At 47.4% G+C, this 59,880-nt stretch overlaps 1 long non-coding RNA gene across 3 annotated transcripts; it reads left to right on the plus strand.

The window, feature by feature from the left end:
• Positions 1-10,258: 10,258 nt before the first annotated feature.
• LOC143683926 (uncharacterized) lies at positions 10,259-57,086 on the plus strand. 3 transcript variants are annotated; one of them, XR_013175729.1, is made up of 6 exons: positions 10,259-10,338; positions 38,150-38,278; positions 41,302-41,432; positions 53,749-55,146; positions 55,466-55,593; positions 56,106-57,086. It is a non-coding gene; the product is annotated as an uncharacterized LOC143683926 (long non-coding RNA). The 3 variants fall into 3 exon arrangements; XR_013175727.1 differs by lacking the exon at positions 10,259-10,338 and adding an exon at positions 32,324-33,071; XR_013175728.1 differs by lacking the exon at positions 10,259-10,338 and adding an exon at positions 33,163-34,205.
• Positions 57,087-59,880: the final 2,794 nt, after the last annotated feature.

Consider the following 59,880-nt stretch of genomic DNA (forward strand, 5'->3'; position numbering starts at 1 on the left):
ATCTTTAAAGTGGCATGAGCATGCAAAGGCACCTGTGGAAGAATCCGAATACAGGGTTCTTTTGTGCCTTTGGTGATTTAGCTTTCAGATATTCCAGCTGTCTGCCCTGCCATTTGTTCTGCTGGCAATGCTTTCGGCAACTGCTTGTGTGAAATCTTTCTGTGGATTCAAATTATTTTTTCATAGAAACAACATTTTCATTTGCATGTCACGAGAGACTATAGTCAATTAAATCACATACCGTCTGTGCCAGGTACACCTGGCATAAACAGGCTTGGGCAGTGCAGACTCTGACTCTTGCTTAGCAGGTGGCAGAGACACCTGGGGTGGAGTTAGTAAGTGGCTGTGGTGTGGGTCTCCCCACGGCAGTCTGGGTATTGCCATAAACCAGATAAATCGGGAGGCCATCCTCCAGAAGCTCGGCATTCACCAAATGCCCACAGGTGCCTAGGGCAGGCTCAGGCCATACAGCAGCCAGGTGAATTATAGGACAATCATAATTTAATCTGAATGTCAAATAATTTTTAGCATAAGTATGTCCCATGCATTATTTGGGGTGCATTTATTCTATAATTATTTGTTGTTTACCTGAAATTCATATGTACCTGGACATCCTGCATCTTTATTTACCATGTCTGGCAATCCCACTCAGCTGTGGTAGCCCAGTGCTTGGAAGAATAGCCCTGAGACCAGACAGCTCAGGTTTGAAACCCCACGCATCCCGTGCAAGCTGTGTGAGCCCAGGCCAGCACCCTAACCTCTCTGTGCCTCAATTTCTGCTCCTGTACATGAGAATGATAATGGTCCCTGCCTAATGGGAGTGCTGGGTTGGTGCAGGGTGCATGGAGCATTGGAAGGGGCTGGCAGGGACAGGCAGCCCAGGTCACCACTACCCAGCCCCCACCTGTGAGCAGAGGTGCCCCCATCCTGCCAGTTTTCACCCTGGTCCTCAGCGATGGGCTGGTCCACTCTGGCTGCCCTGGGTGTACACTGGGCCAGTGCTGACCTGCCCTCTGGCTGTGGCCTGGAGGTGGGCATTAGTGGACAAGGCCGGGAGCCCACTTGGGGTCGGCAGAGCTCAAGGGGAGAGGCCACAGTGGCTCTGGCTACCTGGGGGTGAGAGAGGTGGGGGAATGGGATTCCAGGTCCAAGCTGGAGTGGTGGATAGACTTGGGGTCTCCCTCCTGACATGCCACAGTCCAAACCCCCTGGCTCCAGATGCTGGCCTGGTTTGGAAATGGGTTTTTACAGGTATGACCGGTTAAGATGAGGGGTTGCGCCTGGTTACTTTGGGCCCTAAATACTGTGACTGGTGTCCTGAGAAGAGGGACATTTGGACACACAGACAGACAAACACCATGGAGAAGGCCCCGTGGTGGCTGAGCATAGAGTGAGGCACCTACATGCGGAGCTGGGTGCAGGAGGGGCAGGAAGGAACCTTGCTGAGCTACCGAGGCCCTGCCCACACCTAGATTTTGAACTTCTGGGGTCTAGAATCACGCAAAAAGGATTTCTGTTGATTTCAGCCCCACATTGGCAATCATTTGTTGGGACACTGAGCCAGGGCATGTAAATCCGGAGGTCTTCTTGGAGGAGTTATTGAAAGTAAGCCTGGAGCCATCCAGATTGGAGGGATTGGGACCTACCCAAGGGGCTCAACCAAGAGCCCCAAGTCTGAAGTAGAACCTGGAAGGGGGCGGAGGAGGGGAAGGGAGTGACGTGGTCCGGGGATGGGAAGGAGCTGTGCATTTCCCACCCAGATCGTTAAATATTAGAAACACCGGGGAACCTTTAGCCTTTACTGCTGCCTGGATCCCACCTAAAATGAAATGGGGGTGGTCTGGGCATCCACAGCAACTTCACTGGGATTCTCCCTAGCAGCAGGGCAGAGAACCACAGCTCCGGAGCAGTCCCTGGTGCAGTGACTTCCCGGCCACCTGGAGGGGGTTATTTCAGCTTCCAGCCTTTCCTGGGGCGGGCCTCCGCTACCTGTCCTCGGGCCCCTGGGACCACCTGGGAGAGGTGTCTTGTCAGACCCAGAGGACTGGAGGTGCAGGGTCACACCACGTGCACACTTTGAAATGTAATTGCCCCAAAGCAGCTCTATTAACACACGCTTCCACCCCTGAGTGTTTCCTCAGCAACTTCCCTAATACACGATATAAACAAACCTTCACTTTTTTTGCCAGTCTGATAAGTTAAAAAAAAAAATTGGCGTCCGTTTAAAAAGAATAGTGACGGCTTTGCACACTGGTTTGGTGAGATTGCACAGAGAAATTGCTGAGGGAGAGATGTGAGTGGCAGGAGACAAAAGACAAGCCTGCTGCCTGGTCAAAATCAAGTTGCAGAGCCATGGGGCTGGCTGATTTGGGGATCACAGGCCTGTTCGTGTGCAAATGGGAGGCACAGGGTTCTGTGGGGGAAGGCAGAGGGGGCCAAAAGGGGAGGGGCCTGGCCAAGTGGGATCTTATCCTGGCCTGGAATAATCCAGCTTCTCACAAGGAGAATGGGCTTAATTATTAAATAATAATTAGAGATTAAATTTTCAAAAGCTCAGAGGAAAAGTCTACACACAGAGAGAGACATCTGTGTGCATATATATGGATATATTCAACTTTTTATGTATAAAGAGATGGGGGAGAGGTGGAGAGAGGCTGTGAGAAATGGAAAGAGAGAAAAAGACGGATAAAGCAAATGTAGTGAAATGCTAGCACTTGCACTTTTAGTCGAAGCATATCTAGGAACTCTCTGTCCTATTTTTGCCTCTTTTGCATAAGCCTCAAGTTATGTCAGAATACACTTAAAAATGTTTAAGAGGAGCAAACCAGGTCCCGGTGCCCACCTAAAGCCTTTGAGGTGGGTCCTGGCTGGGATCTGTCAGCTGCAGGCAGTGGGCCCTTGGGAGGGGTCAGCCCTGGGAGTTGATGGAGGGCAGGTGGGGAAATTTTGCACCTCAGGCAGGCTCAGGCTGTCCTGTCTGCCCCAATGACTGGGGACACAGGGGAGCTTCCTCTTCAAAGGCCATCCTGTGTAAACCAAAATGCCTCTGGGACTGGAGTTCAAAGGGAGCTGGGAGGATGACTTCTTGGCCAGGGAGATCTGAGCGCCCACCCAGGCTCGGGCTGCAGGCAGTGGGTGAGTTGGGTCTCAGGTGCAGGGGCCTCAGGCGCAAGTCCACGGCCGGCCAGCTGTGCTGCCCAGGAGGGGGCCGGGGGGTGACCCTTTCTTTCCAGTCTTGGGAAAACCAATAGCTGCTATTCCAAAGGCTGGGTAAACTCATTAAGAGCATCTCAAATGTTGTGCCTTCTCCACCGAGCACGTGAATGCTTCCCAGCTGCCTCCAGGGACAGAAGGGGCAGAGGGGAGCCATGGCTGTTCTGGGGTCCAGGCCATCAGGACCAACTTGAGGGGACCCAGCCGTAGACCTGCCCTCCTGCTGTGCCCACTTCCACCAGGGGCAATACAGAAAGGACACCCCACCAGGCCACTCAGAGCATGGCTCTTGTTGGTCCCTCCAGAGGCAACCTCTAGGTCTTCTTCACCTCCCTAAGCTTCCAGCCCCCATCCTTCCTGGCCACCACCCCTTCTCTGCCTCTGTGCCCAGCCTTGGCGGCAGTGACAGATGGAGACCCTGCCCGTGTCCTCACCTCCACACATTCCCTGTTAGCTGTGTGTTCAGGAGGCAGTCAGCCTGCAGGCCAAGAGGGGGCAGCACCCACTCTCAGGGATGTGGGGTGCAGAGGAAATGGGGTCAATAACTAGGAGAGAGGCAGGGGAGGCAGGGGGCAGAACTGGGGGGACGGAAGTGGGGCTCTCAACTGTGTCTCTGGACCTGACCCCCAGCTGTTGGACAGATCAGCCCTCTGTACGTGGACGTGTGCAGTGTGTGTGTGCGTGTGTGGATGCATGCATGCGTGGCCATGTGTGCACTGCACATGCATGCTTGGGCCTGTGTACAAGTGAGGGCACATGCGTGCATATCCGTGGGGCATGTATGCACCTGGGTGTGTATTTCATGCATCCACGTGTCTTTCAGCTCAGAACACTAGCAGAGAAGGAAGTTAACAGTTTCACTTATGAAACTGAATTAATTTTAAAACATCGAAGTGAAAAACAGAAGTCAATTCTTCATCTTGGTCCCCCATCTGTGAAGCAGGTGTACCCCATAAGAGCAGGCAGCCCCTTCTTCCTATGGATGCCTGCGGTGAGGAAGCAGGTGAGGGAACTCTCAACAAATTCAAGGCATAATGAGGATGTAAAAGATGATAATGACCAGCTGCCTTCGCTCTGCGGCTCGAGCCTGGGCAGAGGCCTGCATGTTTGACTTCCTCCTCCATCTAGCCCCGGAGGGACACGGGCCTCGGGTGGGTCTGGCGGGACCCTGGAGAAGGAGACGTCAGCCTTTCCTGCCAGTATATCACCACATGGAGCACGGGCAGCAAGGCAGGGCTTTGCAGGCCGGAGTGGCGGCCCCTCTCAGGCCAGGGCCCTGCACGTGCTCCCCAGGGCCCAGGCCGCCTGCTTCCTGAGCTACAAGGTGGGTGTCTATCCTCTGTTGGAGGGGGGCTTCCCCTGCCCATGCCAGCCCAGCATGGACTAGCCAGCGTGTGGGAGAAGGTGCTTTCCATACCACCTGGCCCAAGATGCCAGGCTGTTGAGGGGGAACCGCTGCCCCCCTGTGATGACACTCTGGTCTTTCTATGATGGACAAGGCCAGCTCAGCTTAGCCGCACTGAACCATGCAGCCTGCGCTTTGAGGGATATACTGGGTTTTCCCGATGAATTTCCATTGAATGTGACAGTTGACCAGAACCTCAGGTAGGAAGCAAGTTCATAGTAAATCCACACCTGGCCACCAGCACCTCGGCCCCAGTTTCCAGGGGCACCTCTGCCCTGCAGACTGGGGGCTTGCCATCACCTGGGGAGAGGAGGGAGGAATGAATGAATGAATGGTGACAGGAACGAGGCACGCACTGTTTTCTCTCTTTGTCCCTGTTGTAACAGTACTGGGTGTTTGCAGTGCTGAGTGGACTTGGGGTGAGGTTCCTGCCCCGGCGCCACCTCTGGCCAGATCACGATGGTCCGGCTGGGTGGGGACCTGCTTCACCTGGACAGGGAAGAACCTGCTGCTCTTTTTGGCTTGAGAGGTCAGGTTCTCCTTAAAAGCTAACTCAGACTTCCTTGGGAAGGCTTGTCTTGATTTTCATGAACTCGCAAACGTTGTTTTGAGCACCTGTTGTGTGTTAGGGACTGACCATTCTAAAAAGCTGGGCCACAGCCATGACCACACACACACTGCCCTCACAAAGCTCCCTGGCTGGTGGCAGAGGTGGAAAAGGGTCCCTGGGATTCCCAGTGCAGAACGGGGTACACGGAGGGCTTCCTGGAAGAGGAAGCAAGGTAGAAGTCAGGGGCTGTGAATTCAGTCAAGCTGGCAGCCCTGCATGTGATTTATTAAGTTCCATAGAACAAGCAGCATTTGGGCCATGGGAAAAGGAGAGGGCACCCTTGTCTAGAAAGACATAGCTTCCACCCAGCTTGGGTCACATGCTGCATTGCAGAAGATGTGTTCATTTTGCTGGAGCATCGGAATTTTCCAAGGCCACAAGAATTTCGTGTGTGCGAAATCTTCCAGTTTTTAAATGTTGGCATTTAAATTCATGCAGTTTTCTTAACAAGGGGTTAAACAAGCATACAAAAACATGTCCCTAGACCAGATGTGCTCCTCTGGGCCCACTCTGTGACCTCTGCTTAGGTAAACTCCACCAGGTGAGACAGGAGTAGGCAGATGGGACAATGGTGAGTTCAGGCCCGGGGGATAGCAGGGGGTTTTGCATGACCACATGTGGGTTTCTTTTCTTTTTTTTTTTTTGCATGGGCAGCACCGGGAAATGAACCCGGGTCTGGGCCAGTAGGTGAGAATTCTGCCACTGAGCCACCATCACACCCCGTCACATGGGGTTTTGCTCATTCAAAAACTATTTATTTGCCTTCCTATGCATGAGCTGGTGTTTCAGAGGCCTGGTGCTTGAGTCAGCTCGGCAACTGAAATGCAGCTATAGAAGAAACAGGCTGGCCTTTAACAACGGGGATTTATTAGTTTGCGACCTTCCAGTTCTGAGGCTGGAAATATGTCCAAATCAAGGCAGCATCAGAGGATACCTTCTCCCTGCAGCCTGGCTGCCGGCAACCCTGGGCTCCCTGGTCCCGTGACCAGCACACGGCCGTGTCTGTGGCCTCTCTTCTCTCCTGGGTTTCATTGCTTCCGGCTTCTGGCTTCAGTGGCTTCCTCTCTGTTCTACAGCTCTCTCTCTCAGTTTCTGTCTTTTTCTCTGAGTTTCATTCTCTTATAAAGTCAGAGCATTAAGACCCACCCTGCATGAGGTGGGTCACACCTTAACTTAAGATGCTACTCACCAGAAGATCTTACCTAAAGTGGGTCCACACACCCCGAGGATGGATTAACTCTGAGCACATGCTTTCCTGGGTGCCTGCAGCTTCAAACCGTCACACCTGGTGAGAATGTCGTGTGTGAGGTTTGGGAATGCGTGTGATGTGTGCTATGTGTGCAGAGCTGGATGTGTGGTATGTGTGTGTGTGTGACTTTGGTGTCTGGTGTGCAGCACGTGGTATGTGTGGGAGGTGCGTGTGTGTGTGTGGGGAGGTATGTGTGTGTTGTGTAGGTGGGACTGGGTGGTGGTGTACATATGGAATGTGTGTTTATGTGGATGTGGTATTTGGTGTGTGCAAGGGGCATGGTGTATGTGCGTGTGATCAGTGAGTACGTCTGTGTCATGTTGCATGTAAAATGGGAGTGTACATGTTTGTGGGCACGTTGTACATGTTGTGGTGAGTGCATGTTGTTCCTCGTGCATGCTTGGGAGTCATGTGGGCACACGTGTGTGTGCTCGTGTTGCATGGTGTGTGCACGTGTGTGCACGTGTGTGCAATATGCTGTCATCATGCTTGTGCACACGTGTGCTCCCGGGCTCAGAATATCACCTTGCGTCATGAGCTGGACTCGGGAGGCTGTGGGGAGGCAGGGTCCTATTGGCAGAGATCTGGGGATGTCCTGGAGTGGGCAGGGTCCCGGAGTCCAGGGGTGCTTTTGGAGACTTGCAGGCATGTGGGGAAGGGTGTGTGGGTGCAAGGAAGGCCGGGAGAGGCGCTTCTCCCGAGGGGCACTGCAGGCTCTGGTGGGGACCCATGTCCTCCCGCCCTTTCTCCCCAGGGCTCCACTCGGGGACCCATCTGAGCTCTCTCCCGTGGCTCCATGGGGACCCTCCCTCCCACATGCTCTCTGCCTCAGTTTACCTAGCTTAAAATGGATGGGTGCCTGTTGGGGTCATGAGGACACCATGTGATAATGATGCACACTGCTTAGCTTAGGGCTGGGGCTCAGCAATCAATCCATTTTAGCTGCGATGAACCCCCCATGGCACCTCTATAAGCAATTTCTACTTGACCCCCTTTTACAGGTCAGGGACCCAGTCTTATGAGGTCAGGTTCCTTGTCCAGATGCCTAGGGCTGTGGCAGCTGCAGCCTCAGGCCAGGCAGAGGGAACCCCTTTCTCAGAGATCTCCTGACCTCCTTCCTCAGAAGCCCAGTTTTGCATCCTCCCCCTGGCACTTACCTGGCCTTTCACACCGGGATGAGAATTCCATGCATAAGGGACCTGGTCCAGCAGTTTGCTGGCAAATATGTAGTAACCGGCTTTCTAGGAGAAAATGTTTGTGTATATGTATATTATCTGTGTATGCATTTAAATATCTGTTGCAAATTTTACAGATATATAGGCTTAGCACAAAGTTTATAGAAGATAATGGTGCTGTTATATATTATAGATTTCACCCAATCTACAGAGAATAATAAAATGTACATTACCGTGTATTATAAATTCCTTTAGAATTAGTTGATCCTCACAGAATGCTTTTGTTAAGGTTTGCCCAACCCTCAAATCCTTAGTCGACCTGTAGTTGTGATTTCTGAGCTGGTGAAGCCGTCATGGATCACGGTTGATATTTCCCTTTCCCTTAATGAGGAAGGTGTGTGTAAAGCTGCACACACATTCCCTGGAGGCTTGCAGGGCTGGACACCTGGACCCCTGGCTGAGTGCCTGTTTGGGCGGGCAGGGACCTCTGCATATTTAAAGCCCTCCCTGCCACCCAGGGCCCTGTGCTTTGCTCGCAGATCCGGCCCCCACCCTTTTGCACCCTGGAATTCCTCAAGACAGGGCTTGCCATTCTTCCCAGGGGTGGGGGTGGGGTCCCCTGTCTCAGAGTCCTGAGGCACAGGTGCCATCCACTCCCCCAAAGGTGGTTGGGTATCTGGGAGGGGCTCTCCAGTGCCCTTTCTATGGCTGACCTGCCTCACCCCCAGGCAGGGGGGCCACTGAGAAGCAGCCGCTTCCTGCCATCTTGAATGGGCTGATCCCTTCTCTGAGGACCACCACTGATGTTTCTATTACTGGCCAAGGCCTGCCCCACCCCCAGCCTCCCACTGGCCATCCTCTCCTTTGGTTCCTTTAGTTTGCCAAGCCCCTTCCCCAGCAGGCTTGCACAGCCTATGCTCCTGCCTGCCAGCACCCCAGCCTCACAGAACAGCTCCTGAGTCTTTGGATCTCGATCCCAGGGTCATGTCTTTAAATTTGTTAACTGGGACTTGTAACCAAGAAGTTAGGCTTTACCAACACAACAAGCAAACTCACTGCCCTCCCCCTGTCTATGTGAGACATGACTCCCAGGGGTGTGGACCTTCCTGGCAACGTGGGACAGAAATCCTGGAATGAGCTGAGACTTAGTATCAAGGGATTGAGAAAATCTTCTCGATGTGAAGGGGGAAGAGCGATATGAGACAAAATAAAGTGTCCATGGCTGAGAGATTCCAAACAGAGTCCAGAGGCTAACCTGGAGGTTATTCTTATGCATTAAGTAGATATTACCTTGTTATTCAAGATGTAATGGAGGGACTGGAGGAACTGCCTGAAAATGTAGAGCTGTGTTCCAGTAGCCATGTTTCTTGAGGATGACTGTATAATGATATACCTTTCACACTGTGACTGTGTGATTGCGAAAACCTTGTGTTGATGCTCCTTTTATCTACCTTGTCAACAGATGAGTAGAACATGTGGAATAAAATTAAATAATAAGGGAAACAAATGTTAAAATAAGTTTAGTTTGAAATGCTAGTGACCAATGAAAGGGAGGGGTAAGGGTATGGTATGTATAATTTTTTTTCTGTTTTCATTTTATTTCTTTTTCTGTTGTCTTTTATTTCTTTTTCTGAATTGATGCAGCGTTCTAGGAAATGATCACGATGATGAACATGCAACTGTGTGATGATATTGTGAATTACAGATTACATATGTAGAACGGAATGATTATATATTAAGAATGTTTGTGTTTCTTTGTCATATATTTCTAATTTAAAATTAATTAAAACGTTTTTTAAAAAGGTAAAAAAAAGTCCCCCCCCAAAAAACGAAGAAAAAAGAAAAAAACAGAGCAATGGTGCCTGCGCGGGGCGGGGCTTCCTGTGCTGGGGGCGGAGCTGCGCCGGTGCGTCACGCGGGCAGCGGGTCGGATGAGAAGGCCGTGGCCCTGCTTTGGGGTCTACGGAGTGGCTCGTCCGGCCCTGCTGCTGCTCCCAGTTGCCACTGTCACGGATGAGGGGCCCCCAGGAGGCGTTTCCAGCGCGGCTGAGGGGCTCCTTTGCGTGCAGCCGGCGCGGGGGTGTTTACAAATGTTCCGGAATGTGTGTACGAGGCGGGCGGCGGGCAGAGCTTAGTGGGGCCCAGCGTCCGGCCTTCCTGGGAGGCTTCGACTAGCGCCCGGGGCCCATTCGGAGCGCGTCGCAGGCGTGCGCTGCCCGGGCTTGGGACTGCGAGGCGGCCAGGTCAGCGTCCTGCAGCCGCGGCCTGAGGCCCGTGGACGCCCGCGGAGTGGCCCGAGGTTCTGCGCGAGAACTCTGTGATCCGCTCCTTGAAGCGGCCACCATCAGCTGAGGCCCAGGCAGCGCGCGCCTGTCTGGACACCTGGGCCTCCCTCCCCGCCAAGGAACTGCTGAAGTCCGAGGCCGAGCCCGGGCCTGCAAGCCCCGCATTGAAGAAGGCCTCCTTGGACCCTGCGAACACTGCCCGGTGCAGCAGCCCCATGTGCCAGACCCAGCGGACCTGCACCTCCTGGTCCACAGCCGGCCAGGCTCGGCCATGCAGAACCTCGTCGGCTATAGCGGCTCCTTCACCCGGGAGGTGGTGGCCATGCGCCCTGGTGGCTGGGGCAAGAAGAGCCCCTTCCGAGGCCTCAGCGCTGTGCAACCCGACCAGGCCCGAACCACAGGTGAGTTGCCTCGCACCCCCAGACCAGCCTCCCACACCCTGGCAGAACCACAGTGGCGGGGGCCACCAGCTGAAGCAGGATTCCAAGAGGCCTGAGAGCACAAAGGTGTTAGGGCAGGAGTTGTCCAGTGCCCACAGGTATGGCTCCCTCCCCTGGTCATCGCTGTAGGTGTGGTGTTGCAGAATGATGATAGCGGCTACCTGGGGCCCCAGTTGGCAGACCAGGAGCCTCCCTGTCACTGAGCAACACCCAGGAGGCACAGGCATGTATAGGAGGACTGCAAGGAGCTGGGCAGACATCAGGAGGAGCCGCCACCCAGACCACAGGCTTGGGATAAGTGCTCTCTCTTTTTTTTTTTATTTTATTTTTTTTAAATACCAAAAAAAAATCAAACACAGACATTCTTATTTTTGCTCCCTTTTATCTACTGATAGAAGGATCTCTTAACATATCGACTTGGTGAGCCAGCCACCCTGCGTCTCCAGATGGCAGGCCACCGTTGCCCCACCCAGAAGCTTTTGATTTTAAAGAGTTCCCATTTATCCATTATCCATGTTTTCTCTCACTGCTTGTGCTTTAGGGGTAAAGTTGAAGAAGTTACCTCCTGTTACTAGGTTCTAAAGATGTTTCTATATTCTTCTAGAAGTTTTATGGTACTGACTCTTATATTTAGGTCCTTGATCCATTTTGAATTAATTTTTTTTTAGCGTGTAACGTAGTGTTTGTCTTTCATTCTTTTGAGTATTGATAAACAGTTCACCCATACCAGTTGATTGAAAAGACTATTCTGTTCCATTTCAGTGGATTTGGGGCCCTTATGGAAGAGCAATTGCCCATAGATGTGGTGTTCTGTCTCTACAGTCTTGATGCAATTCTGCTGGTCAGTGCTTCTATCTTTGTGCCAGTACCAGGCTATTTTGACTTCTGTGCCATTATAGAAATCTCTAAAGTCAGGTTGTGTTAGTCTTCCCACTTCACTGTTCATTTTTTAGGGTATCTTTAGCTATTTAAGATCTCTTTCCTTCCAAAGAATTATTTTTTTGCTTTTTTTTTGTATACTGTGTCTTCAAAGCAAAGAAAGAAAAAAGCAACAATTTTCAAAGCACTCTTCAACAAGTAATTATGGGATAGATCCCAGAGTTTGTCATGGGCTATTGTTCTAATACGCTAGCTGCCACAATGTGATACACCAGAAATGGAATGGCTTTTAAAAGGGGGAATTTATTAAGTTGCAGAGTTATAATTTTAAGGTCATGAAAATATCCCAATTAAAGCAAGTCTATAAACATATCAAAATTAAGGCACCAACAAGAGGTTACCTTCACTCAACAAATGCCGATGAGGTTCCGGGTTTCTCCGTAACCTGGAAAGGCACATGGTGAACATGGCAGTGTATGCTAGCATCTTCTCTAGGCCTCTTGCTTCATTAAACTCTAAAGGTGTTTGGTTGCATGGGCTCTCATGGTTTTGTGGCTCTTTAAGGGGACTGTCTCCAAAACATTTCCCCTGAGTAACAAAATAGAATGAAGACCTACCTGGAATGGGTGGAGTCACATCTCTCTCTAATCAAAAGTTAATATCCACAGTCGAGTGAGTCACTTCTCTATGGGAACAATCAAAAAGCTCCCAGGCAGCAATATTGAATGAAGATGAAATGACGTGGTTTTTCTGGGGTCCACCACAGTTTCAAACTGGCACAGCTAGCATACCGTCATCTCGTATTTTTCCTCCCAGCTGCTCCAACATTGGAGGCTAGAAGGAATAAACATTGTTTATTGTCACAATTGATTTTTTAAAAAATTTTGTGTCTGCAACATGAAATATTTATTCAAAAGGAATGCGTTTCAAAGCACAGCCACAACAATTAGAACAGATTTCAGAGGTTGGTATGGTCTGTAGTTCCACAACTTTAGGGTTTTACTTCTTGCTGCTCTAAGATACTAGGGATTGAAAGAAGTATCAGTTTAATGATTCAGCAGTCATTTTCATTCATTGAATCCTACCTTCTCTGTATAACTCCACCATCACCTTTGATCTTTCTGTCCAACTTTTCAGGGTTATTTAGGCTATGAAGGGGCTGTCAGTAATATGGGGTAGGGAGATGAAACAGCTTATGTTTGAGAGAGGAGGCCCCTCTAGGTTTTAGGACTTATCTAGTCCTGGAATTCATCTGGAAGTTGTAGGTTTGTGGTAAGTTACCCTAGTGCATGAAACACTTGCCCGAGGTGTTCTTTAGGATTGGCTGGAATGGTTTTGGTTAGGGTTTCTCTTCCAAGTAAATTCATAACTAGCTGTTGCAAATGTTCAAAAAAGTTGTTGGAATTTTGATTGGTATTGTATTGAATCTGTAGTTCAATTTTTGTAGAATAACTTGCTTTTCCAAGTCTTCAAATTAGGGTGTTGGAACTTTGGTATTCCATTGACTCTGTAAGTCATTTTGGGTAGAGTTGACATCTTACTGATATTCAACCTTCCTGTCCATGAGTACAGAATGTCTCCATCTATTTTGGTAATTTTTTCTTTCTTTTAGGAATGTTTTGTAATTTTCCAGGTACAAGCCCCTGACATCCCTGGTGCTTCTAGACAGAGGGAGCCTGTGGATTGGCAGACACAGCAATGGAAATAGGACAACAAGGGTGGCACACAGGGTTGTTTGGGCAGCATGTGACAGAGCCACAGAGAGTATCACTCCCTCCTCGCACAGAATCACACCAGTGTTTGCCATGGGCTGAGCGGCAGCCTCAGGGAACTCAGGTTTTAGTGAGCTAGAGAGATGACAGGCAATCACTAACATTTTCTTGTGTCAAAATTAGCACTTTGAAGGACTTGGAAAGGGGCAACCTGACAGTGGACCTGAAAAGGGCATAGACCAGGCACTGTCCTCCCTCCCTCTGCTGAGGGGACTTCCATGGGTTCTGCAACTTCCTGTGCTCTCCAGACTCTCCCAGTGAAAGGCCACCTCCCCAGACAGCACTGGTTAGCATGGCTCAGGGTGATGTCGGGGCCTCCCGGGTGCCAGGAGAGGCAGGACCACGTCTTGGGGTACGAGTCAGGGCTTGGGCCGGGGTGCTGCGCTCCACATGGGCCAAAAAGGCATCACAAAGATGGCTGGTGGCTGCCCAGAAGTAAGTGGGAGAGCAAGGTGAGTGATCAGCTGGACATTTGAGATCCTTGCAGAAAGGGCAGGCAGAATGTCCCGTCCCCTGCACCAGTACTGACTTAAAGAACAAGTTAATTGATTGTCTGAGGGTATTTGAAATTCAGTAATCTGGATTTAATAAAAAAGAAGTTTCGTTCTTTAACTTTGTTCATATTTAATTCCAAAGTTAAAAGTGGTATTTTATTTTAAATAACTGTGTTTATGCAAGTCCCATACATTGATGTAATACATTCATTTCAGAAGAGTAAGGTGCGTTCTTAAAATTACATTGAATTTCACTTGCTAATAGTAACCGCAACAACTTCTCTTCTTTATTTTATTTATGCAGGAATTTATTTATGTTTGCAGTGCTAAGCAGTGGAGCACTTAGGTTTATACAACCCCTTTCAATCATGTTCACCTTCAATCTGGTAGTGTTACTTACAGAATGCAGACATGAGGAAGTAGATAGAAGTGAAGGCACTTCACTAGTGGGTCACAACGAATGTTTTGATGTATTTTCCCTAGTGTGTTGTTTTATTATGAAGTATAGAAAAAAATCTTAAATTCATAGTAAACTTTATTGTTAAATGCAGTTAAGTGAACTTCAAAAATATTTTTAATAGCTTTATAATTTTCTATTAGATGAACAACACGGTCAGTTTGTTGGACTTTGCCTTAAAGTGTCACTGTGAGTTAAAGCTTTCGCAAATTCTAAATCAAGTTATCCAGACTTGGGTGTATTATTTTTGTCATGTGCATATTTCTGGAAATGTTTATGAATAGATTGTTTCCTGTGTCAGGTCTTTGCTTCTCATCTGTTCTTCATAAGTTGCATGTGTACTGGTCTAGTTGGTTTATTTGTTCATCTCCTCACTTGATTGTAAATTTAGAGGAAAAAAGCCTGTGTTCTTTCATCTTGGTATTTCCATTGTGCAGCATATTGCTCAGAATGCAGTAGGCATGCAGTACAAGTTTGTGGAGTATTTATTATGATTCCAGAAAGTAATGAGACTGATTTTCACATGGAGATTTGTACTTTTCTGTTTCAGAACTTTTTTCATCTTAGCTCACCCATATGACATAAGCAAATGGAAAAGCGTAAGAGTCTTAATTAAGGCAGTTCTGTTTTTTTCTAAATTTGCCTTGATATATACTTGCTTTCTTTGGAGTAGTATATGGTGGGGGTCATATTTCATTCTTTTTCCCTGTGAGTATCCCATCATTGCAGCACCATTTGTTGAATGTTTTTCGTGCGGCGTTGGGGAGTGCTCAGCTGGAAATCAAACTCCGGGCTCCTGCATGGCAGGCAAAATTTTAACACTGAACTACTATTACATCCCCATAATTGGTTTTGTTTTGATATGCTGATTGGTAGGGGTCATATTTCATTCTTTTTCCATGTGAGTATCCTGTTATTCCCTCAGTATTTGTTGAATTTTTTTTCAACAAAAACGTTCAACAAATATTGAATGGGGTGTGAGATTTTTCTCTGGGAATCGAACTGGGGTCTCCTTCATATCAGAGGGCATGTAATTTTAGTTGCGGGGAAAGAAAACTACAGCTGACTGCTTTATAAAGTGGTTTGTTGTGGCTCTGTCATCTTTATCTCTCTCCACTGCTGTCTCCTATTGTGGTTCTTCTCCTCCTCCTTTTTGTCCAGAATTTAGTATCAGGTCCAAGGTTTGAGACAAGGCTTTGTCACCTTCAGATTGAAGTTGTTCTGCTTTCGGGGCTTTGAAGCTGGGAGAAAAGCTGTTAAATCCTTACTTTTCCATGTAAAATACCCTTCTCTTGTCAAGACAACCAAAAAACCTCTATATCTAAGGACTATTTTGAGTTTCACAGGAGGAGTATCTATGTGCATACATGTTGCGTGTATCTGTACAAAATGTTTACGTAGATAGATCTATATACTGTAAATATGTATGTATTTTATATGCACCTGTATATATATGTTTTGTGCACGCATGCGTATGTAATATGTGTGTGTGTGTTTGCATGTTTGCCTATACTATATGTGTGTGTGTGTGTATATATATATCTTTGCTCCCCAAAGAGCTGCCCAGTTAACTTACCTAAGATGGTGGAATAGAAGTGTTCAATATAATAGTGTTAAATTCTCCCTGAAACCTGGCCTCCACCAGATTGTCTCAAATTTTTCTCTGCAAAGAAATGTGTGTAATTTTATGTACATTGATAGTAGGATTTATCCATTGATCCTGAACCTCGTGTGAAATTCTTGCTAGGAATGCATAGATTGGAAAAAGATATGGAAGATAAGGAACTCAGTGTAGTGGGGGATAAATAGAAGTAATAATAAATTATAATAATAGAGACATATGAGTATTAAAATTGAGGTGGGCCTGAGGAATATTATAAACATGGTAAAAGGTGCAATGAATTCTGCATGTGACCTGGGATGTTGGGGTTGAGGTGTGGGGTTGGGGTGAGATGTGAAATGGTTGGAGTTTTAAAAAGGAAGTGATGAATTAAGATAAATGAGGCAGAAAAAGTGGAGGGGATGGTACTTTAAATGGTTGTATTATGCAAAGATATGGGTAAAATGAAGAAATATGTATTTAGGGATTGTTGGAGAACAAGATGCCAGTGAAGTATTTGCAGGTTATACAGCTGGAACGGTAGATCAGCATCAGGGGGTAAAATTGCTTAAAAGGTGCTGAGGATTCCTGTCCTTGGCCCTTGAAAATATTGAGCAGCTGAGGCTGCTGCAGTCTGTCTCTACCAGCCAGGCATAGAGAGCTCGGCCTATCACCGTGGGATGGAGATTTAATTGGATAAAATTAGGGGTGTTAATGTACCATTATAGGGGCTCTTAGAATGAACAGCATCAGATGGAGCAGCCCAGGTCCTTCACAGGCAGTAAAGAGAAGGAGCCTCTGCAGTCCCACTCATATATGCCCCATTCCCCTGCCACACCCTTTTCGTCATCTGTCACCCCAGTCCCCCAGCTACCAGATCCAGCAGCTGATGTACAGGAGCCTTGCAGTAGAGCCAAAGGTGAACATCACGCTCCAGAACTTTGGTTCCATGGTTACAGGAGACCAGCAGGTGATGCTGGCCTTTTTTGCTGCTCCCCAGTCCAACATCTACAGGCTTTTCCTTCAGTGTTCACCAGAGCTGCTTTGAGGACTGGTCATCTTCCTACATTCTAGTGTCTTCTCTACTGTTGTAGCAAGTCCAGAAGGAAAGTTCCATGCAGCCATGCCCTGAATAAAATGCTAGCAAGTTTGTCCGGCCCCCGACTGGGCTTTGGCTGTGTAAGTCCTCTCTGAAGGTTTGTGGATACCAGTGTGCTTGTGAAGGCTTGAATAGCCCATCCAACAGCAGGCACTTTGTGTTTTAGGGATGATCGGGAATTGTCCAGTTCATTGTGTGGGTGCAGATTTACCTCTAGCATGCAGGAACTCCACTTTGATCCAGAGAAAGGACGCTCTCTGAGGCCTACATGCCAACGGAAGGGACCATCCACAATCTGGAACCACAGAGCCTTGCTTTGGGTAGTGTGAGCATGCGGCTTCTGGCTAGCCACAGCTGTGTCAACACAGCTCTGTCCTCCAGTGATCATTAGCATCATGCAGCCCAGACTGCGAAGATGTGGGCCCTGGCCCCAGTTTTCCCCCGAACTCATGCCCTGCACACACTGCTCAGCAGAGTGTACTGCACCAGAGGCTGGTGCTCACCCTAGGCTCAGCTACTTGGTGGAGAGATAGTAAAAATTGCTCAGTTGGCTTCATAGCAGGGACACAGAACTGAGTTTCTCAGCTAGAGACACCTGTGAAGTTGGTATTTCATGGGAAAATATTCTCCTTGTCACATTACACATTGAAAAAGCTCACTGCAAACCAACTTTTGTAGTTCTTAGACACTGTCTTTCAGATCATGTCCACCCCGGGATATCTGTACCTCTGAACATCTGGCCGTATGGTGATTGAGACTCGGTTCCAGGCAGGGGCCAACCACAGCACTCTTGGGATGCAAGACCCTGGCGGGTCCCCTGAGATCTTCATGTATGACCACACCAACTGTTGGCTGCGGGAAACCCCAGTACAGCCTCCAAACTGGGCTCTCCCATGAAGGAAACCTTGAAGGAGGAGAAAGACTCTTGAAGTTGCAGTGAGATGTGATGTATGCTGACCAGGGCTTAATTTATTTGGGTTTTTCCCCTGTTTGGAGAAAGTAGAGGAAGACCTGGATACTTGGACAGACATGATGGGAAGTGGACAACCCCATTGGACTACACCCTCAAATAGTAAGAGTGCTCTGCTTCTGAGATTGTCTCTGTGTAAGGATACCCTCTGTGATAGGTGGCACATGTGATTCCAGAAGTGATGGCAATGCCTCTTTCCTTCTCAGTGATCAGACAGCTCCCATTGTACAAACACAGGATGGTGATATTCAGCATGGCCTGAGGGAGAACTGGGCTCTATTTTCTGCAGTTGCCGCAGATGACTGTATTGTAATCCTTGCAAGTTTCCTGAGCTGAGGTTGGCATAGTTTGATTCCAGACAGCTATAAGCTTCTGCTATCTTGCTTGATTAGTTGAAATCTGAAGGACATCAAGTACTCATTATATCACAGATGGTTCTTCTATTAGATATTTTAGAAATATTCTTGAAGTTCTAATATCTCATCTACATAAGAATTTATGAAGATTCCAATGGAGAACTGTGGCTGAAACTAATAAATTCTTTCAAGAAAGACAGATTTTCTGTCCCCTCCTTTACACCTGTCTTTGATGTACAGTTGTAAACCTTGTGGATGGACATGATTGTGTTCTATGAGAATGACTTGAATCTGATGACAGATGCTAAGGCCAAAGTGTGGTGCAACCGGATTGGGAGCTGTGATAATGTCCACATTATCATTAATGCCATCTCCATTGGATAAATATTTTGAAGAATGGCATGTATGCCTTGATCCAAGAAGTCACTGCCCAAGAAGTTGACAATGCCATGCTTTTCCTGACAGAGCAAACCATAAAGCTGTGTGAAGTTTATTTTCCCGCTGTTGGTGCTGACTTCTCAGTGAGAGCAGCAGTGTGTGTTGTCCTTCCTTAGGAAAGTTCTGCTATAAAATCCATTGTACTCAAAATCATAAGAAGTTTCATAGAGACTCTCAAGTATTGAATATATTGTTGATGATGCACAAGTCTACACAGTGTAGTCAATATCTGATTGAAGCGTGGATTTCGTATCATATTTAGACAAGTCACAACATAGTGAGAGTTCTCACAGTTAGAGGAATTAGCCTACTTTATAGAACAGTTTGCCCCAATTGAAACCTATGTTTTGAATTCCCTGGAATCATTATACATCCACTGAGCAAGATAAAGAAACAAAAAAGGTGGGGTCATGACTTTAATGAAAAAATGTGATTCCTAGAATTCAGTGGTTTATGATGGTGGGAGGCCCATGCACTGGCGGAAGAGGAAGGGCTCCTCATGTCTGCCGGACATTACCCCTACCACATGGAGTACATCTGTACCTATGCACATAGACAGGATTTGTGCCTCCCTGGGCCTCATCCATTCACTCACAAGAAGAAAATGACACCTTTTTGACTCAGTAATGTGTCTCATAGAGAAGACCCCTCTTATTCCCAGATCTAAATAGCCTCCCAGTGTGTGCAGAAAGAGTATAAGCAGCATGAGGCAGACTCCTCAGCTACAGATTGGCAAAAGAAGTTACATCTGTGGAGGCAGTCAGGCCTCCTCAATCACTATTTGATTGAGCCACTCTAGGCATGTTAAAATTGCAAAAATAAAGGAAGGGGCAGAATAAAACCATTCTGTTGAAGCAACAAACACAGTTTGTCTAATCTTGGCCAACTTTTGCCAAACCAACAGACAAATCTGATCAAGATACACGGAGAGACTCATCAGTGAAGACTGGACTCTGCTGCAGGCTGTCAGAGAACTACTGGAGATTCCTATAAGCTTGACAATTGTGTCTCCTGCAGATGTACCTAATTGGGACCTCATAAATAGTTTTGTTAACTTCTACAGCCGAAAATACTGCCTTTCCAAACAACATGGGTATTGCTGTGGAAACATCAACATTCACAAGGAATTAAGAAAGAATAAAAGTATTCATCCTCTTCATACCAGTCAGATCCGTTGCCAGAATGAGAATCCCACTCACACCCAGCCGTACACTTATGACATTGAGGTAATGAAAGTGATTGGCGAAAGAGAATTTCACTAGTAAAACCTCTGCTTGGTGTGATTCCCTTTCAGAGAAATCCCAAGCATGACAGCAGATTTGCAGAAAGTGGAATCATCTATGTCAATCCACTGCCTCCTAATCAGATTGTGTCTCTTTGTGCAGAACAAATCTTCAATGAAGGGGAAAAGGGCATTGGTTCATCAGCAGAAACTCCAGTAGACTGTGGTAGCACCGCCTCCCTAGCAGCAGCACCAACAGCCACCACAATAGCTGCTGCCAGTGCCTCAGCTCCAGCAGGTTGCTGGGCTTAATGCAACTCTTACTGAGGTCCAGGCCCAATCTGTGCCCCAGCCTGACCTGCAACCCTAGGTTCAGGCCCAGACTGACCAGCGTTTGCTGAAATTGAGGCCTGCAATAATTGCAGTGATCAGTGCTGGCGGGAGCCGTTAAAACCTCAGTTACTGGGACAAGCACTACAGTGGGCACAGTGAGTGGCAGTGTCATAATAGCTGCCATCCCTGGTATCGGCTTTCAATTAATTAAAAAGCATCTTACTTTACCAGTGGTACCTGAAGCTTTAACCACACCCAGAGGCTCTCCTTCTGCCAATGCAATTGGCCCCAAGCCACCACTATGTCCAATTTCTGTGTACATGTTAATGACTGTTGGTTTCAGGTGGCCGCTTCTGTGACAGCCTCAGCAGGGGTCATCACCAACCTGATAAAACCAGTGGAATCCCAAGGTAGTGTTTGGTGACGCAAGTATCCCAAACCTCAGGGATTCAGCTTCCTGGAAAAGCAGTCACACCTGCTCATTTGTAGCTTGTCAGGCAGCAGCAGTGGTGGCAGCAGCAGTAGCAGCAGCAGCAAAGCTCTGTTGCAGGATCTGCAGGATCTGCAGATCCAGGTCCAAGCTCAGCCTCCAGCACAGATCAGAGATGTCAGTAAGCTTAACCTGGAACACAATATCAAAATGCAGAAGCAGAAACTGCAGCTGCCCCCAACTCCCAGTGACACAGGCTTAGCTGGAACCCCTTCACCTAAGGCCCCAAGTACAGGTGCACTTCCCCAGGCTCCATGGCAACTGAGCCCCCAGCGTACCTCAAGGAGCCCAGGCCTGGAGCCTAGGTCACATATGCTACAATTGACAACTTCCTGGTGGTCTGGGTCACCTGGGCCTCCAACTCTATCTTCAAGTGCCAGGGTAAACACAAACTCATATATCCCAATGTGTTCAGGTGGCACTGGTGAAGCTACCCATAGTGTCTGTCCCTGCAGCCATGCTCTCCTCGAAGCGCTCCTTCACAGCATGAGGACAGCCAGCTGAAGGCCTTGAATTGGTGAGAAGGTCTGAAGAAGTCTTCTCATCACTCTCTGCCTTGCCGTGACAGTGAACACGTACCAGACGTTAGGCTGGTTTAGCTGGGACCTTGTTGATGTTTGCAAGATAAATATTGGATATATGACCCCCACTGGGGCTGTTTGCCCCTGCTCTGGCTGTCACCTTTTCTTTGGTTGATTCAGAAATGACAATCTCCGCTTGGGGCTAGATCTCTCCTCAGTGTCTTGGACCATGATGTACCCGGTTGGGAATGAGTCCCTCGATGCCACTGGGTTGATCTTCTAACCAGTCATTGGAAGCCCACTAGTAAAGCAACAGAAATGACCCCTTCTTTAAAGACAGCTCTTTGGCTCTGGCCAACATAGTCAAAGTAGGCAGTGGCCTTGATGGGCTAAAACTCATCATCACTCGTCAGGTGTTCTCTCTCACATTCTGGAAGTCTTCAGCCTTGGTAGTCTGTCCATGAAGGCTGTGTTGTTAATCCTCCATGCTTCCTTCTCTCCTCTAGGTCGGGTGCCCCTGTTCGTGAGGTTTAGGAAGATGCTGTCATGTGGGGTGATGATAGTGTGGTGTAAATCTCAGTGAGGTTTGTCCCTCCAGAATTCAAGATTTATCTGGCTTAGGAATCCTCTGGAAATTATAGGTTCTACAAAGCAAAATTAGTGCATGAAAACTTTTTAGAGTCTCAGTTGAAGCCCTAGGTATTTTTATGAGTTAAGAGGACTGATGTTGATTGAGATTTTGCTTACCATGGCAATTAACACTATTTAAATCTTGCATAAGAGTAGCCTCCAGAGTAGGCTCTTCACTCTACTTTATCTCTCTTATCCTTATTTTATTATGCTTCTTTCCTCCTTTTAGTCAGAAAAGCATTGTCAATCCCATTGTTCCTGTGCCAGTGTCCTCCTAAGGAGTCATGCCCTGTGTTGTCAGGGAGACTCTCACTCCTGAGTGTCATTTTCTAAATTGGAGAAGATGGCAGTGATCCTCTTTGTACAGTTGGGCTAGAGAGAGAGGAAGGCCACATCTGAGCAATGTAAAAGATTTCCTGGAAGAAACTTTTCAGATTGTTGTACGTGGTCTTCGCTTCTCCACTACTTAAATAAATTTGAGGGGCTACAAGTGTAGTTCGGTGGTAGAATTCAATTCCTGATCCATGCACTTCCCAAAACAACAAATAAACAAGCCAAAGAAGAAACAGTAAAAACAAAAGCAAAGCAAGAAATTGAACAAGTGGTACTGCAATAATGGGATATTCATGTGGAAAAATAACAAAATGTGATCCTGCCATTAAAGAAAAAATTTGTTGCATTACCAAGGGGGGGGGTGGCTCCAGAAAAAATAAGTTTGTTACAGGCAAGCTTCAAGGTCAATGCTGGGTCTCCCTGCCAAGCTGGAGACCCTGGTTCGATTCCCAGAGCCTGCCCATACAAAAAAGGAAAAAAATCAAGATTTGGGCACATTTTTTTGAGGCTTTCAAATGCTTGAGAGGGTACCTGAGATTTACCAGATGAGAAAATTAAATACTTTATTTTTCCCTTCAGGTCTTTAAGGGACTCCTGCAATACTTTATTTTTTCCATCATTTTTGTTGTTCTTGTTGTGAAATATAAGAAATATACAAAGAAAAAAAACAAATTCCCAACTACAATTTAACAAGCTGTTACAGAACAGATTTTTAAGTTTGGTTTGGGTTACGATTCCACGACTTTTTGTTTTCTTTTTTCTTCTAGCTGCTCCAAGACACTAGAGACCAGCAAAATATCAATTAATGATTCCACAGCAATACCTATTTGTTAAATCCTGTCTTCTCTGTTATACTATATGAAGGATTTACTTTTTTTTTTTTTTACTTTTTTATCATCACAATCAACTTTTTTTCCAGACGATAACATATAGACAAAAAAGCTATAAATTTCCATGCACAGTTCCACGATTAGTTGCAGTACATGTTTCAGACTTTGACATGGATTACAATTTCACAATTTTAGGTTTTTACTTGTATCTGTTCTAAAATACTAGAGACTATAGAGATATCAGTTTAATGACTCACCATTCATAGTCATTTATTAAGTCCAATCTTCTATATATAATTCCACCATCACCTTTGAATTTTCCATACCTTTCATTGGGATTGTTGGGGCTATGGCAATTCTAAATTTTTTATATTGGTAGTGTCAGTCACTAGTATGGGGTATTGAGATGGAGCTATTTGATGTTCTGGAGAGGCTGGTCTAAGTGCCAGGACTTATCTGGACCAGGGATTCATCTGGAGGTTGTAGGTTTCTAGAAAATTACTCTAGTGCTGGAACAATTGTGGAATCTTATAAATTGCCCTAGGTATTCTTTAAGATTGGCTGGAATGGCCCTGGTTGGGGGTTGACAGGTTATGATAGGTAGCAAGGTCTACCTGAAGCTTGCATAAGAACAACCTCTAGAGTAGCCTCGGATTCCATTCGAACTCTGTCTGCCATTGATACTTTATTCATTACACTTCTTTTCCCCCACTTGGTCTGGATATAATTGTTGACCCCTGGTTCTAGGTGTGGATTCATCCCTGGGAGTCCTCTCCCACATTGCCATGGAAACTTTCACCCCTGGATGTCATGTCCCGCATAGGGGAGAGGGCTATGATTTCACTTGCCGAGTTGAGCTTAGAGATACTGAGGCCACATCTGAGCAACAACAGAGGTCCTCCAGAAGTAATTCTTAGGCGTGTCTATAGGTAGTCTAGGCTTCTATGCTACTACATGAGCTTCACAAGAATAAGGCTCATGATCGAGGGCGTGGCCTATTGATGTAGGTGTCCCTAAAGTTTTACACAGTGTCAGGGGATTCCCTGATGGTCAGGTTTATTATTCCCATAGTCTTTCTCCCCTCCCTCAGGGGTCTTTGCCTTCCTTTTTGATTATTTGGTTAATATACTCCAGAATGTTTCCCGGCATTACAATCCTCTATACAGGATGAAAGGACCTCTTTCACATTCAGTGCTCTATGTGTTTCAGTTGTTCAAATGAGCCATACAGATAGGTCGAATTAGATCAGGCATTACAGAAAATTTCAGTTCCAGATCAAATAAACCTTTCTTCCATTTCTCTCAAAGAGTTATGTGTGGTTCTAAAATAGAGACACTTTCTTTCTTACCCCTGTGTTCTGGATTACTTTAATCCCAACCTGTTTGGCTTCCTTCTTATCTCTAAATATCAGATTATATATATAAAACAGCCTCTCAAAATCCTGAAGTAATAATCACTACTCTCGATTTAATGCCTCTGCTCTCAATGCTTACAATCTAGGCCCCTACTTTCTGATAAACATTTTCTGAAGGTGGCCATATGCTTGTTGTTTTCTTGTTTCTGGCTTATTTGGCTTTACCAAATGTCCCACATGTACATTCACATCGTTGCATGCCTCAGGACACTGTTGCTTTTTGTAGCAGCATAGACTTTGTTCATATGTGTCGCCATTCTACGTCTCTGTCACTGCATCCTTCAGCCACCTGCATTTATCGGGCATGTAGAAGGCACAAAGTCCACAGTCCATCAGCATTCTCAATTTTAGATAACTTCGTTGTTCCCAAGAGACAGAAAACCAATAAACACACCCTCACCAAATAGGAGATCTAAACCTCCTCTTAACTCTTGTCTGTCACCCCGTTGTTTACTTCTGCTGTTGCTGTGATAGTGCTGATGGTTTCCTTTTCAACATAGCTCATAGCACACAATAACAGTTTTCCTGCTGTACCCTGGACTTAAACACTGTTTATACAAGAATCACATCTTTGAAGTAATTCTTATAAGAACCCATTCATACTGCTAGTGTGAGTCAGTTAGACACGTAGGTCTATACAACCGCTTTTATCTTGTTCGTCTTCAACATGATAATATTTCTTCTAGGCCCACTAGAGAATCACCTTCACTCCTATCTATTTCATTACATTGGAGTTCAACCTCAGTAGCTAATGGTTCACCCATCTCTAGCTTCTATGTATCTCTAAATTACCCTTAGTGGTGGTAGTCTTCAATTCTTGCGCCCTCCTCCAGGTCTCCCTCTCCTGTCTTTTTTTTTTCAGCTGACAGAACTCCTGTTAGTATTTCTTATAGGGCCAGTCTCTTGTTGGCAAATTCTTTCAGGAGTCCATTCTCTGTGAAAGCTTTAATTTCTCCCTCAGTTTTCAAGGACTGTTTGGTTGGGTACAATATTCTTGGCTGGAAGTTTTTCTCTTTCATGATCTTGAATGTATCATACCACTGCCTTCTCACCTTCAGGGTGCTAGTTGAGTAGTCTGAACTCAGTCTTATTTAGTTCCTTGTATGGAGTAGATAATTTTTCTCTTTCCACTTTCAGGATTTTCTGCTTTTTCTCTTCAACATTTGACAGACTGATTAGTATGTACCCTGGAAGTGGCCCATTTGGATTTATTCTGTTTGGAGTTTGTTGGGTTTCTTTGACTTGTATATTTATTTCCTTTATGAAGGTTGGGAAGTTTTCCCCCATTATATCCTCAGCTACTCTTCCTAGCACTTCACTCTTCTCCTCCTTCTCGGACACCAATGATTCTTATATTTGTGTGCTTTGTTTTCTTTATCACTTGCCTAAGTTCCCATTCAATTTTTTCTGTGCTTATTGCCTTTTGCTCTTTTGAGTCTTCAAAGTCAGTTATCCTATCCCCTATATCACTTATTCTTTCTTCTGTCTCTTCAAATCTGGTTTTGTGTATCTCTAGTATGTTTTTTATTTGGTCAATGGAGTCTTTAATCTCTGTAATTTCTGCTATTTTTCTGTTTATTCTTTCAGATTCATCTTTGTGCTCTTCTGCTGTCTTGTTGCTCTCCTTTATATCATTTGCTCTCCTGCTTATTTTATTAAGTAGAGTTGTATGAACCTCTTTGATTAGTTGTTCTGATGTCTGTGTCTCCTCCGGTGTTTTAATTTGGTTGTTAGGCAGGCCTTCTTCTGTCTGCATTTTGATATGCTTAGTGATCTTTTTCTGTCTCCTTTGCATGTAGATATCTTGATTGATTTACTTTGGGAGTTTATTTCTTTCAGTACTGTAAGGCCTTGTGTTTGCGTGAGAGTTGTACAGCAGGGAGCAGGGTACGGAGCATTCAGTACTTTGATTTATTTTATGGCAGGTGTTGGCGCAGGTTGTGGATGTTATGCTGGATGTTACGCTTGTGAACATGGGTGCCCGGTGGCCAGGAGGATGTAGCTGTGCAGGTGCACCAGTGTGGGGCATATAACCCTGGTGTGCACTGGTCTAAGGCATGGGGTCCTTTGTACACATGCATAGAGCTGTGGCAGCAGGTCAGCATTATGCCTTCGTAGATTGGGGTCAGATGTCACCTGGCTGTGCAGGTCAGCACTTTCTCAGAGCTGGGAAGTGAGGCTGAGGTTTGTGTTTATGCGCGGGTTAGGGCTACTGCAGTGTGCCATTCCCAGAGCTCAATGATGTAATTGGGTGCCTGTGTGCATGCGTTGGCCTCGGAGAGGCATAAATGGATACACTGAGCTTAGAGGGGAGAGTGAGGCTGTGTGACACTATGGGCGGGGCGCGGGGTACCTAGGCATGGAGGTTACTGCTCACAACCTTTGTGTGTTGTCAGCAGCCTGCTGGGAACAGGGAGTGGGGAGAGTTGTGCTTGGGAGGGGTGTAGGCGTGGTGGGGTGGGCTGCACGTGGGGTAGGGGTGTGGCGCAGGTACATACACTGGGGACTGTTTGGGTTTGGGTGCCTGGAGCATGGGGGATGGGAGCGGGTGATGGGGCTTCAGGTGCATGGGGTGTGGGGTGCGTCACCGGTCATGGGGCTGTATTGGTGAGGGTTGTGTGGTCAAGGAACACCGCCTGGCTTACTTCCTAGTCCTATGTACCCATCCGTGTACTCGTGCAGGCTCCCCTTCTCCATGCCTCCACGCCACGCTCCCTCCAGCTTTCTGCCTCTCAGTTCCTTAGCCTCTGCAACCAGGGCTACTGCATGTGGCATAGAAGGCTCTCCAAGGTCAGCCGCACTCCCGAACTCTTGCCTCAGTCGCCCTCCTGTTCCTTTTCTAACTTTTCCATGAAGTAGGGCTAATCTCAGACTGTTATAGTTAGCCATCTTCTCGGAAGTCTTAATCCTTTCCATACTTTTAAGTTATCAGTCCATGATAGTCTGAGCCAGGTATTTCATTAAGTATACATAATTATAAGCCCTCATTCCCCTTCTGGACACCAGCAGCTTGAGTTGTTCAAATGAGATATAAAGATAAATAAATTTAGATTGTGTATTACAGAAATTTTTGGTTGTAGACATAATAAACTTCTCTGCCTTTGGTCTCATACTTTAGGGACAGGTCTAGAGTATATATTATTATTTTTGTATATGTAATTTTTTTTAACTTTTTTTATTAATTAAAAAAAATTAACAAACAAAACATTTAGATATCATTCCATTCCACATATACAATCAGTAATTTGTAATATCATCACATAGTTGCATATTCATCATTTCTTGGTATATTTGCATCGATTTAGAAAAAGAAATAAAAAGACAACAGAAAAAGAAATAAAATGATAATAGAGAAAAAAAAAACTATATGTACCATACCCCTTACCCCTCGCTTTCATTTACCACTATTTCAAACTGAATTTATTTTAACATTTGTTCCCCCTATTATTTATTTTTATTCCATATGTTCTACTCTTCTGTTGATATAGTAGCTAAAAGGAGCATTAGATATAAGGTTTTCACATTCACAGAGTGTCATTGTGAAAGCTATATCATTGTTCAGTCATCATCAAGAAACATGGCTACTGGAACACAGCACTACATTTTCAGGCAATTCCCTCCAGCCTCTCTACTACATCTTGAACAACAGGGTGATATCTACTTAATGTGTAAGAATAATAGAATAATAATAGGGAGTGCCTGTACCCAGGTCAGTTTCGTTTCTTGGCAGATTTCCCTAAATTGTCCCTTCAGAGTTCAGTTCATCTGTTCCACTTTCCCACTGCTTTGTGGCTAGTAAGCAGTGTGGAGTTTCAAGTTATATGTAAGGCTTTTGTCAGTTTTTGGAGGGTCTCAGCCATAAAAGCGGGGCCGTTGTCAAAGCCAGTGGCAAGTGGCATCCCATGCTGAGGAATGATGTCCTTCCAGAGGGCTCGTGCTATGTCCTGAGTAGTTTCTGAAAGGGTGGGATACGCTTCTACCCATCCTGAGTAGGTGCAAACAGATAACAAGAGGTATCAATACCCCTGGTCCTGCGGCAGTTCTGTGAAGTCCACCTGTAGGTTTTTGAGTGGACTGAGGCCCGCCAGCTGGTTGTTCAGACCCCTTAGTTTTGCTCTGGGCTGCTTGGCATTGTTTTTTTGACAGGTAGTACACCTTTTGCACGTTAGTTTACCCAGGAGGGAAGCCTAGGTATGTAGAGGTGAGCACCCAGGGTGGCAGTGAGGGCTTTTTCCCCGAAGTGAGTTTGGTAGTGGACATGCTGCACTTGTACTACGGGCCAAGTTAAGTTTTCGGGAATTACAGTGCATCTGTCATGTAATATCCACCATCCCTCATGGCACACTGCTCCTTCCCTGAGTAGTCAGTTGCTTTCCAGCTTTGAGTAGGTTGGGTGTTTTCTTCCACCACTGTAATGGATGGGGCATGAGAGGGGCAACAAGCAGTTTGTCTTTGGGGAGAAGCATTAGGTGCCCTAGCACTGCCTGGTTGATGGCCGAATCTCCTTTTTGGTTGCCTCTCACCATTAAGGAGTTGACTTTTTGATGACCGTGGCAATGAATAAGCGCTGTGGCGGTGGTGGCCCACATCACTTCCAGCAGAACTAGAATTTCTGGTCCATATTTGATATGCTCTCCCTCTGCTGTCATTAGCCCCTGCTCTCTGTATAAATGCCCCGCATATGTGTAGGGTTGTGAACATGTACTTTGAGTCAGTATAAATATTAGCTTCCTGTCCTGCTGCTAATTGTAGACCCTGGGTGTGCACTGTAAGCTCAGCTTTCTGAGCTGATGTTCCTGAAGGCAGGGCTTCTGCCTCTAAAATGTCTGCTCAGGTAATGATAGCATATCCAGCATAACGCACTCTGTCTTTTATCATACCACTTCTGTAGGTGAACAATTCGATGTCAGATGTTTTAATGGTTGGTCTTTAAGGTCAGGTTGGCTGGAGTAGACTTGGTCTATGGTTTCCATGCAGTCGTGTTCTGGGGTTCCTGGCCCCAAGGGCCGCAGGGTGGCAGGTTTAAGGGTCTGACAGACCCCAACGTGTAAGTGTGGAGTTTCACATAAAGCACCCTGGTACTTGGGGAGCCTCGCATTTGATAGCCAGAGATGCCTATTTTGTTCTATGAGGGTGGTGACCGAGTGGGGGACTAGCACAATGAGCTTTTGCCCAAATGTGAGCTTCCCAGATTCGTGGTCCAGGAGGGTGGTGGTTGCAATGGCTCTTAGGCAAGAGGGCCATCCTGGTGCTATATTGTCTAGCTGTCTAGGCGATGGACCTTTTCCATGATCCAAGGGTTTTGGTTAAAACCCCAACGACTGTTCCTTCCTGCTCATGGACAAACAGGGTGAAAGGTTTTTCTAAGTCTGGGAGACCTAAACTTCAAGCTCGCATGAACAACATTTTTAGATGCTAGAAAGCATGCTCCTGCTTAGTTCCCCATTAGAATGGGTCCGGATCTGAACCCTCTGTGGCGTCCTAGAGGGGCTTGGCTAAGAGTGAGTAGTTCAGAATCCAGACTCTGTAGAACCCGGTGGCTTCTAAAATTCTCTGATTTGCTTTCGGGAGATTGGTGTGGGGATTGCACAAACTATCCTTGTGTTCTGGCCCCAGGCTCCAGGTTCCCTGTTGCAGGAAACACCTTGGTATTTGACCTGCTGTTGGCAGAGTTGGGCCTTTTTATGAGACACGCAGTAACCTGCCTGATCTAGGTGGTGGAGGCGACGCTATGTCCCTTGCTTTTCATTGAGAGACTCGGCAGAGAGCAGGATGTCATCTACATATTGCAAGCCAGTACGGTTGTAATTTTTGGCTAGGAATGATTATAAGTCTTTCTCCAGTGCTTGCCCAAAAATAGTGGCAGGATTTTTAGACCCTTGAGGCAGCTGGGCCCAGGTGTATTGTCTTTTGTTTCCCCCAGAGGGCCTTTCCCATTGGAAGGCAAAGATCTTCTGGCTAACCAGGGCTATTCATAAATAGAAGAAGGCATCCTTTAAATCTAAACATGAGAAACTTTTGGCTTTTCCCAGGACCAGGCTGAGGAGGGTGCATAGATTTGAAACCACAGGATGGATGGTTTCTGCAGCTGCATTAACTGCTCACAGGTCCTGGATGGGGTGAAATTCCCAGTTTGCGCTTTTTTCATGGGCAGCAGTGGAGTGTTCCATGGAGAGTTGCATGGCCGGATGATTTGGCGGGATTCTAGCTGCACCAAATGGCTTTGAATCCCTTCAAGGTCTTTTTGAAGGATCTGGTACTGTTGAACTGCCACGGGACATGTCATGGGTTTCAGGGCAATTTCTACCAGAAGGCAGTTTTTAGCTGAACCTGGTGGATTATGCTCTGCCCAGACACTTGGTATGTCTGGAAATGGCAAGTTAGGGGAAATTTCCCCTCCCGTGTCAGTCTCCTTATGTAACCACCACTCTTCTCTTGTAGGTGTAGTTGAAGACAGGATTTTCTGTGGGCCATTAATTTTTAGTGAGGCCTTTCCCCTGGGATCAAAGGTAATCTGGGAATGCAGCTTGCCGAGGAGGTCTCACCCCAACAATGGCCGCAAGCATTCAGGCATATACAGAAACTGGTGTGACGCAGAGTAGAGTCCAATGCTGCACTGTCTGGCTTTCAGGAATGGCCTCTTTTGTACTATACCCATGGTGCTAACAATGCTTATCATTCAGCCAGAAGATGGGCAAGTATTCCCCAGGGGCTGAGTCACTACATAGTGTTCAGCACCAGTTTCCACCATGAGTTCATTGTTTGGTCCCCTAATTTCACTTTGACCCTGGTTTCCTGGGGGCCTAAAAGCATGGAACCCTGTCTGTCCTAGTCGAAGAGTTCATCAGCAACCACAGCAGTGGAGTCAGGGTCCAGACGAGGTCTGGGGCGGTTGTCCTGCCTCTTTCTACCTGCTAGTGAGGCGGTTTTATTGTGACACTCGTTCTTCCAGTGCCCCTCTTCTTTGCAATAACACATTGATTCCAACCTAGGGACACCCGAGCTTGCCATGTTGTTCTCCATCAGGGCCCTTGGTCCCACTTCTTGAAGGCAGCAGCAATTATCTGAGCTTTCTCCCTGAACTCTTGCTTCCTTTCTTTAGCTTCTACCTGGTCCCGAAAGTGAGAGGCACAGCCTCTCTGGAGGGCAGTGTGGTGGTTCCACAGGAGGCTAGGGGTGGGGTTGCACAATAATCCTGCAACGCTGTTGCTAGGTATATACTGGAAGGAACTGAGAGTGGGACAGGAATGGACATTTCCCGAGTGGAATTTGTGGTGGCAGTGTTTATGATTTGCAATGGATGGAGGTGGCCTGAGGGTACAAGGACTGATGAATGGAAGTGGAAACTGTGGTGTTTACATAGAATGGACTACTGAGCTGTTGCAAGAAGGAATGAATTGTGAGGCATGCAACTAGGTGAATGAAACTTGAGGACAAGAATGTTGAATGAAATATCAGAAAGAAAAAGACAAATATTCTGCCTCACTCTTTTGGAATAACCATAATATACAAACTCAGAGAATGAAAGTGAAGAGCAGGTGTTATCAGCTTAGGGCCTATTTTAAGGGGCACTAGATTATGAGCTCTTATAGCAGTCACCTATATTCAGAAGTTGTAACTGTTATTTCTAAATCTTGAGATACTGAGCTGTTTGTATACAATCTGGTTGCTCCCTGAAACCCCAGGTATTTTTGTAACACTGAGAGCCAGAGTTAGAGGACCAAAGCTATTAAAGTCAGCATTACATCATTGGGCCACTGCTTAAAAAGTTGAAAAGGTGATTAGACTCTGAGTAGAACAACGCTACTCTGAACGTCAGTGTGTAAATACCTGTTCGAGTCCCACTCTCTGTTCTTTTGAGTATATTCCTAGTAGTGGAATTGCCTGGTCGTATGGCACACTGTACTTAACTGTGAGGAACCACCAAACTGTTGTCTTCAGCAGCCAGCAGCTGCATGATTTCACATTCCCACCACCAATGAGCGAGGGTTCTGTTTCTGCACATCCTCTCCAACAGTTAGTATTTTACATTTTTTAAAAGTAGCCATCCTAGTGGGTATCTCATTGTGTTTTTTTTTTAAATAAAAAAAGCATCTTTTATTGTGAAACGTGTATACAAAGGAATTAAAGAAGGGCAATTTTCAAAATTCATTTCAGCCACTAGTTAGAGAACAGATTTCAGAGTTCTTTATGAGTTACCCTTCCACTGTGTCAGGTTTTTCATGCTAGTTGCTTCAAAACACTGGGGGCTAGAAGAAATACCAAAATAGTGATTCAGCTATCATACTCATTTATTAAACCCTATTTTTAATGTTATAACTCTTCTTTCTCCTTTGAACCTTCTTCCAGCAGGTAGGGATCTTTAGGTAATACCCATTCTGACTGAGGCAGAATCCCTTCGTCCTATGGGAAAATGAGGGCAATGAAGCTGCAGCAGCTTGAGGAGCTGTGTCAGTGATCCTGCCTGGGGATTGCTGGACCCTTGTCTGATCCCAGAAGCTCCCCGTGGCACTGTCTGTACTTTGCCCCCAGAGATCCCCGTGGCTGAGGGGGAGAGCCCAGGAAGCAGGTCTGGGGCCACTGCCTGCTGATGAGCTGTGAGGGGACCAGTAACCTCTCACTGGGAAAGCCGGACCTCTGGGTGGCCTCCTAGAGAGGCAGCTCCTGGACTTGCCAGGCCCTCTGTGTACCCAGCCCAGCACCCGGGCTCTACCTCGGGCAGGGGCCAGTCAAGCCTCCTGGAGGGGATGCAGCTGCACTGACAGATGGACACACACAGGCCACTCCTGAGGACAGCCACGGCACAGAGGCCTTCAGTGGGCATGAAGGTGACCCTGTGACCTGCTCCACAGGCAGGTTGGTGATGTGGAGGGAAAGAAGGAAGGAGGGAGGAGGCTGGCAGGGGGGACACCTTCAAAGCCAGCCCAGGGGCTCGTCTGCACTGAAGGAAGGGGCCTCCTGAGGGGTTCCAGGCTGCGATGGAGAGGGGGCATGGTTGACATTTAGATGACATGTTCTAGTGCCCACCTGGTGGAGGGCTTGGATGGGCTGGCAGCCCCTGTGGGGTCAGATGGCAGCCCAGCCCCATGGGAGTGAAGTGGGTGTCATGTGGCAGGGATGCCCTCGTGGGCAGTGGTAGGGATGGCCTGCTGGGCAGTGGCGGTCTGCCGACTCAATGTCAGTCTCTCTCCGTCGCGAATGGACCCATGCTCTGCACCGTGCCCACCCCACAGCCGGCAGTCAGGCCCCTCATTACCCAGAAGGAAACAGAGACAGCTGAGGGTCTCCCTCCACTTCTATTCTGAGCACCAAGGATGAGGCCACATGTGGCAGGGGCTCCCCAAGCACAGCCAACAGTGAGCAGGGAGTGGAGCGGTGAAGACATGCAGGGTCCTGGTGGCATGTTTTGTCCCTGGAAGAAGCCACTCCTGAAGCCTCCACGCCAGCCATGAACCTGGGGATCCCCCACTTAGCATTGGGCTGTTCACACTGGAATTCTGACAGTGCGGTGGAGAGTGTCATGAGTGTGAGGGTGTAAGAGGGGCACACTGGTGCGGTGACCAGAGGCGGGTCAGCGGGTCAGGTGAACAGCAGGCAGCCACAGTCGAGTCCTGGGTGATCAGGGGGCAGTGGCACCAACCCTGGAGAGAGCTGGGGGGTGGGCAGACCAATCACGCCCCAGCAGGACATGTCCAGGTCCTAAAGCCAGTCCCTGTGTTGGCCTCGTATGTCAGTGCGTCTCAGAGGGCCCCATTTAGAAGTGGGTCAGGAGACCGTAGTCCTACAGGACTGAATCCATACAAGCAGGGGAATGTGGCTTTGGGGAAGGAGGAGCAGATGGAGCAGCAGGGGACAGACACTCCTTGACAAGGTGGAGCTGATGACAACAAGCCACCCCAGGGCACTGTGGACTTCAGAGACACCCAGCCGGATGAGACCTCGATGCTCGCCTTGCAGCCGCTGGAACTGTGGGGCAACAGCCTCCTGTGGGTAAGCGAGGCAGTGTGGGACTTTCTGTTCAGCAGGCCTGGGCCAGAGGAGGCCAGAGTCAGGACTGTAGGTCTGAGGCATCTGTGGCATGCTCAGGGGCAGATGCAGGGGGGACCCTGCTATAGAGGCAGCACTGGGCAGGGGCTTACTGAGCCATTGGCAGATGGGGAAGCTGGAACCAGAGCAACAGAGTTATGGAGCTGGTGTAGACAGGAGCAGCCAAGGAGCCAGAGTCGCAGAAAATTGTGGGGTAGCTGGTGGCTGGTCAGCTGATGGCGGCGGTGACCGCAGGGGGTGAGGGTAGAGAAGGATACAGCGACGCTACCGCAGAGGAGGAGAACGGTTTGTATGGAGGTGGGGAACGCTTGGGTTCGGAAAGGGGAGGCTCGGGTTCGGAAGCAGGCAGAAGATCGAGCGCGGAGGTGGGGGTGGGGAGGATGAAGTTGGCATGGCAGACGAAAGCGAAAGCACTTCAGAAGGGGCTCCTGTGAGGCATGCATGTATCGCTAGGAGGGTGGGAACGAGACCTAGGGGAAAGGTTTTTCCCTTGTGTTCCTCAACGGCACGAATGCGCTGAAGGAGTTTGCACCAAGTATTTGGGTGCCATATCGAAGCTGTTTCGAGCCGGGGGTTAGACCACGTAAGGACTTCCCAGTACTCGTGCAAGGTTTTTTCAGAGATTTTAACCTGCCTCGTGGCCAATAAGGCGTGGATGGCTTGAGGCTGAGGCGTGAAATCAGAGGAGGGAGTGTTGCCCATGATAGGGAGAATTTAGAGGGGGCGGTATGCACAGAGAAACCGCCAAGGGGGCCATTTACCAAGACGGGTGGCTGTCACTGAGAACCACTGAAGGAATCACCGAGGGCTGTCACGGAGAACCACCGAAGGAATCGCCGAGGGGGTGGTTATTACGGAAAACCACCGAAGGGGGCGGCTCTCACGGAGAACCGCCGAAAACGGGGGTGGGGTGGGGGATGGGGGGGTGGCCCCACGTTGGGCGCCACTTGTGGGGTAGCTGGTGGCTGGTTAGCTGATGGCTGGGGGTAAGCGGCCGTACTGAGTCACTCACACAGACACACAGCACATGACTCAGGAGACAACCCTCGGGAAAATGGAAGGCGTCTGCTTTATTCAGGAAGTGCACAGGCTTATATAGGCTGGAAGCATGCAGGGACACGTGTCGGGGTGGGATTGGTGGTCGTTGTTGCTAGGGCGGAGGGCAGATTTCAGGTCAGCCATTTCATGTTGCCTTGCATCAGCCACAGCAGCCATGTTAGCACTATTTTATGCCTTCTCCAACAGAAAATGCCAAAAATGAAGTAGGTAGGATGGTACAACAGTGGCTCAGTGGCAGAATTCTCATCTGCAATGCCAGAGACCTAGGTTCAATTCCAGGAAATGGCATATGTTGAAAAAAAAAAAGAATGTAGGAGGTTTTCCTTATGCATTATATATATCCATTTTTTGGTTTATGGTGGACTGGACTAGCTGGACAGAAGTACTTGAGCCTACCTAAACCAGCCTGAAGAGGGCAGTGCTCAGTTTGCTCAGTGGTAGAATTCTTGCCTTTAAATGCCCAAGACCCAGGTTCAATTCCCAGAGCCTTTTCACATGCTAAAAAAAAAAAAAAGAAGTAGGTGGAGGAGGGGGTTGGAGGAGGCAGCATCCCCAAACCCAGAGGAGTTTTGGGAGGGAAAGGCAAGGGTTCTTACTGGGGTGCTGCTCAGAGGCAGTGGGGTGCTTCATGAGCACAAGGGGCTCAGGCCCTGCCCCACCATGCTGAGCCAGGTATCCCAGGCATGGTCCAGGTGCCCAGGGGTGCAGGGAGAGGTGGGACTCCGCCGAGTCCGGTCCCGCTAGGCTAGCGAGGGTCCACTCCTCCTGCCGAGGGGGTCCAGGGAGTAGAACCGCCAGGCACAGAGGGGGCTCGAGCTTGAGGGTCTGGGTCGGAGGCGCGCGCGCAGGGGACCACTGCGGGTCTGAAGGACTGGAGGCCGAGTCAATTAAGGCATGAAGCAAGGTAGCTTTATTGTTGGTAGAAGCTTATGCCAGGGCCGCCAGTAGCTGAAGACCTCGAGGCTTGGTGAGCCCCGGAATATATACAGTTGAGGAGAGGTGGAGTTAGGGCGTGGACTGCAGGGGAGGGTAGCCAATTACACAGGGAGGACGGATGGGGTGACTGTGACGTCTGTAGGCACCAGGGAGATGTTGTTTTTGAGTGTGCCTGTAGCTGCGGATGTTGGGCGGGTGGAGGGATAAGGAGGAGGCCAACAGGGGTAGAGAGACAAGGCTGCGTCACTAGTCGCCGGGTGAGGCTTGTAATTCAGAGGTCTAGAAGAACCGGACGTGCCAAAATGGCGAGGGAGGGAATGAAAAAGACTAAGCTATCAGGCCAAGAATAAAATTATGCCACACAGGGGTATCTCAGGTGCTCAGGGATGTCTCAGGTTCCCAAGTGCCTAGGGATGTCTCAGGTTTTCTGCGGTTGGCCCCGGTGTCCAGGGGTAGTTCAGTTACCTAAGGCTGGTTCAGGTGTCTGGAGGTATCTCTGGTGTCCTGCACTCAGCAGTCACTTCCCTCATGATGGTGTGACACATGTGGACAAGGGCATTGGACTTGCCCATCTGAGCTCTGCCCATGGCTGCACTGGTGTCTGCAGTGTGTCTTGAAGCCTCGTGGGGACACATCTTCCAGTGGCCCTGGGAACTACTCAGACCCTTCGATTTCTCCCTATGGCTATGAGAACATGCATGCTATGACTGTTCCTCCTTTACATTTTGGAAGCAGATAACTTGTTCTGAGTTTCACAGGTCAACAGCCAGAGCAGAATTATTTGGCTTTGAACAGACCATGCCTGTAACTGACTCTGTTGAGATATGTAGTGTTTTTACCTTGTATTGCATTTGTATTGTTACTGAAATGCTTTAAGGCTTTTGTGATATTGTTGAGATTGGAGCAGTCAGGCAGAGGGACGGGCGGGCCCAGCCTGGGTGGCCTGATAACAGGGAAGAGGGCCAGCAAATCAGGGGCTAGGTCCAAGGCTGAGCAGGTCCCAGCAGTTCCCACTGCACTACCATTTCTTCAAGGGCCCTCCACTGATTTTAGGTGCCTTTAGGTAACTTCCTGCCCCAGCGACTACAGCAAGTATAAACCTAAAATGAATAGGTACGTAATGCATAAGGAAAACTGCCTAGCCAATACAAAAAGGTTTATTTTGCTGGCTCCGGAAGTCATACCTGGTTCTCAGGCATTTCCGGCGAGAATTCAGCCACTGGAGCGACCTTTGAACAACCCTCTTCTAGCTCATTTTATGTAGGTTCAGGTGCTTCTACCAGGCTCTCCAGTCCACCATAAACCTAAAAATGAGTATATATTGCATAACAGAAACCTCCTGACCACTGAAAAAAGATGTTTTTTTTGTTTAGGTTTTCTATTTTCAGCTTCTACTGGCTTCAGGAATCAGACTCGGGTCTCTGTCCTGGAGCCAATAAGTCTACTACTGTGTGACCCCTGCAGTGCCCTCTTAGTGCTGATTTTGAGTAGGCTCATGTATTTCCCTCCAGTACTCCCAGTCCACCAGGAACTTAAAAATGGATATCTAAATAATGCATTTTAAATCTGCAGGAAAACTCAGGACTGTGTTTGAAATTTATCATTTTTTTTGTCATGTGCACACCCTGGAAATCAAAGCTGGGTCTCCCACATTGCAGATGAGAATTCTACCACTGAATAACTCTTGCAAAGCCCTCTTAGGCTGATTTAAGTAGGCTCAGATACTTCCCTCTAGACACTCCAGTCTATCACAAATCTAGAAATGGATATCTATACAATGCATAAAAAAAACTGCCTAGTCAACAGAGGAAGACTATTTTATTTTATTTTATTTTTTATTTTTTTTAATTTTATTAATTTTATTTCATTTTATTTTCCCTGTGTACCTCCAGGAATTGAAACCAGGTCTCCCGCATTGGAGGCAAGAATTCTACCACTGAGCAACCTTGCATAGCCCTTCTCAGGCCGATATAAGTAGGCTCAGATATTTTGCAGACTATGTGTCCTAGAGCTGTGTCCAGGTAAGATGTGTGTCCTAGAGCCAGTGTTCCTGGTGGCGTCTTTCCTGGAGACTGTGTCTAGGAGTAGGTGTGTCCCAGAGAGTTGGTCCACTTGTATGTGTGTCCTAGAGATTGTGTCCAGGCAGGACGTGTGTCCTAGAGACTCTCCAAGAGGATCTGTGTCCTGAGGCGGTGTCCAGGAAGACGTGTGTCTAAGAGACTGTGTCCAAGTGGGTTGTGTATACTAGAGTCTGTGTCCAGGCAGGACGTGTCCCAGAGACTGTTTCTAGGAAACATGTGCCCTGGAGACTGTGTGCAGGAGAATGTATTTCCTCGGGCAGTTTCCAAGCAGCAAATGTGTCCTAGAGAAAGTGTCTAGGAGGAAATGTGTCCTAGGGTCTGTGCCCAGGAGTACAGGTGTTCTAGAGACTCTTCCAGGCAGGACATGCATCCTAGAGACGATTCCCAGTGGGTGTGCATCCTAGAGTCTTGATTCAGGGAGGATATGTGTCCTTCAGCTGCGTCCAGGCAGGACATGCCTCCTAGAGACTGTGTCCTGGAGGGTGTGTTTTCTAGAGTCTGTGTTCAGGAGCACATGTATCCTAGGGTGTTTGTCCAGGAGGAGGTGTGTCCTGGACTCTGTGTCTAGGTGGACATCTGTCCTTGAGTCTGTCCAGAAGGATGTGTGTCCTTGAGACTGTGTCCAGGTGGGTGTGCATCCTAGAAATTGTGTCAGGAGGGTATGTGTTGCAGCAACTGTGTCTAGGCAGGATGTGTATCTTAGAGTCTGTGTCCAGGCAGAACGTTTGTCCTAGAGACTGTGTCCAGGAGAACATCTCTCTTAGAAACTGTGTGCAGAAGGCCACGTGTCCTATAGAGTGGGTCCAGGAGGATGTTCATCCTAGAATCTGTGTCCAGGTGGACATTTGTCCTAGAAGCAGTGTCCAGTAGGGTGTGTGTCCTAGAGTCTGTGTCCAGGCAGGACTTGTGTCCTTGAGACTGTTTCCTGGAAACATTATGTCCTAGAGACTGTGCAGGCAGGGCATGTGTCCTAGAGACTACGTCCAGGTAGGATGTGTGTCCTAGAGTTTGTATCCAGGGCAGAAGTTTGTCCTAGAGACTGTGCCCATGCAGGATAAGTGTCCTAGAGCTGTGTCCAGGTGGCATCTTTATCCTAGAGACAGTGTCCTGGAAGGCATATTTCCTAGAGACTGTGTCCAGGAGTAGGTGCGTCCTAGAATGTAAGTCCACAAGGATGTATGTCCTAGAGACTGTGTCCAGGAGGGCATGTGTCCTAGAGATTGTGCTTAGACTGGATGTGTGTCTTAGAGACTGTGTAAACTCATGTGTTTCATTCATTCCAGGCCTCCATGGCCTGTGCAGGTTGTCGTTCTCAGCTCTCTACCCCAGGTGGGAGGCTGTATAATGAGAGCTGTTGGTGAGCAGAATGGACATCAAGGGAAATCTGAGGTAATCGGTGGTTTCACCGGAGGCTGAAGAGAGGCAGGAAAAGAAAGTGTTGGCTTCTGTGGAAGTCTTAGAAGAATTAAAAGTCAGGGGTTGGCAGAGGATAGAATATTCTGGAGAGAAGCGAACCTAAGGACAATGCAGCTGTGGGGGAGGGGGGTCTGCCATTTTGGAGGTGACAGAAACGGGGTCAAGGCCATGGGGGGGAGTGGCGGGACATCCTGGCAGGCTGAGGGTGTATATCCCCTCCCAAGGAGGGGAGGCAGTGCAGCCCCAGGGACCACCCACTCCTGTGCCTGGTGAGCTCAGCACCCCTATACTCATCAGACACTATGCCCCAAATCTGCAGGGGGAAAGTGGCCACCAAAAGAGTTGTCCATGGGGATGGGCCCAGGCGTTGTCCTCTCTCTCCCCTCCCTATCCCCATGCATAGCTCTGTGAGTTGTTGGTGTCGGTAGTGAGGGGAGCAGTCAGGCCCCACCCAGACCCAGCCCTCCCACCAGTCACAATTCCCTCCCCCACCCCAGGGCAGGACCCTTCTCCTGCTCCAGGTCAGGCCAAGTCCTGCACTTCCTCACCCCTTTTAGCAACATTCTTCCACCCCCAACCCTCACCCAACCCCCCTACCTACCAGTCCGCCCCCCAACTGAGTCCAGAAAAACAAACCCCTTTCTGGTTCCCAGGGCTGCCCAATTCGACAGTCCCAAGATCAGATGGGAAATAGCCCCAAAGAGAACCAGAAACTGGGCTTCCACAGACAGAGCATGCCAACGCTGGTATGCATGTTTCTCTCCTATTGGGCTCCAAGCAACTTGGTGAGTGAGTGACCCTCCATCCTTTCCCTGCAGCAGCTGTGGAACGGGATGCCGTGGTGAGAGGATGTGGACAAAAACCAAGTAAATTCAACCCTCCTCCTCTTCCATGCTCGCATTCGCCTTCCTGCAGAGTGACCTTGGGCTACAGCCCAGTGACCCTCCACGGCTCCTGTTCCCCTCCTGTAAAATGAGGGGTATTATAGCCTAGGGGTGCTGTGAAGGCAGAGAAAACCATGGGCTCCCCTCAGGTCAGCATGGGCCTCCTGCTAGGTAAGAGTAGCCACTGTGAGGAGGATTTGTAGCTAAGGCTCCTGTATTTGTTGATTGTTTTAATGAGCTGACTGGATAACCAGCTTGAAATGACGTTGCCCGGCCCAACCTGGCCCTCTGGCTGTCTTGCCATGTTGTGAAGGTGGGGGCCAGAATGGAGGTGGCAGCACAGGTGAAAATTCACTGAAGACCTTTCTTGTGCCCAGAGGGACAGAGAGATGGCCTGCTAAAGAGGAGAAAGCAACAGGGGCATAAATATGGCAAGTGGTCAGTCACTTTTCATTTCACACCAAGGTGTTATCACTCAGATTATCCCGTGGCTCGGCCAATAAGTAACTGGTGCTCAGATTGGACGATAAAGAGGAGAGAGACACTGAAAGAGCAGTCCCGGGTCTTTGGTTTGCGATCTCCAGAACCTTATTGGCAGAGGTTTTAACTGGAGACCATTGCGTTACAAATGGACTGAATAAAAACCTGGTCTTTTGCTTGTAGAGCATCTTTGTAATTGCACCCTGATTTGCTTGGAAATGGACCATTGAGACCATAGAAGACCCACGGAATGAAGTCTTGCAAAAACCGAGGCCTGTCTGAGTTGTACCAGAGTAGACTGAAGATGTCTTCAGGTAGGATGGCCCCCTAAACCATGGCTCCCTCTGTCCTTGTCACAGAGGAGCTAGAGTGTGTCTGCCTGCTGGGGAACAAGAAGTGGCTGCAATTCTTCTGCTCCCTTTTTACCATAAACAACCATAGCCTATTAGGGTGTCCATTCCAAAGTCCCCATCATGTTGAGAATTTCTGCTGGACCTGAAAGAGCAGAGCTGGCCTCAGAAGCCAGACTTGACCTTGTGTTGGGGCTGAAGTTCAGGGAGGTATGCCACCTCAGGCAGGTGGGGGTTCACTTTCCCCTGGGTTTGGAGCCCTGCAGGATTGTAGCTCTTTGCAAATTAGCAGTGAGAAGGCACAGGCTTAATCTGCAGCTGCCTCCCAGGATGGCCAGAGAAGCCAGGTTGCCGGACTTGGAGGGGGGCATTCAAGTTGGGGACCCGAGTCCTGAGAAGAACCCCAGGCATGAAGGCTTTCAGGGCAGCTCATGGGCGCTGCTAGGTTAAATGAACCAGTATAATTAACTGGAGCTGGCCCAGTGATCACCCACAATAGGAAGTAGGTGTTCATACCAAAGAATAAAGGTAGTTACATGAGAAATAGTAAAGCTAGAGTATTACTGTAATGAGATAATTTCCCCCTTTGTTTCAATATCCACAGCACCCCACCATGAAATATTCAGTTACAGGTAAGAGCCCATTCCCTGAGAGCAGTAACCTCGTTGAGTGAAATAGCTATTTACATGAAGTTCTGTATTAGCATCTGGAGCGCTTTGTGCATGATTTTCAGTGCATCCTGAAATCTGCAATGAGATGAGTGAGATTTGCATTTTGTGTTGTAAGGACTTTTATTTCCTTATCCTTCATTGAGGAAAAACTCAGAGATTTCAATATTAACTGGCAAGTTGTTGAAGTAGAACTGTCTGGTCTCTTTGGAAACATTAAATTCATGTCAGTGATACTGAAGAGGACATGAAGGGGTTAGATTTGTGCCCAGCAATTTGAAATGTAAGTTGCTTTGATACAGCAACTGCTCAGTTATCTTGCAGGTGTGCATTTTAAATGTACCAAATCATTTAGCATGTTGAGGGGTTGCCCTTGCAATGAACTCAGATCCAAGTGACATCACCTAATCAACATTTTCTTGCTCACATCTCATTCTGGAGAAGGTGTTCCAGGTTCATTTGCCTTCCCTTTCATCTTACGATTGTGCCTCTCTGGGTTCTAGATCCTGATTGCATAGAAACTGTACTTGAGTTCACATCCTTGATGTACTTTTACTTTTCCTCAAGATATGACTTTTTTGAAGCTGAATTTTCTTTTCCTACTTAAATAATGGGTTATATCTGGTAAATGACAAAGTTTTTGTTAGGTTGCATACAGTAAGTTAAAATACACAGTTGGTACACATAAACACGCACTCACACACAACACACACATACATAAAATAAAAAAATAAATCTGTCAATTGCTATTGGCCCCGCCTACTTCCCACCCCGCCCCAGGCGCATGTGCTCCTTCTTCCGGCCCCCAGCAACCTGCACGGGTCGCTATTTCAGGCTCTCAGTCCAGGCGGGAGGCTGTGCGCCAGGAGTTGTTGGTGAGGAGAAAAGATATGAAGGGAAATCTGAGGTAATCACTGGGGTGGCTGGATGCTTAGGAGGGGGAGGAAAAGGAAGTGTTGGCTTCTGTGGGAGCCTCAGAAGAATTAAAGGCCAGGGTTTGGCTGAGGAAAGAATATTCTGGGGAGAACCGAACCTAAGAGCAACGCTGCTTCGGGAGGGGCCGTGGGGGGGTGCCATATCGGGGGCGACAGAAATGGGGCCAAGGGCAGAGAGCGGCGGGATGTCCCAGCAGGCCGAAGGGGGGGCGTCTTCTACCAAGGATGGGAGGTTACGGGGCTCTGGGGACCACCCTCTCCCATGCCTGGCCGGCTCAGCACCCCTGTCTTCTTCAGGCCTTGGGACTCTTGCCATGAATCTGTGGGAGGAAGGCGGCCACCAGGACAGTAGGCCACAGGGGTGGAGCCCAAACTCACTCTCTTCCCCCCTCCCCCTCCCCGTTCGTACCCCTGAGAGTTGGTGGGTTTGGTCTTAGGGGGAGCAGCTGCCACCCAGACCCATCCCTCCCACCTGCCATTGTCCCCTCGCCCACCCCACGGCCAGAACATCTCCCTGCCCTTTCCCCACTGCCCATCCGTCTTCAAATCACCTCTCCCATCCCAGCCCGGCAAAACAAGCTCCTTTCTGGTTCTCTGGGCTGCCGCATTCGAGAGCCCCTAGGTCTCATGGAAAGTAGCCCCAGCAAGAACCAGAAACTGGGTGTCCACAGAGTGACAGCACCATTGCTGGTAAGCATGTTTCTTTCCTGTTGAGCTCTGGGCAGTTTGCTGAGCCAGCAACCTTCCATGTTTCCCTGCAGCACTGGTGGAGTGGGATGCTGTGGTGAGTGGCTGAGTACAAAAACCAAGTAGGTTCACACCCTCTATTCCTCACTGTTTGTGTAGAGTGACCTCAGGCTACCGCTCAGTGACCCTCCAAGACCCCTGTCCCCCTTCCATAAAATTAGGGATATTATAGCCTAGGGGTCTGTGAAGGCAGAGAAATTCATAGGCTCTCTTCAGGATAGCCCAGGGCATCTTCTAGGTAGGAATAGCCAGTGTGAGGAGGATTTGTAGGTAAGGCTCCTGTATTTATGGATCGGTCTTATGAGTTGACTTGGCAACCAGCTTGAAATGAAGTTGCCTGATCCTACCTGGCTCTGTGGCTGTCTTGCTGTGTTGGAAGTTGGGGGGCAAGAATGGAAGTGGGGGTGCGGTGAAAATTCAGCAAAGGTCTTGTTCCTGGAAGGACAGAGAGATGCCCTCTCCTTAGCAACACTCTTCCACTCGCACTGCCCCTCCCAACCCTCCTCCACCTTCTAATCCCCCTTCACAGTCCCTGTGAAAAAAACCCATTTTACTTTCCTGGGCAACCCCTTCAAGATCCCCAAGATCTTGTGAGCCAGTGCTCCAGAAAGAAGCCAAAACCAGGTTTCCACAGACAGGCAAGGCTAGCACTGCTGAGGATGCTTGTCTCCTGATGAGCTCAGGCAACTTGCTGAGTTGCCCCTCCTTTTCCTGCAGCACCTGTGGAACTAGACACACTAGTGAGAGGATGTGCACAAAACACCCAGTAAGTTTAAACCCCTGTTCCTCAGTGTTCCTGTAGAGTGAACTAGAGCTGTGCTGTGGTGAGAATCCAGGGCATTTGTTTCTCTTATGTGAAATAGGGATAGAGTAGTTGAGGTTCCTGTGAAGGCAGATGAAAACATGCAGTACCCTCAGGCCAGCCTGGGGCTCCTATCTGGTTAAAGTAGCCACGGTGAGGATTTGTAAGGAAGGCATTTGTATTTATTCTTCAAATTCATCAGCTAACTGGGTAACCAGCTTGAGATGAAATGAGCATGACCTTCCCTAGTGGTCTGACTGTCTGGCCATGTTGGAAGTGTGGGGCCAGACTGGAGGAGGGGGTGGGTGTGCAGTTTCTCCAGAGTCCTTGTTCCTGGAGGGACAGAGAGCTGCATCGTGAGAAAGAGACAAAAAAGGGGCATAAATGTAGGTGAAGGCCAGTGGTCTGTCACTTTTGGTTTGAGGCTGAGGTGTGTCACTTCAGCTATTGCTGGCTTAGCAAATAAGGAACTGCAGCTCAGATTGGAAGTTGAAGAGAAAAGAGAGACACTGGAAGGGCAGTACTGGATGTCTGGTGGTCACAATCTCCACAGCACTGTGGGCAGTGGTTCAGATGAGGGATCCTTGTTTCATAAGTGGGTTTAGTAACAACACAGTCCTGTGTTTCTGGAGCCTCTTGGTGACTGCACTCTGACTTGGTTGGAAATGGGCCAGTGAGACCATAGGTGAAATGAAGACTTGCAAGGAGTGAGGCTGAACTAAGTTGGACCCAAGTGGGCTGAACGCATCTTCAGGTAAGGTGGCCCCTAAGCCGTGGCTCCCTCTGTCCCTGTCATAGAGGAACTCGAGTGCATCTGCCTGCTGAGGAAGGAAGAAGCAAGTGTATTTTTCCTTCTGTCTCCTGACCAGGAGCAACCCCAGTGTATTAGGGTATCCATTTGTAGGTACAGTCTGCTTCAGAGCTTCTGCCCATGTGGAAGGAACAGAGGTGGCATCAGAAAGCTTGGGTCTCAATCACAGGAATTTGTGCGCACTCAAGCAGGGTTTGGGTTCACTTCCCCCTGACATTGGAGCTTTCTGTGGAAGTATCTGTTTGCAAACGAACAAGGAGAAGGCACAGGCTCAATCTGGTGTGCAGCTGCACCCTGGGGTGGTCAGGGAAGCCATCCTGCTGGACTTGAATAGGGAGAATCAAGTTGGGAACCCAGAGTCTGAGAACAACCCCTTGCATCAGGGCTTTGAGGTCAGCCTGTGGGTATGCTACATTTTATAAAAGTATAGCTTTAACTCGATCTGTCCCAGTGATAGTCCACCTTAGGAAGGAGATATTCCTACTGAAGGATAGATGATGTTGTTTGGGAAATAGTATAGCTAGAAAACAGTATTGCTGTGTTAAGATGATTTCCTTCCCATTGTTTGTTTCAGTATTTTTAGTACCCCACCATGAAATATTCAGTTACAGCTAATAGCCCTCTCCCCTGCCTATGAAATATTGGAGACACTCTTTAGTCATTCAGTTCCTGGGACTTCTATGCCCATAAGTTTCCTTGTCCCTTATCTCCTATGAAGCAGGCGTGAATGCTGTCTACCCTATTCCACCATCTTCGTGGATATCCAGGGGCCCCGTATGTTGTGAGTGCCCCTTTCTGAGTTCTTGTATCCTCTCCATTCAGCTTGTGTGGGGTACACATACTAATTTATTATTCACTTCAGTGTGGATGTGATAAGAGTACTTCACACTTTATTGGTGGAAGTAGCATTTGGCAGCATCTCGATGGTGGTGTGTTGGCTGTTCTCCCCAAGTTGTGTGTAGACTGAGCTAGTTGATTTGTTCATCTCCTCTGTAAACTTCAGAGGAACAAGTCTTGTCTTCTATCATCTTGTTATTTCCATCGGTCAGCATTGTGCTCAGAATACAGTAGGTGTGCAGTACAAGTTTATTGACTAATAATTAGGATTCCAGAAAGTTATGAGAATGATTTTCAGGTTTTCTTTCTCATAACTTTTTAATCTTACCTCTCCCTTGTGATGTGAATAAATGGGAAAATGTAAAGGAATCTTAATTAAGGCAGAAATGTTTTTCTCTAAATTTACCCTGATACATATTTACTTTTTTTTATATGCTATATGTTAGAGGTCACATTTCATTGTTTTTCCATGCGAGTATCCCATCGTTGTAGCATTGTATGTTGAAATTTTTTTTGTGGGGGGGTGTAGGACATTCTTAACCGAGAATCAAACTGGGATCTCCTTCATGGTAGGTGAGGATTCTACTACTGAATGTCATTGTACACCAAAGTTGTTTTTTGATACCAGGAGATATTTTTTAATTGTATAGTATAACATATATACAAAGCAATCAAATGAAAAAGCAATAGTTTTCCAAGCACTCTTCAAAAAGTGCTTAAAGGATAGATCCCATAGTTTGTCATGGGCTATCATATGATATTTTCATAGTTTTTCTTCTAGTTGTTCCAGACTTTAGTAGGGTAGCGGACTTAAATACTTTTTTTTATCATCACAATCAACATTTATTTCCTTATTTTGTGAACAATAATGTATATGAGGCAGAAGTTTAGGAGAATGGGGATTAAGCTGTGTGCTTTAAATGCTTTTCGTCAACACTGATCTTCAGCATGTACCTCCTCCTTTCAGCTAAGAATGTAAATCATTGTTTCCTTGAATCCTATATTTTGTAACTACATGTTATTAGATAAAATGCCAAGACAGTTTGAATTTTGTTAGGAAAAATAATTACATTTTGAGGTTCTTCTCATGGTAATTCCTAAGACTTCCTGCTGCTTTGGAGTTAATTGTTCAGTCTAAATCAGCACCCTTCAGTAAATCTCCTTGTATGATTCTGAATATTAATCTAAGAAACCACAGATTACTTTAGAAAAGAGTGAAAAGAGTGGAATAATGTAGGCAGCTATAAGTGAATGGCTAGTTTATTTATCATCTATAATTGGGACCCTATCAAGGGCAGGTATTTTCACCCAGATGGGCCCAATCTAATCAGAATGGAGAGTGCCCTGCTTTTCATACAATGTGCAATTGCTTTTGTATATAAGGCAGGGGGACCAGAAGACAAGTTCAGACAATCAATGCTTGCATCTTCTGTCAACTTCACAAAAAAAAAGTATTACCCAGCAGCAGCAGCAGCAGAAGCAGCATCAAAGATGAGTGGTTTATACATTAGAGTTGTGAGAGAGTAGAACTATGGAATGTGGACCATTGAGAAAGCACATTCTGCTTTTAATTTTCAGTATAAATTGTTGGAGATTCCAGGCTGTGGTGAATGTTGCTGAGTGGAGATGCGCACCTTAACCATAACTGGTGTATTGTAATGAAACAGCTGAGGAGCATTGTGGCCTCCTAGGTGAGCATCATGTGCTAGGAGCCATTTGTGGCCAGCCTCACAAGCCCACCTGGCTTCTGGGCCAGATAGGTGTCAGAACCAAGTAGAAAGTGTTGAGGGAGTCCATGGCAGGCAGCTGCTAGTTATGGTCATGAGTGAATGGGCCCCAGTTTTGTCAAACCATTAAGCCTGTGTGCTCCAGAGAATTCAGGAAATCTGCAATCTCGTATAACATCGCTTCATTTTTTTTCCATTTGGAAATCAATTTAAATAAAAATAACCAAGAATCACCTCTGACTGATACCCTCTGAACTCAGCCACATCTGTAGGCTTCATGGGCTACAACCCTGATGGTTTGAAGCCAAAGCAAGTTCTGCTTATTGTAGCATAAGGCTCTGGGGTCAAGCTGCTCAGACAGTGGTATGTGCTCACTCGTCCTTCCTGAAACGTCTAAACTAGGTTAGCCCCCAAGATAGGCTTCAAGAACCCCCACTCCTGTCCAAATTTTCTTTAACAGCAACCTACTTGTGCAGTGCTTAGCCAATGCCATGAAGAGGCCTCCAGAGCTCTCAAGAGCTCTGAGTCTAGCCCAGGCCTGGCATAGAATAGGCATTCAATGTTTAGTTCTTGAAAGATGAACTTTTCCTTTCTGATTGTACCTCTCAGTTTTCTTCATCCTTTTGACCCATGCTGGACTCATCTTCAGGACTGCAGGTTCTGGGTCTCTATATGCCCTGTTTGTCTACACATTCTCTACTTGGAAAGATCAGTAGCAGGATTTATCACCTGCTTGAGTCCATATTTTATTTTTAGAGATATTTCTAACAAGCCAAATATCAAATTACGTAATAAAAGTCTTTCTTGTTGGGAAAATTTCAGGCTTAGTATAGAAGATGCTTTGGGATTGGCGCCGTGTCAGGTAGAAGGCTGTTTTGAGAGCTAAGGACATTTTCGGCCCAAAAGCGCATGGATGAACACATAAGCCCTGAGGTCATGTGACATATGGTAAGCATACTTCCACATATGCTGTCTTTAACTTGGAGTGAGTTTTGATGGAAGTATCACAGAGGATCCTAAGCAAGGCCTTGTGAAGGGTACAGGCCTCTCTCCCAGGCTGCAAGATTATTTAAAACTTGAATGTCTTCAGAGAACATATGTCTTTTTCTTCTTGGCTCAACCCCAGGACCTCAAGATGGAAAGGTCTTAGTGCCATTCCTGCTCCTGCTCAAAGTAGCAGCATCTCAGGATTCTTCTGTAGCAGGGTTGGAAATCGAAATACCCATACGGACTTGGCTGATAGTGAAAATGAGTAAATCAGGCCAAACATGAGAACCCAGCAGACTACCTGATAAATAGTAGTAAATGGCAGCTGAAGCTCAGTGTCTCTCTCAGGGACAAATGGGAAGTGACAGGAGGTGCCCCATGGGAAGCAGCCTGCTCTGCCTAGAACAAGCAGAAGCAGTCAGCCCCAGACAGTAGGTGACCCAAAGGAAATTGAGTCTATCCAAAAGAGGCCTGAAGTCTGCATTTTTACATGAAATCTTCCAATCCTAAGAGGCACATGAGTAATTAATAGTTACTATTATTTTGACCGTCAGTTTCAAACATCATGCAGATCACACAAAAGCAGTTGAGAAACTGCATGTGGCCTGTGGGATGCCAATTTGCAATTTCCAGTCAAGTGAGAAACCAGGAATACTGGAACAGGCATTCCTTGGTGAGCCAAATCTTGCCTTCCTCCTCAATCTCACCCCCCTCTGTCACTGGCATCTCCTACCAGTTCATCCCTTCCAGGGGTGCTTGAGTAGCCAGGGCCTCTGGGAAGTCCATCCTAGGAGGGGACAGGAGTTGCCTCTACCTCCTGCTTTGTCCAAACATGCCTCCTTCAATGAAGGGTGATCAGAATTGCCCAGCAGTATTTAAATGGCTGATTATTATTTCTTTGCTTTACTTAGGCTGAATCCATGTATTTAAAATAATGAAAATGACATGAGGATGTGATGTGTTTCTACGCATTTCTTTGCTCTTCCGATTCCCGTCAGAACTTCACAACAGCTAACCCACTTGGCTTTTTCAGAATGTTTATATTAATAAACATGTATTTAACCACTTATGTGATTTACCAAACTCTTGAGGAAAGATTTTTAGAAACATGTTATTCTGCTTTTCTTTTTATTTTGAAATCTAACATATATATAATGAAGCAATACATTTCAAAGTTCATTGTAACAAGTAATTACAGAACAGATTTCAGAGTTTGGTATGGGTTCTAGTTCCACAATTTTAGCTTTTCCCTTCTAGCTGCTCTGAGACATTGGGGACCAAATGAAATATTAATGTAATGAATCAGCAGCCCTACTCATTTGTTTAATCCTTTCTTCTCTGTTATGACTCCTCCTTCTCCTTTGATCCCTCTCCCAACTATACAGATCTTTGAGCAATGCCCATTCTAACTTTTTTGTGTTAGAAAGGGCTATTGAAAATATAGGGTAGGGTGATGGAACTAGTTGATGTTCCGGAGAGGCTGGCCCCTCTCCGGAGGGACTGTTTTGTAACCTGCCCTTTTCAGTCAATAATTTCTACCTATGTATTTCAGTAAATTTTCGACTGTCTTGAAGAGATCATATTCATATTTCCCCAGAAAGTTCGTACTGATATTTTTATTCATTCTTACCACTTCTATGTTCACTTGATTTCTTTGATTTTATAATTGAATGTCATTTCTCTTACTCTGATGATCTGGATTCCTGGCATGATTAACTTAATTGCTTAGTTGATTTAATGGATGATAAAAAGATAATAGTTCCGAAACAGCAAAACTGATGTTATATATAAGGCTGTTCAGTCACAATGCTTGTGTTCTAAAGTTCTCAGAATAAATTCTTTCACTTTGTGGTTATGAAATCAATTTGTTATAGTTAGGTTTATTGTTTTTTTCCCAATTTTTTTCCCTAGCGTGACTTTTGTGTCCTTTTTTTTTCTTTTTTTTATTAATCAAAAAAAGAAAAGAAATTAACACAACATTTAGGAATCATTCCATTCTACACATGCACTCAGTAATTCTTAGTTTCATCACATAGATGTATGATCATCATTTCTTAGTACATTTGCATCGATTTAGGAAAAGAACTAGCAAAACAGCAGAAAAAGATATAGAATGTTAATATAGAGAAGAGAATTAAAATAATAATACTAATAAAATATATATATATATATATAAAAAGGAAAAAGAAAAAAACAAAAACAAAACATACAAGCAAACAAACAAACAAACAAAAAAACTATATTTCAGGTGCAGCTTCATTCAGTGTTCCAACGTACTTACATTACACTTAGGTATTATTGTGCTGTCCATTTTTGAGTTTTTGTATCTAGTCCTGTTGCACAGTCTGTATCCCTTCAGCTCCAATTACCCATTATCTTACCCTGTTTCTAACTCCTGCTGGTCTCTGTTACCAATGATATATTCCAAGCTGATTCTCGAATGTCGGTTCACATCAGTGGGACCATACAAATGTCCTTTAGTTTTGGGCTAGACTCACTCAGCATAATGTTCTCTAGGTCCATCCATGTTATTACATGCTTCATAAGTTTAGTCTGTCTTAAAGCTGCATAATATTCCATCGTAGGTATACGCCACAGTTTGTTTAGCCACTCATCTGTTGATGGACATTTTGGCTGTTTCCATCTCTTTGCAATTGTAAATAATGCTGCTATAAACACTGGTGTGCAAATGTCTGTCTGTGTCTTTGCCCTTAAGTCCTTTGAGTAGATACCTAGCAGGGGTATTGCTGGGTCGTAATCCATTCTGCCAGTCTATGTCTTTTGATTGGGAAATTCAGTCCATTAACTTTTAGTGTCATTACTGTTTGGATAATATTTTCCTCTACCATTTTGGCTTTTGTATTATATATATCATATCTGATTTTCCTTCTTTCTACACTTTACTCCATACCTCTCTCTTCTGTCTTTTCGTATCTGACTCTAGTGCTCCCTTTAGTATTTCTTGCAGAGCTGGTCTCTTGGTCACAGATTCTCTCAGTGACTTTTTGTCTATAAACGTTTTAATTTCTCCTTCATTTTTGAAGGACAGTTTTGCTGGATATAGAAGTCTTGGTTGGCAGTTTTTCTCTTTTAGTAATTTAAATATATCATCCCACTGTCTTCTAGCTTCCATGGTTTCTGCTGAGAAATCTACACATAGTCTTATTGGGTTTCCCTTGTATGTGACAGATTGTTTTTCTCTTGCTGCTTTCAAGATCCTCTCTTTCTCTTTGACCTCTGACATTCTAACTAGTAAGTGTCTTGGAGAATGCCTATTTGGGTCTATTCTCTTTGGGGTGCGCTGCACTTCTTGGATCTGTAAATTTAGGTCTTTCATAAGAGTTGGGAAATTTTCAGTGATAATTTCTTCCATTAGTTTTTCTCCTCCTTTTCTCTTCTCTTCTCCTTCTGGGACACCCACAACACGTATATTTGTGCGCTTCATATTGTCCTTCAGTTCCCTGATCCCCTGCTCAAGTTTTTCCATTCTTTTCCCTATGGTATCTGTTTCTTTTTGGGATTCAGATGTTCCATCCTCCAGTTCACTAATTGTAGCTTCTGTCTCTTTAGATCTACCATTGTAGGTATCCATTGTTTTTTCCATTTTTTCTTCTTTGTCCTTCACTCCCATAAGTTCTGTGATTTGTTTTTTTCAGATTTTCTATTTCTTCTTTTTGTTCAGCCCATGTCTTCTTCATGTCCTCCCTCAATTTATTGATTTGGTTTTTGAAGAGTTTTTCCATTTCTGTTCGTATATTCAGCATTAGTTGTCTCAGCTCCTGTATCTCATTTGAACTATTGGTTTGTTCCTTTGACTAGGTCATATCTTCAATTTTCCCAGCGTCATCCATTATTTTCTGCTGGTGTCTGGGCATTTGATCAGATTTCCCTGGGTGTGGGACCCAGCTGGTTGAAAGTTTTTCTGTGAAATCTCTGGGCTCTGTTTTTCTTTTCCTGCCCAGTAGATGACGCTCGTGGCGCTCGTCTGTCTGCGGGTCCCACCAGTAAAAGATGTTGTGGCTCCTTTAACTTGCCAATCCGAATCTCGCAGTCGGCCCAGGCTACTGCGCGTGGAGGGGGGGGTCGCCGGCTGCCGCGGCTTGGGGGAGTGCCAGTCCAAATTGCCCAGCTGGCCTGAGACACCAAGCGTGGCGGGAGGGCCCCGCTATCCAGCATTCCCAGTCAGACCGGGGAGCCACGTGCGTGGAGGGGACCCCAGTCACCAGCCGCCCCGGCCGGGAAAACGCGCGCCCCTCGGGTATCTCACCGCAGCGGATTCTCCCTGCCCGTTCAGCCGTTCCAGAATGGGGTACGCTGTCTTTTTGGTCTCTGTCGTGGCTCCGGGAGCTGTTTCGTATTGTTTCTGTTTCTTTAGTTGCTGTTCTGGAGGAGGAACTAAGACCCGCACGTCTTACTAAGCCGCCATCTTCTCCAGAAGTCTCCTGTCCTTTCTTAAGAGAAGTTGTAGGTGTACAGAAAAATCATGCTTATATTATAGAGTTCCAATATACAGCCCCCTATATTAACATTTTGCATTGGTGAGGTTCCTTTGTTGCAAATTGTGAAAGAATATTAGCATTCTACTATTAACCTAGCTTTCATCAGGTTTCACTGTTGCACAATTCTATGGTTGTGTTCACAAATTTTTATTCTAGAAACATAGTACAACCTAAAATTTCCCCTTCTAATTGTATTCAGTATATATTCAAATATATATATGCATATTCTCTTCCTGTTCTTTTTCACACCTAATAATTTTTGCATAGGTCAATAAACTAAAAGTACACTACTAAAAAGAAAGAAGAAAAATGAACAGTAGGCAAGGGGGTCTGCGCCAGGGACCAAGGGCTCCCCGTGCCTGGGGGCAGAGCTGAGCGCCTCTGCCAGAGGAAAAACTGTGGACCGAGTGCCCGTGCCTGCAGAGCAGCTGCGACTTGAGGAGATCCTGCTGCCCAGGCCTTACCCCTGCCTGTAACTGCTACCATCTGGCAAGGGGCCATCGGAATCCACTGCCAGCATGGCTGCCAGGTCCTTGTCTGTGCTGTGGCCCGGCCCTGCGCTGTCTACATCGTCTTCACAGTAGCACAAGCCACGCATGGTGACGTCCATCTTCGGGACTTCCATAGAGGCCTTCGCCCAGTGCTCGGGGCCCATCCAGACTGTGTCGCAGGTGCACCACGGCTGTGCGCAGTGTGCTGCAGCTGCCATCCGAGACCCCAATGCCATCCCCAGAGTGGCCTGAGGGCCACCGAGAAGAACTCGGTGATCTGCTCGCTGAAGCATCTACCACTGACCAGGCCCTTCCAGCGTGCCCCATGCACACCTCCCAGACCCGGGGCCTAAGTCTCAGCAAGGAGCTGCTGAAGCCCAAGGCCGAACCGCGGGTTTACCAGCATGATGCCAGCCCCTGCATGCCAGCTGCCGCCTCCATGAAGGCCACCAAACTCTTTTGCTTGGTGCCCGGTTGTCCTCCCAACCTGCGGCCACTGAACCCAAGTCAAAACCCTTTGAGTTGGGCAGACTTGCCACAACACACATGACCATGCAGAGGCACTGTGCCAGCCACGCGGAGGAGGAGGCCATGGCCACCTCCAATAAGGCCTCCCTGGATCCTGACGGAGCCCTGCAGGCCTGGCCCAGACTTGACTCTGTGGCCTACTGGCCCAGCAAGGCCTCCGCCATGCAGAGCCTCATCAAATACAGCTATCCCTTTACCTGGGAGGCAGTAAGTAGCCTTGCTCCCCTTCCAAGGCATGGGCACCATGGCCCCCGAGCCCATTCCACCGATTGCTGGTGGAGACCCACGCACCAAGGCCTGCCTTTTGCACCCTGGAGGCCCCACATGGGATGGGGCTATGGCCCACCAGCTGAACCAGCATCCCGAGAGGCCTCAGAACCCAAAGGCATTGTGGTGGGAGTCTTCAGCACCCAAGATAAGGCCAAGGTGCCCCAGCATCCCGTGGGCATCGCTTTGGCTGTGGTTTGCCAGAAGAATGGTGGTGCGGCAGAAAAACGGTGGCGTTGATTGCCGACCAGAGCCTGGGCTGGCAGGCCAGTAGCCTCCCTGTCACTGAGCAACTCCCAGAGGCACGGGCAAGCATAGGAGGACTGCAGGGAGTGGGCCAGACAGCCGGAGGAGCTGCCATCCAGACCACAGGCTTGGGGTAAGTGCTCTTTTTGGCATGGGCCTGGTGGAGGCTTCCCTAGCAACATTTTGTAAATGAAATTCTGTCGTGTGGGCTTGTGGCTTTGTGGTTATACTGCAGTTATCATAGTACCAAGTTCTATTAAACATATGTAGTTAATTTTTAACTAAGAAAAGTAAACAGAGAAACAAGTACTAGAGAAAATGTTAAGAAAGAAATGTACCTTATTCAATGTTGGTGGGAAAGTGAGAGGCACAGCCCTCTTGGAGGGCAGTGTAGTAGTTCCACAGAAGGCTGGGGGTGGAGTTGCCAAATAATCCTGCAACCCTGTTGCTAGGTATATACTTCGAAGAACTGAGAGTGGGGACTGGAATGGACATTTGCGCAGTGGAGTTTGTGGTGGCAGTGTTCATGGAGGTGACAGGAATGGATGGAGGTGGCCTGATGGTTCAAGGACTGAGGAATGTAAGTGGGAACTGTGGTGTTTATGTACAGTATACTAATCATGGCTGCAAGAAGGAAATCGACTAATTTATTTAATTTTCGACAATAACATTTATTAAAAGGCAGTAACTTTCAAAGCACAGCAGCAACAATTACTTGTAGAACAGATGTCAGTCTTTGGTATGGGTTACACTTCCACAATTTTAGATTTTACTTCTATCTGCTCTTAGATACTGGAGACTAAAAGAAATATCAATATAATAATTCATCAGTCATAATTATAATAATTCAGCTGAAGGTAAACCCTACTGTGGTAGTTGATTCAGTTGTCAACGTGACCAGGTGAAGGCACCTAGTTCTGTTGCTGTGGACATGAGCCAATGGTATGTGAACATCATCTGTTACTGATTACATCTGCACTTGGCTAGGAGGCGTGTCTGCTGCAATGAATGACGTTTGACTTAATTGACTGGTGCTTAAATGAGAGAGCACAGCATAGCACAGTCCAAGCAGCTCTGCATACCTTATCTCAGCACTCACAGCTCAGCCCAGGTCTTTGGAGATGCAGAACGAAATCACCCTGGGAAAAGTTGTTGGAACCCAGAGACCTGGAGAGAAGGCCAGCAGAGATTGTACTGAGCCCTCCCACGTAAGAAAGAACCTCAGATGAAAGTGAGCTTTCTTTCCTCTGAAGAACTAATGAAATAAATCCCCTTTTATTAAAAGCCAATCCATTTCTGATGTGTTGCATTCCAGCACCTAGCAAACTAGAACACTTACCTTCTCTGTATAACCGCATCATCACCTTTGACCTTTCTTTTGTCCTCCTTTGTACTATGGCCATTCTAACTTTTCTGTGTTGTAAGGGGCTGTGAGTAGTATTGGGTAGGCAGATGGAATAGCTGATGTTCTGGAGAGGCTGGCCACTCCAGTTTCAGAACTTATCTAATCCTGGAACCCATCTGGAGTTTGTAGGATTTTGATAAGTTAGCTGGTGCATGGAACCCTTGTGGAATCTTATATATTGCCCTAGGTGTTCTTTAAGATTGGCTGGAATGGCTTTGGTTAGGTTTTCCTTTTTAAGTAAATTTGATAACTAGCTGTTGCGAATGTCAAAGAGGTCGTAAGATATCCGTGCTGCATTGAATCTGTAGTTCAATTTTTGTAGAATAACTTGCTATTCCAAGTTTTCAAATTAGTTTGTTGGAATTTTAATAGGTATTCCATTGAATCTGTAAGTCATCTTGGGTAGAATTGACATCTTACTGATATACAACCTTCCTATCCATGTGCCGGATGTAATTTCGGCCCCGTTCCTCTAGCTCTCTGCCTAGCAACATATTCAGGCTATTCCATTGGACCTTTCTGCTCTCAGCTCACCCAATCCCTCGCTGCCACCCCTTAGCCTCCTCACCAATCACGCAGCGCACCTCCCCTGCCCCCCCCCCCATTTCCGCCACACCACTATATAAAGCTCTGTACTTCCTCTAATAAACGTTCTGGTGCGCACGCCTTGCCAGCTCCTCCAGTTCCCGCGAGTCGTTCTTCGTCTCGCGCGCCCTCCAGACCTTCGAGCCCCCGGGACCGGTCGGCTACCGAGTTCCCCCGTCTCGCTGCGAGGAAGACCCCAGGCGGGAGCTAGGGAAAGCTCCTGCAATTAGCGCCCGAACAGGGACTTCCCCGCCGCTCGTCTTCTCTCCAGCCCCGTTCGCCACACTCGACAGGTAAGGGCCCCCGCCGTTGGCAACAGCCCCGTCTTCTCTTTCTCGCCGCTCGCCACACTTAAACCCGGCGACCAGCCCCGATAGCTGCCTAATAGCCTCACCCCGTCTTCACCCCGTCTCCTATATTTTTCTCCCTAAAGAAGAGAATGGGCAACCGCCTCACAGCACGCCAAGCGCCCCAAGTTCGCACATTAGCCGCCCGCCTGGACACCCATAAATGTAAGGTGTCCGTTCGCCAACCTCCTATTGCCATTTAACCTGTGGCTTGCCACATGTCACCTGTGGGACCCACAAACCTATGATCGCCTAATCGATTGGGTCACCCAAGCTATGCAAAACGAAAATAAGCGTTTCCCCCCCGGTCTCTTACCTACGCTCATCACTATTCGCTCCTGCCTTCACGGCTCGCGGCCCCCGTCCCACTGTGCCCCGCGGGAGGCTTTGTCTGCTCAACACCCCCATAACGCCGGGGACTCTCACAATGACTTTAATTCTGATACCGAATCCTTCTTTCAACAACTAAATAATGCTCTCGAGCTCGATCCCCCTAAACAAAACAACCTCGAGGCTAGCAAAGATGGCGAACTTCCTCCTTCTTGTCCAAACCAAGCCATGGGCAAACTCCCCCTTTCTTCTCCAGCAGAAAACAGGAAGTGCCCTTTCCCCGCCCTCACTGGGGAAAGCCCCCGGCTGCCATTTTGCGTCGCTACCCCGCCCTGTCCGCCATCTTATGATCCCACTGCCCCGCCCCATCCACCATCTTGTAATGGCACCACGCCCATTAACCCAGCCCCTTGGCCGTCTGCTACGCCGGCAGCGATCTCAGCCGACCCCTGGCACCTCCCCGGCAATTCTGCCTGCAATATAAGCCCCAAGCCCCTCTCTCACACTAACCCCTTTGTGCACACACTGCCTCCTCTCCAGCAACCAGTTCCTCAAGCACCCCCTAGCGACCTTGTCACAGCTACTCTCATACATCTAAATCTCCTCACATTCGATCAAGAGGGCCTATCTCCCCTACATAAACACTGGGGACCCTCTCACAGGCCCACGCCAGCCCCGCTGGTTTGCTGGCGTGACCCAGCCACCAATACGTGGCAAGGGCCTCCCCTCTCCTTGCCCAGGGGCACAGTTTTGCTTGTGTCTTTCCAGAGAATGGACCGCAGCCAATCTGGATCCCCGGAAGGAACATCCGTCCAGCCACGGCGACCAAGCAGACGCCACCGATGCAGAATGCGAGCCCTGAAGAAGAAGTTGGAAAAAATGCACCTTGAACAGCCCTCAGAAAAGAAAAAGTCACAACCGTCACTGCCGTCATCGACCACCAGACGCCTGCGCCATCGGGCAAAGTGCCTGGTTTGGCAAATGATGCAAGCAGTCCTTGAAGAAGACGACCCGGAAAATAGCCCTCAAGCTCAGAAAAGGCAACTCCTCCGCCTATATGACGGAGCTCGAGAGCGTTGCGGTAACCCCTCCCCTAGCTTAAAGCAAATTCTTCTAATAATGCTTACGCTTCTCCCCACAGCATCCGCAGCAGCACCCAGAGAACTTTGGGCAGCAGTGCAGAACCCCCCTGGAGTCCTTTTCATCACCCCCGTTAGCCCCCTTTTTCCCTCATTACAGCTTAACGACTGCTCACTCCGCCTCCCTTGCAACCCCTATCTTCTGCCCAGTCAAGCCCCACTTAATGTCTCTCTTTCTCCACCCCACTCAGCGCTCCTTTTCATTCTCAAGGACGAGGACTCCCAAGTGGATATCTGCCCTCTTTCCTTCCCTGTCTTTTTTTACAGGAAATTACCATTGTGGACTACGTCAAAAACAAAACGTGTAATTCCAAAACGTGTCGAACGTGTACTTCTAAAACGTGTCCTTACTCCTGCTATTTAGCCTACACCCTTGATGCTACTTGGTGGTACCCGGAAAACCTCACGGCTAAACACCCATCACTGTCACACCACAATTTTGCCACGCGCAAGCACGCCGTTCCACCAACTAATCCCTGTCCTATACCCCACCGACTAAAACGACCACTTTCGATTCCCTCCCACTTAGCCATTTCACCTGGTATCACTGTCACTACCCTCTCCCCTATAATCAAAATCCTTCCTTCTCCCTCTATTCTCCATATGCTGCTAACGAATCGGATCTTGCTGACAATTACTTATGTGACAAATATACCTGCCTCGACCTCCGCCCCCTCTCCGGCGTCAAGCCGCTCAGATTAGGTACCGCCTATGCCACCCCTACTTGCGCCCGGAAAAACAGGCAGCAACCGAGTGGCCCAATCTATAACCCCTTGCTTATATCTGCTATCAACATCTCCGCTGCAGTTCATCTCGCCCCGCCCTTTTTCTTCTATCTTTGCCCCAACATAACTCTCCTTCAAAACTGTGTTCTCGCTAACTTTTGGAACGTTTCATATCCTTATGCGTTTATTGTGTTGCAGCCCCATCTGATATGGATCCCCCTGAACGCCTCCACCTGGGTAGCCCCGCAACTCCCCTATCCTTTCAGAACCGGAGTTGTCCTCATTCTTCCACCGCAAGCGAGACTTTGGAATTTCTGCCGCGATCGCTGCCGCTGT

This window comes from Tamandua tetradactyla, chromosome 5 (genome assembly GCF_023851605.1).
Source record: "Tamandua tetradactyla isolate mTamTet1 chromosome 5, mTamTet1.pri, whole genome shotgun sequence".
NCBI classification, from domain to species: domain Eukaryota; kingdom Metazoa; phylum Chordata; class Mammalia; order Pilosa; family Myrmecophagidae; genus Tamandua; species Tamandua tetradactyla.